At 40.5% G+C, this 72,089-nt stretch overlaps 2 long non-coding RNA genes across 2 annotated transcripts; one reads left to right on the top strand and one right to left on the bottom strand.

Moving 5' to 3' along the window:
* Nucleotides 1-61,558: 61,558 nt before the first annotated feature.
* On the bottom strand, nt 61,559-65,493 carry LOC140704661 (uncharacterized). Its single transcript, XR_013541843.1, has 2 exons — nt 65,042-65,493; nt 61,559-62,456 (listed from the first exon to the last, which is right to left on the bottom strand). It is a non-coding gene; the product is annotated as an uncharacterized LOC140704661 (long non-coding RNA).
* A 3,451-nt stretch (nt 65,494-68,944) lies between these two features.
* On the top strand, nt 68,945-71,750 carry LOC140708030 (uncharacterized). Its single transcript, XR_013541842.1, has 2 exons — nt 68,945-69,614; nt 71,538-71,750. It is a non-coding gene; the product is annotated as an uncharacterized LOC140708030 (long non-coding RNA).
* The last annotated feature ends 339 nt before the right edge of the window (nt 71,751-72,089 follow it).

Below are 72,089 nucleotides of genomic sequence, written 5' to 3'. Positions count from 1 at the left end.
TCCTGGAGAGTGAAGTCAAGTGGCCTTAGAAAGCTTGGCTAACAACAAGGCCAGTGGAGGTGATGGCATTCCAGTTGAACTATTTAAAATTTTAAAAGATGGCGCTGTTAAAGTGCTACATTCAATATGCCAGCAAGTTTGGAAAACTCAACAGTGGCCAGAGGACTGGAAAATATCAGGTCTACATCCCAATCCCAAAGAAGGGCAGTGCCAAAGAATGCTCCAATTACCGTACCATTGCACTCATTTTGCACACTAGCAAGGTTGTGCTCGGACATGACTAAATGACTAAACAACAACAACAAGGCTCAGGGGTATCCCGATCAGGCAAGTGATTTCCGGATTAGAAAAAAGATTGAAGGATGGAACAAAGAAAGAGGTCATCAGGAAGATAGGCACACTCCTATGTCACCAAAAATATTAGCTCAATTGAGTCAGGTTTGGGATGATGTGTGCAACAACCAACATGAGGCTACATTATTTAGGGCAGCAACACTGTGTGCATTTGGGGGGGGGGCTTTAGAGTGAGTTATTTGGTCGGGATGTCAAAGAAAGACAGTTCAAGGATAGCTTTACAGATGGCAGACTTATTGGTCTCTGAAGACAGAGCCTTGTTTCATCTCCACCTGTACAAAACAGATCTATTAGGTAAAGGGCAGTTTATAAGTTTAGAGCGTTGTTCGGTGGGCAAGTTATGCCTGCTTAGAGCTGTTTCTGAATATGTTGAGTTAAGAGGGAACTCTGTAGGAGATTTATTTTGCCATAGAGATCACTCATCCCTAACTAGATGCCAATTTTGGGCAATTACCTCCTGAGGGCTTAACGAAGTAGGTGTCACGGAATGGAAATTTGGTACATATTCCTTTCACATAGGGGCAGCATCTACAGCAGCTGCCTTAGGATATGGGGAAGAGCAGATAAAGAAGATGGGGCAGTGGTCTTCCTACAGGTTCAAGACCTATGTACATTCTGTCCTGCAATAGATGCTGGTATTTGTTTTCTTTTTCAGGCTTCCATTTGGCTGCGGCATGGTATGGCCACAGCAAAGTATGCTTTGTGAACTGGTTGGGGCCATAATTTGGGCCCAGGCACGCAGCCAATGTTGGAATGGAGGGGACGGAGAGGTATGCACTGGGGCAAGTTCATGGAGCTTGCGTCCCAGGGTACTTCATTGTTCACCTAGGAGGAAATGACTTGGCTCAAAGGATGGGCAAGTCACTTATATTACAGGTGACCGACAATTTATAAGTTATAAAGGACAAATTTCCAACATTGAAATTAATTTCATCAAACATTATACTAAGGTTGGTATGGCGAGCAAATTGTGACCTGAGGTGCATTGACCGGGCACAGCGTGGAGTTAACCATGAAGTGTCCAAAACTGTGCAGGCGGGGTTAGGGTCAGTTATCAGACACCCCGACACAAGAGTTTGTCATCCAGAACTATATAGGAGTGATGGAGTTCACTTGTCTGATGCAGGTCTAGACCTTTTTCTACATCAGTGGTTCTTAACCTTGGGTTACTCAGGTGTTTTTGAACTGCAACTCCCAGCCAGCACAGCTGGTGGCGAAGGCTTCTGGAAGTTGCAGTCCAAAAACACCTGAGTAACCCAAGGTTCAGAACCACTGTTCTACATGATCTACAAGGGGGCCTTGGGGCTCAAGTTTTCAGTTGTGTTTTGGCAGGAATATAAACAGCCCCATGCCATGGTGGGTAGTGCGAGGGGATGAGCTTTTGGTGAGTTCCTAGGAAGTCACATGGTGCAAAACATCCCGTCTGCCTTTTGGGTGGAGACAGCAGGGCTCTGATGGGAACTGGCCTTTTTATTAAGAGGATCTCACAGACGGCAGTTCACCTAGGGTCATGAGGCTCAGTGAAATCTATTCAGTTCTCTAGGCCAGTGGTCACCAACCTTGGGCCTCCAGGTGTTCTTGGACTACAACTCCCAGAAGCCTTCACCACCACCTCTGCTGGCCAAGATTTCTGGGAGTTGAAGTCCAAGAACATCTGGAGGCCCAAGGTTGGGGACCACTGCTCTAGGCGTCTTAGAGATATGTTCAGGGATCAGAATCTCTGACCTGACAGCTGGAGGTTTCAAAACATTAGTTAGATGGCTATCTCTCAGAGATGCTTTGACAGTGGATCACCTGCTTTGGTAAGGTTTGGACTCAATGGTCCATGGGATCCCTTCCAGTTCTACTGTTCTATGATTTTATGAACAATGTGCACCTTCTTTATATGCAGAATTATATTGCCAGGGGGCTCCCAGGAGCACAATTCAACTTAAAATCAAGTCACACAGTTCCTATGCACCTTGTTTTTTTAAAGAACTCTTACTGTTTTGTTTGTTTGTTTGTTTAATGTGAATCTGGCAGCTTTGGTATTCAACGGCACCAAGGTAGTCCTCAAATTAGCTGGAAGGTCAAATTCATCCACAAACAATATCTATCCTACCTAGGTAGCAGAACCAACATACAAGCCTTTCATTCCATTCCATTTCATTCCTTCTTCCCTGCCTTTCTCCCAATCCTTTCCCATGCATTCTGTCAGTGTGTTTTGTAACTAATAAGACCTCTACCATACCTGCCTATCCACTCACAGAGAAAATAATGTGGATCCATACGATTACTTCCTGTCCCTTCTGTCAGCACATTCCATGCAATGTTTGCAATAGCATTCTGATGAATTCATCTGAACACTAAGAAATGAGGGACAGAAGACCTAAATCAGTACAGTAATAACTCATACCCTTCCTTATACAGTTATCCCCCCCCCACTTCTAGGGAATGTTGCAGTTTGCTGCCAAATACCATTTTCATGTAGTCTCAACAGAGCTCAATTGTCCATTCCTTGGGGATATGGGAAAAATATTGACGTCCCACATAGGAAGCAAAAAACCTATGGAAACGTGACAAATCAGCAATATGCTGAGTAAATTATTAAAGCTGACAGTTATCCACATTGTCATGGAATAAATTACAATTTTGCAGTCTGTTTCTGAAGCTGTTCCTCCCGCTGAGATCTCTGCTAAGAGTTATGCAGAAACACAGCTAGAGGGAAAAAAAGGCTAATGCTAAATGGCTTTTCACAGATCACCTCAAGAGTTGGAGAAAGAACTGGAAGGAGGTCTGAGATCTTCCTAACTCCATGGTAATAACTGAAAACATGTAGGGGGGCAAAGATGATTGTGTCATTATATTACACATTTATCACAGAAGAAGATGAGTTTCTTGGAGGTGTGTGTGTGTGTGGGGACATATGGATAATGAAAGAACTCATATAATCGTCGTATTGTAGAAATCAGTGGCAGATCTGGAATGCTGTTTCCAAATGGCATTTTCGAAAAAACTGTATAAGAATGACAAATATTAATGGATCCGAGCATAAATGCCACCAGAAGTGTGGGGAGTCTTATAAATGAAAAGGGCTTAAGAACTAGATATTTCAGCCTATGTTGGGAGGGAGAGACTCTGTAAATTAGTGCAGAGTTTCCCTCTAATGTGCTTATTTTTCCCAGAATGCCACCTGCTGCCATCAGATGCATAGGTTAAATAAGGTGATTTCTATTTCAAAATAAAATAATCCAGCTTTCCTTTATTATTATTTATTTGTTATTTCCTTTGTTTTATAGGGTGCAAGCTCTTTCCCTATTGGAGTTTGAAATATTATTTTCAAAAGGTAACATGTTACCATCAGCTGCTGCTTTAAGAGTTATCCACTACTTACCAACATATGACTAACAAACACTTCACCTTTTATTGTAGTTGTTATTTGACAAACGTGGTCCAATACACGTGGAAAAAATCTGTACAGTATATGCTCCCCTGTTGTCTTTAAATGCCTAGGATGTAAAGTTAAAAATAAAAAAGGCCCCAAATCACACAAAATAACCTAATCAAAACAATATTTTAGAAGCGGAGGATATTAGTCATGCAGAAGCTTTAAAAAACCTTTACTGAGTATTATGTTACTCTGCAAAGCTAATGTCATGGCCTCAATTACCCCACCAAAGTAATATTGTTTCTTGTAACATTTCTAAAATTGCACTCTCATATATTTGTAAGCGAACCTGGAACCATAGCTCATACTTACAATAAAGCTTACTTTGGCTTCTGCAAATCCATTAATATTTGCCAGATACAGACAACTCAGGTAAACACAAAAGAATAAATTTGCATACATATTGCCAAGTATTGTCTAGTCACAATTTGTTCTTGAGCTGGACCCTCTGGGCCTCTGGGCAGTGGTAAATGGTACCTATCCTGAACTACTCCCAAATATGAGCACTATTCTCTAATTAGAAGAACTATATCACCTATAAAATTGCCAAAGATCCTTCTAACAAATTCTGCATCTACTAAGAAATTCCAAAGGGAGTACATTGAGATGTGTAAAATGAGTTGGCAAAGAATTAATGTCTCGGGGACAGAGGCAGATTTTTGCCCCCTGCAAGTAAAATGACTTTTTATCTGTAAAGATTCTCAGTCATCCAGGTGAGGTTATCTGGAAGTTGAGTCATGACTTCTTTCTTATTAGGCTGAAACGTTTCGCTACTCATCCAAGCAGCTTCTTCAGTCTGAAGAGAGATAGTAAGAGATCCCTGATATATCCTCAATCCTCCCCCTGCAGAAGTGGGATTATCCCTCAGCCCCAGTCTTTTGTCCATCTAATGAGCCTGTTCAGACCAGGAAAAAGTGAAACCAACGTGGAGGATATATCAGGGGTCTCCTACCAACTCTCCTCAGACTGAAGAAGCTGCTTGGATGAGTAGCGAAATGTTTCAATCTAACAAGAAAGAAGTCCAGTTGACATGACTCAACTTCCAGATAAAATGGCTTTTAAATAATTAATATTTTTAACCGATTAAATTTTTATAATTGTGCTGTTTTGTTTTTTGTGATGGCTTCCTTGGCTCGCCAATAAATACACTTAGTTTCAGGGGCTGTCTTCTTTCCTAGGCTTCCATGGGACTCAGCCGTGACACGCTGGACCCAGATTGAGTTATGGTTTGAGTTTAAACCAATGGTTTTTCATGGTTAACTTCAGTCCTGTCAATTTCAGTGACTACACGTGAATTCACCCAAATTGTGGGAATTTAGCCAGACTGCAAATTTGTATAAATAAAGATACGTCAGGGGAAAAAACAAATAAAGAATAATTTGTATAAGCAATAGCATACAATTTAGAAATGCTAAGGAGGAATTAAAGACCCTCTTAATGAGGGTGAAAGAGAAAAGCACCAAAAATGGTCTGAAGCTCAAAATAAAAAAAATAAAAAAAAACTAAGATCATGGCCTCTGGTCCCATCACCTCCTGACAAATAGAAAGGGAAGATATGGAGGCAGGGACAGATTTTACTTTCTTGGGCTACATGGATCACTGCGGATGGTGACAGCAGCCACAAAATTAAAAGATGCCTGCTTCTTGAGAGGAAAGCAATGACAAACTTAGACAGCATCTTAAAAAGCAGAGACATCACCTTGCCGACAAAGGTCCGCATAGTCAAAGCTATGGTTTTTCCAGGAGAGATGTGTGGAAGTGAGAGCTGGACCATAAAGAAGGCTGACCGCTGAAGATTTGATGCTTTTGAATTGTGGTGCTAGAGGAGACTCTTGAGAGTTCCCTGGACTGCAAAGAGGTCAAACCTATCAATTCTGAAGTAAATCAACCCTGAGTGCTCACTGGAATGACAGATCCTGAAGCTCAGGCTCCAATACTTTGGCCATCTCATGAGAAGACTGCCTGGAAAAGACCCTGATATTGGGAAACTGAAGGCAAAAGGAGAAGGGGACGACAGAGGACAAGATGGTTGGACAGTGTCACCAAAGTGGCCAACATGAATTTGACCCAACTCCAGGAGGCAGTGGAAGACATGAGGGCTTGGCGTGCTCTGATCCATGGGGTCACGAAGAGTCAGACACGACTAAACGACTAAACAACAACGAGGGTCTTCCTAGTGTAATGGGTCTGAAGACAGGTGGTGAAAGAACTTTTTATGGACACATAAAATAGACCACTAAAGCAGATTTTTAAGACAGGTGATAGGGAAATAAAAAGCATGTGTCTAAAAATCGGGCTGTGAAAAGGGAAGTAAATAATAAGAGTGAAATACATGAAAATTTTATTCAGCTTGTTCATGGTTACAATTTATCAGTATTTGCATAATTTATATGTGGAAGAAAACAAAACTGACATATTTGATAGTCACAAAAATTGGGGTAAATTTCATTTTGGTTTATTTTTTAATGGAATTGTCTTGAAATTTGAAAATGTATTTATATCCAGAATGGAAAGAACTTAAACATAAATTAGACGGAGCAAAAGGAGAGATGGATAGATTTGGACATCTGAGCTCAGGGCTTTAAGTGCAAAGCTCTTAAAAGCCTGCGTTTGAACACCTATGAAATTTACTATTTTAGTGTTGAATTTTCTTCACCATCTGTTGTTTTTCCCCTCAAAGGCTTTTTATCATTAACATCTGTACACCAGGTGTGTACAATATGGGCCTCTCTTTGCTGGGAACAGCTGTATCTGTTGAATCTGGCCAACACAAATGTGTGAACATTTCATTTTGTTTTATTTTTGAAAAAAAAAGTTATCAAAAATCCTAGGTCGTGTATTAGGAATGGAAAGAGCTTGAGGTTTTGGAAAACTGTATGTAGGAGGAATCAAAAATTTCCTCAAGCCTTAAAGGTGCATCGTTCTTTCTATAATCCCTGTATGACTTCTGAAAAAAATCTTTGTTCAAGATCCTTCAGAATCCAAATTCTGATAAATGGCACTTTATGGATGAAAATGGATCTTGCACTTAGCCCATTATTATTAGAAGAAAACATAACATGTTTCAATTGCAATCTCCTCCAAGATCAATGTGTCAAGAATCCAAACACAAACAAAATCTTTGTTTGCCTCATAAGAACACAAAGCAAAATGTGCTGATCTTTCTTTCCAGAGTGGTCACAACTGACCAGATAGGTGGGGTATAAATGAAATATAAATAAATAAATATAAATATAAATATAAATATAAATATAAATATAAATATAAATATAAATATAAATATTATTATTATTATTATTATTATTATTATTATTATTATTATTATTATTATTAATAATAATAATAATAATAATAATAATAATAATAATAATAATAATAATAATAATAATAATAATAATAATAATAATAATAATAATAATAATAATAACTGATGCAATGACCTGCGGTCGTTCAGTTGAGGGCTTAGCCAAGCCCAGGTTATAAGTGTTGAAGGGAATCAGACAGGGAGTGCAGCTGGAAGCGATAACTAATCACCACAGCCCCATATAGGTTTGGCTCCTGTGCAAAATCAATGCAAGAAGCAACTGTTGCTTTTGGAGGTTATTGTTTGGGGACGGCTTCATGAAATCATCTGGACCTTGAAGGGTGTGATTCATGACAGACCACTAGACAATTTCTAATCCTTGAGGATTTGCAGTGAGCTGTCTTGTAATGTCTAGCCTGACCTTAAAGGAAATGTAACTATATCTGTCCTACATTCTGTCTACTGTAGCTGTGGAATAGAGAGTCTATTGACAAAAAAAAAGCCACTCACAGCTACTGGTAGCAACTGCAGACAACACTGGGCTAGATAGTTCTACTTGTGTCACCCATGCTGCCTTCTATGTTCCCAGTATCTCCTATTACACCATGCCCTGTCCTGTTACTGTATATACAGGTTCTACCATTCTTTTTTCTCCAAGGGAATCTTGCTCTCTCAAAGAAGCTGCCATAGAACCTACAGAAAAGAAAATTAATTAATATCAAAAAGAACTGATACCTTTTCAGGAGGCTATAATCCAATGCTATATGATTTTCATAACCAATTATCACTGTGAGACATCTAACTCTGTCAGTGATAAGAGCATTGATGGAAATACAAGAGCAGCTGAAACCCTATACCACCTCCACTGGGAAGTAGTGTAATACTTTTACAATGCTTTCTTTCTTTCTTTCTTTCTTTCTTTCTTTCTTTCTTTCTTTCTTTCTTTCTTTCTTTCTTTCTTTCTTTCTTTCTTTCTTTCCTTCCTTCCTTCCTTCCTTCCTTCCTTCCTTCCTTCCTTCCTTCCTTCCTTCCTTCCAGATCGTTATGCTCTTTAACGCATTCAGTCGTCATTATAGAAGAGAAAATGTTTGTGTGAAACACTTCACAATTTCCTGACTAGGCTGGTCTTCAAAATACAGCACTGGGATTTAAACTGAGGGAAAATGAAGACTTAGATATTTAATATTTTTAATTAAAAGATTGCATCTCCCTCTTTGCTGCACTTCAGAAGTGGCAATGAATGGCCAGAAAGGAAAGAGGAAAAACATGCAAGTCGTTTAAGGCTGCAGTTCTAAACACTTTCATAAGCAAATACATCACTCTGGATACAGTAAGATTTTCTTTTCTGTAAAGATGCACAATAGGGATGTGTAGAAGCCCCTCCCCTATCTTTAATGTGACTGAATAAAGGGCATAGACATGATCACTGACCTGTCTTGTGCCCTCCTGTCAATATTCATCCCAATCCTTATTTTAATGTATAACACTATTTATGCATTGCTGGTTCTCTGTGAAAGCCCCATGCCAATGTGAAAGGCAAAGGGCAAGGCCTGCTCACAAGCTGAATGGTTCAGGTGGAAGTTGTATGGACTATTCAGTCTAGTGGGTGGGGAAATTCTTAAGGGACTGTGATTATGAAAATTCCTCTTAGAAAGAAAGAGAGATGGACAGGAAAGGAGTTCCGGTTTCTGTGGGGTGGGAATCAGGCCTTCCTTCCTTAATAGATAAAATAGAATGTCACTATATGGGTGCAGTAGGGGCAATGAAAAGGAAGATCTTTGTAGTGATTTTATTTCTAACTGTCCTTGTATCTTATTTCATAGTTTAGAAGATTTTATCTCTAGGATTGCCTTCTTTGATTCTTGGATCTTTTTGCAAGGAAAAGAGTTTGGAAGATGTAGGTATTTTGTGATTCAGTTCCTAAAACGTACGAATTTGAGAGACATCTAAGGAACTATATGTGTGGATCCTATGACACACTCATTCCTCTCTTTCTCTTTTTGGATAGCATCCAAACTGAGCTGACATTGTATCACTGTAGTTTTTATTTGATTTAAAGGCTTGGATCATATCAGTATTCACATAAGGTTTTCATACCAGCTGGTTGACAAGATGTTAGGGCATATCTTGCTTCCACAATCAAGTAAGATATGCCCTGACATCTCGTCAACTAGCTGGTATGATGAGTCACATGACTAAGACATCCCTTAGCACATCATCAATTAACCTCAGTTAGTTGTGGCAAATTATGTAAACCTTTAATGAACACCAATAGAAGCTGGCCATAATTTCAAAACTTTGCAGAGTTGATTGTATTTGCAATGTTCATGCAGAACATAGAACCAAATGACTAGTACAGAAGGGCACCATCCACCATGTGCAGATGTTTATTTCTCCTCCTCTTTTTTTCTAACTGCCAAGAGAAGGAGCGTCTCCACTGATGTGGTGGGAATGAGAGACTTTGGTTGGGCAAGGGACAGGCTCAACTCGATTCCTTCATAAAATAGCAATGCAGAGAACCTGCTGTTTTACACATTCTGTCCTTTCTCTTTGTTCCCACCCTTCCTCCTTTCTGGATCTGAATTAATGGAGCTACAGCTACAAGAATTGAGTCAACTGGATCTAAATGAATAATCTAATGATTTAGCTTAACTGAAGAGAGTAGGAAAAACCACTGGGCTACTCAGGTATAATCTAAATCAAATCCCTTATGAATACACAGTGGAAGTGAAGAACAGATTTAAGGAACTCGATTTGGTGGACAGAGTGCCTGAAGAACTTTGGATAGATACTTGTAACATTGTACAGGAGGAAGCAACAAAAACCATCCCAAAGAAAAGGAAATGCAAGAAAGCAAAGTGGCTGTCCAAGGAAGCCTTACAAATAGCAGAGAGGAGAAGGGAAACAAAATGCAGGGGAGACAGGGAAAGTTACAGAAAATTGAATGCAGACTTCCAAAGAATACCAAGGAGAGACAAGAGAGCCTTCTTAAATGAACAATGCAAAGAAATAGAGGAAAATAAAAGAAAAGGAAAAACCAGAGATCTGTTCAGGAAAATTGGAGATATCAGAGGAACCTTTTGTGCAAGGATGGACATGATAAAGGACAAAAATGGAAGGTACCTCACAGAAGCAGAAGACATCAAGAAGAGGTGGCAAGAATACACAGAGGAATTATATCAGAAAGATTTGGATATCCCGGACAATTCAGACAATGTAGTTGCTGACCTAGAGCCAGACATCCTGGAGAGTGAAGTCAAGTGGGTCTTAGAAAGCCTGGCTAACAACAAGGCCAGTGGAGGTGATGGCATTCCAAATGAACTATTTAAAATCTTAAAAGATGATGCTGTTAAGGTGCTACATTCAATATGGCAGCAAGTTTGGAAAACTCAACAGTGGCCAGAGGACTGGAAAGGATCAGTTTACATCCCAATACCAAAGAAGGGAAGTGCCAAAGAATGCTCCAACTACCGCACAATTGCACTCATTTCACACGCTAGCAAGGTTATGCTCAAAATCCTACAAGGTAGGCTTCAGCAGTATGTGGACCGAGAACTCCCAGAAGTACAAGCTGGATTCCGAAGCGGCAGAGGAACTAGAGACCAAATTGCTAACTTGTGCTGGGTTATGGAGAAAGCCAAAGAGTTCCAGAAAAATATCTACTTCTGCTTCATTGATTATGCAAAAGCCTTTGACTGTGTGGACCACAGCAAACTATGGCAAGTCCTTAAAGAAATAGGCGTGCCTGACCACCTTATCCATCTCCTGAGAAACCTATATGTGGGACAGGAAGCAACCGTTAGAACTGGATATGGAACAACTGATTGGTTCAAAATTGGGAAAGGAGTACGACAAGACTGTATATTGTCCCCCGGCTTATTTAATTTATATGCAGAATACATCATGCGGAAGGCTGGACTGGAGGAATCCCAAACCGGAATTAAGATTGCCGGAAGAAATATCAACAACCTCCGATATGCAGATGATACCACTCTGATGGCAGAAAGTGAGGAGGAACTAAAGAACCTTGTAATGAGGGTAAAAGGGGAGAGTGCAAAAAATGGTCTGAAACTCAACATCAAAAAAACTAAGATCATGGCCACTGGTCCCATCACCTCATGGGAAATTGAAGGGGAAGATATGGAGGCAGTGACAGATTTTACTTTCTTGGTCTCCATGATCACTGCAGATGGAGACAGCAGCCACAAAATTAAAAGATGCCTGCTTCTTGGGAGGAAAGCGATGACAAACCTTGAAAGCATCTTAAAAAGCAGCGACATCACCTTGCCAACAAAAGTCCGAATAGTCAAAGCTATGGTTTTTCCTGTAGTGATGTATGGAAGTGAGAGCTGGACGATAAAGAAAACAGACCGCCGAAGAATTGATGCCTTTGAATCGTGGTGCTGGAGGAGGCTCTTGAGAGTCCCCTGGACTGCAAGGAGAACAAACCTATCAGTTCTAAAGGACATCAACCCTGAGTGCTCACTGGAAGGACAGATCCTGAAGCTGAGGCTCTAATACTTTGGCCATCTCACGAGAAGAGAGGACTCCCTGGAAAAGACCCTGATGTTGGGAAAGTGTGAAAGCAAGAGGAGAAGGGGACGACAGAGGATGAGATGGCTGGACAGTGTCATCGAAGCTATCAACATGAATTTGACCAAACCCCAGGAAGCAACGGAAGACAGGAGGGCCTGGCGTGCTCTGGTCCATGGGGTCACGAAGAGTCGGACACGACTAAATGACTAAACAAACGAATGAAATGATTTAGTGAATTAATATGCAACAGGAACGACAAGGAAGATTTATATCTAAGCATATTTTCCTTTGTCTTCCCAGGTTTTTCTATTCCCACTTCCTACCATGATGTTTCACATGAGGGATCCACACATGTGGTGCTCCACCCATACTTCTGAGTTCTTTGCTAGAGAAATGCATGGTACAAAAAATTCCTTTGTTTCATTTTGGGTCTTCCCTCTTTCATTTTCATGTGTTTTTTAATGCAGTATTACTTTCAGTTAATATGAAAGGGATTATGTCTTTTGAGTCATTATTGTTTCATTTTTTCCTCATTCATGTGTGTGTGTTTGTTTGTTAGTTTTGGTACTAGTAAAACAACATATACCTAAAGCACCATTAAAATGTACCTCAAAAGAGCAGAGATGAGACAACAGAGAATCAAGTCTATTCCAAACACAAGCAATAGTAGAACCAGCCACCACCAAGAGTCTCAAAAAACCCCATCAAAATGTACACCTTTAACAGAATAAATTCACAGTAAAAAAAACCCAAATGAGCTTTTCCACATTTTTCTTAATGACGTCGATGAGTTGTGTAGGGAATTACTGTATTATCAAATTTGAGGAGTATACAAAATTGGGTGGAATAGCCAATACTCTAGAAGACAGAAACAAAATTCAAAAAGATCCCTATCGGCTTGAGTACTGAGCTGGAAGCAACACAATGAAATTTATCAAGGATAAGCTGAAAGTTTTACATCTGGAGGAATAAAAACCAAACACACAGTTACAAGATGGAGCAAGAAGGGCCTTGAAATTGCTGTAGATCACAAGCTGAATATGAGCCAACAGTGTGATGTGGCTGCAAAGATGACCAATGCTATTTTAGGATGCATTAACAGATGTACAGTCCATAGATTCCATTATGTACAAGTTCCACTCTAATCACCACTTGTTTGGGCTCATCTTGTGTACTGTGTACAGTTTAAGAAGGATGTGAACAAACTGGAACAAGTTCAGAGGAGGGTAACAAAGATGATCAACTGGAATCCAAGCTTTATGAATAAATACTGCAGGAACTGGATATATTTAGCCTTGAGAAAAGAAGAGAGACATTCAAGAGAAAATTGGACAACCATCTGTCAGATATAGTTTGATTTGGATTCCTGCATTAAGGAGGGAGTTGGACTAGATGACCTTATATGTCCCTTATATATCATTCTAGGATTCTATGATTTAAAAACTTTTTTAAAAAAAATCAGTCAAACAGGGGAAGTGTCCCCAATGCATGCATGAAAAAAAAAAAATAGAAAAATAGAACACACTCTCTCACAAAAGCCAAGAAAAGCAAACAGCTATCACAGATCTTTCTCTTGCAGATTATTGCCAGTGTTGGAATTCGGACCTCAGAAAGAAGCAAAAATAAAGTATAGACAGGAGTAAGGAGGGAGAAAGCTTGGATCAATAGGATACCACACTCTCTCAGATTCTTCCCATGCCACCAGCATGAAGAGAAATTGAGAAAAGAAGCACAATGAACATCAGCATCAACATTAGAAGGTGCTAAAACATTGTGTCTCCAAACACACATTGCTTTGAAACTTGCAAATAACTCCCATGCTTATTTCCCAATGACCAATCAGCAAACAAAAACAAACTTGTTTGCTTTAGCAGAACTGTGAAAACACTGTAATGGGGGAAAACTAGTATAAGGGAAGCTCCACTTCTAATTATAAAGCCTCATCTGTTTCTGCTCTGAGGTGAATCTCAGAGCATGTTGGACTTAATGACTCCCCAAGCAGTTTGCTTGCAGAGGGAAAGATTGTTCATTCAATACAAATAAGCAAGCCATGAGCTTGGGCAGGAGAAGAGCTGAAAATCCATGTTTTGGATAATTGTGCTCTACTGGCATGAATCTGGTAAGATTGGACACACCATAAATCTCTCTCTCTCTCTCTCTCTCTCTCTCTCTCTCTCTCTCTCTCTCTCTCTCACACACACACACACACACACACACACACACACACACACACACACACACACACACACACACACACACACACACACACACACACACACACACACACACACACACACACACACACACCAATTTAGGTCTACAGAGTAAGCTTCAAAAGATATGTTTCCATGTAGGTACTCTTAACCCTGTAGGAGGAGGCCAAGTATGACTTCCTTAGTCTTCCTACTCAGCACAGCAGCATATGCATCAATTTGACCTTTTCTGTCACTACTGCAGAAAATAAATAATATGCCAGGAAGCCAAGTCTGTATGGTATGGATTTGCACAGATTAATGCATTTCATAGGTCTTGTGGAGGTCACCTGAGTCAAAATTTGCAATTTTTAATATACTTTGAGATTAATTCAAACGATGAATGACTCATTTCCCTAAGCAGAATTAATCTCCATATAGCATGTGAGAGGAGGAGGAGGAGGAGAGGAAGGAAGAAGAAGAAGGAGAAGAGGAAGGAAAAAGAAGACAACAAAGTGTACTTTTCTAGAAAGTAATGCAAATGTTTGTTTTGCCCCACAGACAGAGACATTTCAGTGAAGAAAAAAAATAATGTCACAGCTTAAGAGTCCCTGAGATGTTCCCTTTATATTTTCAGGGTGAGATGAGTGTCGATGAAATTCCAACCACAATCATGTTTCCATCTCTAGGACTTTTGTTCTTCATGCCATCATATGATGGACAGCAGCAATTGTGTAAATGCAGTCCAAATCAGGATATTTGTACATTTCTGAGGCACTCATGGGGTAGAGCAAAGAGCCAAGAGGAATCATGCCATGGACTGGCACTCTCCCTAGGCCACTTGGCAGTCATGTGTCACAATTAGATGTGGGGAAAGGAAAAGGAAAACTAACAAAGACACTGAGGTGATGGCAAAAAAGAAGAAGAAGAAGGAAAACGTGCTCCTTTTTAATGAGAAGAACCTTCCTTGCATTTCTTGCTGCAAAGTCATCAATTAAATCATCAAAGCCCATACTGTGGCTACATGTCATTCTTTTCAAAGACAGGGAAGAGGAATCTTCCTTCTGTCCTGCTTTCACCATTCAGTTTATGACCTGGCATGCCATTTATATTTCTGCATTCACAAAAACTAAGTTTTCTACCAAGAGCTAGAAACACAATTACCATCCTAACCAGCCCTCATATCAGCCAGGTTCTCTTCATCCCTTGAGTCTTCCCTGACAAGACTGGCCTTTGCCCTCTTCTCCCTGCCCTCCCTCCTTGGGTTCCTGAGAGGATGATCCCGGCTGGGCCATCAAATTCCCCTTGTGCACTTGCTTTCCTTTGGCTGTGAGATATCATCTTCCCCCTTTGCAAACAAATCCGGTGGGTGAGCCATGGGGCTAAGTGAGGCCATTGCCAAGAGTAAAATCATGTTCCCCATGTCTCCTATCCTGTGAGCCTCAGCTCCACCATTGGAAAAAGCTGCTGCCATTATGTGGAATTACCCAGAGCCAACATCTGAAGGGAGTGGAGGCACTGCTTGCCCTCCACCTCCATCTTTTCTTGGGCTTGGCACCACCCAATATCCTCCTCCCTTGGTCTGCTAGTGGCTTCTAGTCCTGGAATGTATTCATACATGCAGATTAGAGGGAGGCACAGGCTTCTCCACTGTTGCATTCTGCTCCCTTCAAGGCAGCAGTACCTCAGCTTGTGAAGAATATTTGGAAATTGTCTTGTTCTATGTGGTTTTCCACGTCTTGCCATGCCTGGGCCAGCTAGATTCTTTGGCTTCCCACAAAAATGAGACCGCAGTGTTGTATTTCGTGCCCCTACCACTCTGTTTTTTCTTTTCCCATTCTTTTGCACAAGAAATTGACAAATTCTGCACAACACAACGCCCTGTCGAGTGACTATTGTGCAGGAGATACACCATTCGGCTCAGGAATTGTAATAATTCTTCGCAGGTTGGTGTTTCTTCTGGGAAAATAATGATAACGATCTTCAAGATTTCTTGAAAGGGGAAAAGACCCTCGCAGAAAGAACTTTTTGCAAAGTGAGGGTCACATCTGTAGCATTAACATATCTTTGTTGCGCAGGTAGTTGTGGGAATGAGGACTGGCAGTAGTTCCTTCTTTGTGCTGAAGAGTCATTTGGGGGCAGGTGTAAGGAACAGTTGTACGCGGTGATGGTGGCTGCCTTTCTCTTAATAATGATAACCGCCAGGCTAAATATAACAGTGCCTTTGTGATGCTCTGACAGAACAGTAACATGGCATAATACATAGATTGTTTAGAAGAATTGTCTACTTTCTCCTTTTATGAGGTTTCCACCTATCTATTCACTCAAACAGAGTAAGGAGGTATTTAGATCAGAAGCTTATGCTTTGCTTCTCCGTACTTAGCACTCACAAACCTCTGTTTTAGCCAATTTTCAGCTGCAATCTCTCTTGTTAATAAATGCTGCCAATTTAATTCATTTAATCTTCCTTCATACCACCCTTGTACAATTTCAGACCGGTTAGAAGTTTTTTCAAATGCTTATGTGAAACAAAAAGTGATGGAATAATTAGCAGCTTACCATTTAACCAATCCTTTCAGTGGCTTCTAGGATAATTGTACTCAAATTTACTAAATTTACTCAGATATCGGCAGTGCTTTAAACAAAGTTTGATGGATGTTTTTCTGAACCTAAGAAAACTCTGTTTTACTCAGGTGCTGATTTCTAAAAGAATCCAATATTCACTAGTTCAGACCTCCTTATAGATGAATTTCATACTTCAAGCTTCAATGTTGTATTGGATATCTGTGATGCCTCACAAGGGTGATGATGGACCCTTCTTGAATTCTTGTGCATCTGTGTTTTTTTGTTGTTGTTGTTTTTGCTCAGTATAAGCTATTTAAAGCTGCATTTCTACTTCCAGCTAAAGTGTATTGAAATTAACTAGATGGGGCTAGACAAGCAAAAGAGATGTGTAATGTTAAGATCACATCATTCTGAAAGAGAACAATTTAACACTCTGAAAAATTGCAAGATCATTCTGTGTTTGCAAAATGAAACTTCTGTGGCATCTCTAGGCTTGATCCCAGCATTTTCTTTGATACAGTACAGTATCAAAATTTAATTAATTTTGATTTTTTTTTGTTTCCTGGCAGGTTTTATTGTGAATTTGTGTACTTCTATCTTGTTTATTTACTTATTTACTTATTTTTTATTGTGCTTAACAATATTGTACCTTGAGGAATTATATTTATAATGTTCCCTTTCCTGAACTTTCTGAATTTTTGATGTTGTTGTTGCTTTTCTTATTATTATGTTATTTCAAAGTTGATCTGTTGACCACCCAGAGTAGTGGTTCAGCAGGATAAAAGTGTTAATAATAATAATAATAATAATAATAATAATAATAATAATAATAATAAATTGAATCAATCAATCAATCAATCAATCAATCAATCAATCAATCAATCAATCAATCAATAAATCACAGATGGAAAGACTGACTCGAATCTCTTGCTTGGGCAAGTCTTTTCTAACTAATGTGATTTGTATTTGAGACATTGAAGTGAAGGGATTGCCTTCGGAGGTCAATGATGGATTGTGGATTATTGATGGATTATGAAGCCAAATAATTTAGCTCATAATTGCTATTCCTGGGTGTCTTTTGGTTTTGTTCTGTCAGCATGACAATTTAGCACAGAATTCAGTCATGAGAGGGTGAAATCCACCATTATCTTCAAATGCCATCATATCAATATATTGCTTTTTCTTAGAGAAAGCGGACCGGATCCCTTTGGAACTACTGCTTGTCAAACAGCAAAATAATAATAATAATAATAATAATAATAATAATAATAATAATAATAATAATAATAATAATAATAATAATAATAATAATAATAATAATAATAATAATAATAATAATAATAATAATAATAATAATAATAATAATAACCAACCAATTTTTCAAACATGTTAATTTTTGGAATCGGTTACATTTTGCAGCAATGAGATGGACTGAAGCCACACTTTTGCCTGCCATGGTCATAGATGTAATTCATTTCTTTCATGGAGAATGAGAATGCAGTTTTAATGGAATTTGTTTCCGTGTAGACTTATTTGGATAGAAGCAATTATAAAAGCCATCAGGAACACAAGGTGCTGTGAAGTAAGTTCAGGAGCTTTACTTAGTTCAAAAAGTATCTTAGGTGATCTGCAAAGTTATCATTTATTGAAGTACTTTGATTAGCTGTCAGTTCTGGGTGGCAAGACAAGTCACGTGATAGTGTTGCAGCTGCCTATTTGGTTGCATCTGGAGGCTCTTCCGTGACTAATGCTAATATGAACATATGCAAATGTCAAAAGAGGTTTCTGTAAATATGCATGACACTTTGAAATTAGCTTCTGCAAACATCTATCATTTTAAAAGCTAGAGAGACTGGAGTGTTTGCTAAAATCCAGCACACAAGAATGGCCCAGGCAGGGCTGCATTGGATCACACATACAAACAAAGAGCTGGCAGAAATCCTGCAATATCCATCCAGCCGTGTTCATAATCAAATTCTCTGTAGTAGCTTACTTTTGGGGATTTAGTAAAGCACGGGAGATTGAAGTAGAGAGAAAGGACATTTGAAGGTATTTTATTTTAATTATCAGTTTCATTGCATTTTGTGTGCTTTTCTGTTGTCCTTTAAAAGTCAAAGGTATGATGGTGACAGCAAGATACATCTAATCCTACATGATCATGTGCTCCTCCGTCACTGAGCTTAACACTCTATTTTCCCATGCAATGTGTACCAACTATCCTTCCATTGCAAATATAACAACTAGGGTTCTGACAGTGGAAAGTCATTCTGCTATTGTAAGGTAGCAACTCTAAATTCTGCTGTTTGCCCTTGGCCTCTGCCCACACAGCCTTTGTCTCATTTCAAACTTTCCCAGATAATCCTTTCAGTCCTTGGAGATGCCTTTGGAAGCCTCCCAGGGAGAAGACCCAGGAAAACCTTGTTGGAGAAGAAGGTTTTGCTTAGAGATGTAAATCCTTAATTGGCTCATTCTCAGATGTACCATGATTCTCCTTGCCCCATAACAGGAGCAGTTTTTTTTTAACACTCTCAACAAGAGAATGAGGAGATGGAAAATGTTTTTCATGTAAACTAAGCAAAGTCAGGCTGTCCCCCTTTTTGCTGCCCTTGCACAGGTAGGCAAAGACTTTTCTCTTTGAACCGCCTAGACGTTGGGCTGCTGTTTTTATTTCTGCTTGGTCTTATTGTTTGCTTATTTTCCCCTCCCCTTCCTGTTTTCATATTGTGTGTTTTTTTATATTGTAAGCCACCTTGAATCCTCTTGAGGAAAAAGCTAGGGTATAAACATTTTAAATAAGGTAGACAAATGATACAGTAATGCAGATAGCATGCACACACACACAAACAACCCACATCCTGTGCAAAATTTGGATGACTACTGCTTTGCAGCATGAACTTTTAAAGCACAGAAAGGGTTCAATCAATAGTTTATTTACAGTCCTTAGACCAGTCACATAAGTATAAAACCTTATAATACCTTATAATTTCAATATTCCATTAGAACATGTTGGCATACATACAGCTAGGAGATACTATCTACTGTATTTTTCGCACCATAAGACGCACTTTCCCCCCACAAAACAGGGGGGTGGAAAGTCTGTGCGTCTTATGGAGCGAAGAAAACAGATTATATTTTCCTGTTTTCTTCTCCTAAAAAATTGGTGCATCTTATGGAAAGGTGCATATTATGGAGCAAAAAATATGGTAATTGGTATTTAACTTCCACAATCGAAGCATTGCTACACAGAATTTTGCAGCTTGACAGGTGATCTGCATATCATCATCTGAGAGAAGCATGAAAAGGGTTGTTCATGGCTTTTTAAACTATCAGTTATTCATTCAGTGCTTGCTGCATGCTCCTTATAGAAAAGGCCCACTCTTTTTGCCCAGAGACAGTGTATTGAAAAAAAATTGAACCACCCCCCCCAGAAAAACCCTGAAAATCAAAAGCAGTGCTACCCATATTACTCTCATGAAAGCCCATCAGGTTTGAAAACACCTGGCTGACCTGTCTCACTGAGTTGGGATGGACTGAATTGATAGTGTTCACCACCTTTCTAGTTTTGCCCAAGTTTTTCCAAGGTCAAATGTGAATAACTAACTGTGGATATTGCCCCCATTAAGTCACACATCCTTACTAGTGTGTTGCATACATTGTTTGCCTACAAAAATACTGAGAATGTAAGTTTCTTGGTTGCCTGGTTTAGTAGAAGAGTTTGTCCAACTTGTATCATTCAGTTATATTGCAAATTGATAAACTTTTTCCTTATAAGTTAGAAATGCGATGATTACATCAGTAAACACCCAGGAGATACGGTCATAAAACTATACTGATCATAAAGGGCTCCCACATCATATATTTGTCTAAGGTGAGAAGGAAAAGAGATATGACTCAATGTTTGTGCCTCATCCACTATCTATGAAAAAGCCTAAATTGAGAAGACCTGCTCCTCACTTCTTTTACTCTCATTTATGAACAGTTGACTTCACAATAGAGAAGTTTGACCAGATATAATATATTCATCAACTGGAGTGATTTCTCTGATTATATCTACGTTGGTTTGAAAAAGATATGGTGCATGCACCAGTGACAGGAGGAAGATGCAGGAATAGACCTCAGTGACTCATTGTGTGACTCACACAAATACTTTGATTTTTATTCAGTTTGAGTTGCTGGTTATAAACAAGAACACTTTTGGGGAGGTAACTATGTTCATCTGTTATAACAACCAAAGTATCTTATGACACTTTCAGGAGAATACAGCCCCTACTCCATGAAAGCCAGACATGTTAAATACAACTTGTTAATATTTGAGATTCAACAAGGTATTTTTTTTGGCTGGAATCCTGCTGCACCATGGATAGAGGACAACATTATGTTGTTCTTTATCCATGTTCCATGATCTCCAGCCTGCTATTATGAAGCCAGATGGAGGCACCCCCTTGCAGAGGCTCTGAAAAACAAACTGTGCATGAGTGGAGCAAGGGTACAGAAATCTAGTTTTGTGGGGAATTAAGAAGAGTCATTCCATTCTTTTTCTAACTTTCCTTAAGGAGGCTGGAGCTCACTTTCATGAATGTTCCTAATGTTCAATTGCTAGGGTTATCTCATTATTTTAAAAATCACTGTAGCTAAAGGAGGATCTATCATTCTAGAACAGTGGTTCCCAAGGTGTTCTGGGAGTTGTCATCCAAGAACACCTGGGTTACCCAAGGTTGGAAATCATTGTTTTAGAAGATACAATAGTTGAATTAGCAGGCCAGCTAGTGGAAAAAAAGACAGCAATTTTCTAATTTTTATTTTTAGCTGCAATTGGAAATTGTGCATCAAGGTTTGATACCAAATCCTTCTGACAATTGGATTTCCTTAGGGGGGTGCATATATCAGAAATAAAATTTATAAATTAAATTTCTTGATCAAGGTATCTCCCCTGCCAGGTAAGTATATATGAGAACGTGGAATATGACAAAATGATTAAAGAATTGATAGCTAATCTAATAACAGCAGCTAGATTGATTATTGCTAGACAATGGAAATTAAAGACTGAATTACAAATTGAAGAATGGTATAAAGAAATATGGAATATAGCATTAAATGATAAATTAACTTGTAATTTAAAGATGAAGAAAGGAGAGTTGAAAAAGAACAATTTTTATGTAATATGGGGGACATTTTTGGAATATGTGTTAATAAGGGGGAAAGGGAGAGCTCCAAATCAAGAATCCATGCAGTTCTGGAGAGGAGGACAATAGAAGAAGAAGAACGAGAAGAAGAAGAAAAAGAAGAATAGGGCAAGAGGTCCCGTATATGGTGGTGGGGAACACTGTTATTGTGTTGTAAGTGTATATGTTTTATGTATATGATTTGTTTTTGTTATAGTTATAAATAAAAATAATTAAAAAAAATAAATTAAATTTCTGTTTACTTACCAATGGTTAATCATGATTAATTACAGTACTGTACAACACAAAGTACACTGCAATGAAAGATACTGAGGTGAGGAAAAGGATGAGAAAAACTTATGACGGTTAAACATTGTTCACCACTTAATGGAGCACTTTACCACATGCACCTTCTGCATACCTACAAAACTGTTACAATGTATTTTGACCCTAAATTAAGATCTGTTAGCATTAAAGTCAGGAGGGTTTACTTCTGATTAGATGTATGCAAGATTTCGCTGTTATTGTTGCACAGAATTTTACAAACAACAACCCGCTGCTTCTCTAGATATATGAATCGGAAGTGAGAAGTTCTATTGTTGTAAACGTATCTTGTTTCTATTATAGTAGGAGCCCCATGGCGCAATGGTTAAACTGCAGGAGGGCAGCCAGAACTCTGCTCATGACCCAGGTTCAATCCCAGAAAGCCAGCTCGAGGTTCACTCAGTCTTACATCCTTCCAAGGTTGATAAATTGAGCACCCAGCTTTCTGGAAGTGAGAGCAATATGTATCCTGCATAATTAATTGGTGCCTCGACTTATGAACATCCCTTCTTATGGCCAATTCAAGTTACGACCAGCTCCGGCCACAAAATTTTGCTTCGATTTGAGACTGGTGCTTCGAATTACAAACAGGAAAAAAGTTGGGGAAGGCAGGGAATTTGAACTGCTTTCAGTTAACCATTGGTCAGCAAAGAGGCTGCTTCTCTGTAGCTCTTTCACCCCAGCAGTTAGAGAGTGTGGGTTCGGAGAGAGACTTCGGACTGCCTGGTGCTGTATTGTACTGTACTGTACTGTACTGTTGTGGGTTTTTTTTTGCATTTTTCTTTCTTTTTGGATTTTTGCTTTTTGCTTTTTGACTTTCTTTTTTAAAACAGAGAGACTGCCTGTTCTGGGTGAGTACTGTATGTACAGTGTTTTTGTAGCATGGGTTTGGGTGGGTGGGTTATGTTTCATTGCTCTGATGGGTCTTGCAGTGTGTAGTTGTAGCATTTTTAGTCCCTGCTAGAATTTTTTTTTAATTTTGAGGCTCCTAGGGTTTGTGTACTGTGACCTCTCTTTTGTTTTAGAAGGTGTTTCGTTTAAAATGTATGGGTTTAAAATGTGTTTTAGATTCCAAAGTCTCTCTCTCTCCCCCCCCTTGTCTTTTTTCTCTCTCCCTATCCTCTCTTCTCTCTCCCTAACCTTTATCTGAGGGGGTCTGTGTGCCCCAGTGATGACCTTCTTTCTTTCCTCTTTTTCCCATTGTTCCCTCCCTCCTTTCCTGCCCTTTTTTTAACCTAAGTCATCTTAGGTTAAAAACGTCTCCCCCTAGTGGTAGTGAACAGATTAACCACTTTTCCATTAGTTCCTATGGGAATGAATGCTTTGACTTGCGAATGGTGCCTTGAGATATGACCAAAAAATTGCCGGAATCGATTAATCAAATTTCAATGCATTCCTATGGGAAATGGTGCTTCAACTTACAACCATTTTGAGTTACAGCCATGTTCTGGAACAGATTAAGTTCATAAGTCGAGGCACCACCCAGAGAATACTTTAGTAGCATGCTTTACATTTGTTTTATAGCTGACAAAATTCATAAATTATACAGCTTTTCGTTTTTCAAGCACACTACATCAGTCGTAATGAGAAATATCTGTGTTCCTTCAGTTTGTTGTTGTTGTTGTTTGAATGGAAATGGGTGTTTAGTATACAATATTCCCATTTTTGGAACCATGAAATGGTAAAACACTCACATTCAGATTGGCTTGTTTTTAACTGTGAAAAGATGCTCTGTTCCATCTGCTTACTTCAGCTGTACAAAACCCTTTACAAACGACACAGGGAAGCCATTTGTATAAATAATCTTGGAAAAGTCTGTTTCAGGAAGTGGATTTTAGCTTTTCCTGAGAATAACTTCCTGTGGCTTGTTCCATCTTTCTTTGTTACTTATAGATAGGTGGATGATTACAGTAGGAAGCCGCTAAGCAAGTGGTATTCTTGAGTATCAGGACAAGTCAGTTCTCAATCTCTTCCTTTAAAAAAATATCTACTTATGAACTTAATCCACCCCAGAAGATGTTTGTTAGTTGAAATGTTTGCAAGTAGAAGCACCATTTTCCACAGGAATGCATTGAAAACTGATTAATCCTTTCCGGCTGAAGAAAAAATACCCCCAAATTAAAAAAGAACACAGTAAGCGTGGTCAGAAGGCACTGAGGCTTTAAGAAGGGGAAATCCTCCAACAACAAACAGTAAATCAACCTCCATTGCTGAGGCTTTAAGAAATTTTCTGTTCATAAGTGTAAGCTCCGTTCGCAAGTTGAAGCCAAATTTTGCAGATGGAGCTGTTCATAAGTTGAAATGTTAGTAGGTAGGGACGGTCATAAGTAGAGGTTCCACTGTATAGTAAGCACATATTTGTTGAAGACACAGAAGACTGGCATTATGGTGGCTGCTCCCAGGTTCTGAAATGTCATTCCTCAGAAGGTCAGGTTGGCCTCTTCTTTCTGGTAACAAAGACTTGCCTTTTAAGGCAGACTTTTAGCAATTAAATTAGACAGAAGAAAAGAGTCTTATTGTGTAATGCTGTACCTCTATTGTTGCTTAAGGTGTGTTTTCAAACAGTATTTAAATTGTTTTAAAATTACTAATCTTTTAAATGTGATTATAAATATTATTGCTTTTATAATGTTGTAACTCACTGTGCTTTTAGCTGTATATGGTTTTTAAAAAATAATTTGTGAGCAGAGATGGGGATATCCTTATTTGTAGATGAATACAAATATCCCAAAGGCAGTTGGACCTAATGAGGGCCCGGCCCCCAGGACCGGACAGTCCATTCACATGGCTTGTTGTGGTGCCACTCCAGATAGGGAGTCTCCCTGTACGGCTCCTGGGTGGCCAGCTGAGCAGGAAGAGAGTGGAGCTCAGGGCACCATTGACAGGACAAGTGGAACCAGTGCCACAGCAAGACATATGAGTGCATGGTCCAGTCCCAGAAGCCAAACCTTCATTAGGTCCAGCTGCATCAAGGATATTTGTATTTGTATATGAATGTCCCCATCTCTATTTGTGAGTCATGTTGCACCCATTCACTAGAATAATGTTGTTAAATAAATAAATGGGCTAAAGCTAATTGTTGGTTCCAAATAGAGTAGATTCATTTAATGAATGAAACTACCATTTATTCAATGGGTCTACTCTACTCAGGAATAACAGTTGTATTCAGACCTATGATTACATTTTTGAGGAAGGCTTGCATTCATCATTGCCAAGAGGGTGGCAGAGTATATCAATATTAACCAATATAATCAAAATATCCAAGGATTTCTCTGTGTGTTCTCTTCATTCGAAATACAGTCTTCTATATTAATTTTCCAAAGAATGCTGTGTTCTCTATTGCCTCATCATTCTCTGTCTTTCTGTGAACCATTGCTACATTTTCATACAGCTAATATGACAGGAAACTTTGCATATGGAAGTGTTACTGCTCAAATTTGTCAGCAATGATTTTGTCATTTCTCATTTTCTGGGACAACAACAGTCAAAATCTCCATTATCTGTTCCTGCTAACTTTTCAATCTGCAATTGCTCCAACTGAGAGGTGATAAATAGCTGGAACACAAAAGAGATGGACAGCCTACAGTTTCCATTGTAGTTGTTCAGCAATGTTGTTATGAGCAATGACAGAGACATTGAAAAGCGCAATGAGCATGCACAAGCCAGACTGAATGGCAGCTGGGCAGAATGGAAATAGTTGATGATCTTGCAGGTCAGAACTGAAACGCATTGCTGGAGCTCTGAGATTATATTTTCCTCGGCATCCATTTCCAGTTATACTTAGTGGTGAATTATCAGCCCTTCAATACGTGAACCATACAATTCAAAGAGTAAGGCTGCAGTCGTAAACACATTTGGAAAGTTACATTACATTAACACCAAAAATGGGATGAGGTTATCACTCATAGCTGGCTGAATAGCTCAGAGGTTTAGATTTCTGGCAATGGAGCTAGACATAAGGAGTTCAATTCCCCACTGTGTCTCCTGCAAGTATTGCCAGTCTGTGGGGCCTTGCGCAGAACACACAGTTCCACAGTGCCTCCAGAAGAAAGATATGGTAAAACATGTCTATGTATTTACTTAGGAAACCTGGAAAGTGTCACTATGTCAGAACTGACTTGTCAGCATTCAATTTTTTATTATTATCTGGCATATTGCAACATAGTGCCTTCATTGTTTCAAAAAGGAATTAATTGCAAATAGTTAGCTAATGCTGTGGATTCAACAGTTGGAATTGCTTCTGCGTGAATTTACTATCAGACTGAGCTGATGAGTAAGTTTGTCATGTGTCAGAGTTTGTTATCTGTCAGTGTGGCAATATTTCGGAATAGATCAACTGATCACATTTCTTTGCTATGATGTGTGGATGCACTAATATCTTGTGGGTTATGGAGTATTTTTTGACTATCCAGTATTACAGAGTTCGAAAATGGCTCATGTTTGTGAGTTCTAAATCATCTGTTTTTTTGCCCAGAGCCAATCATCATCATCATCATCATCATCATCATCATCATCATCATCATCATCTGAGTAGGTTTTTGTTTAAAACTTGTATCTGTTATATAATACCAGTCAATTTTTTTATACTTTTGCCTGTGCCTGGAGTTTTTGAATAATGATAATAATAATAGCAAAAAAGCAACCACAAGATAGAATAAACATAAAATGAAATTAGATAAATAAAAATAAAATAAAATAAAAACAGTGGGTCCGAAATGCTACTGCTACATTTTTAACTGGAGCTGATCACACAGATCTTGTAACTGTTACAGCAGGTCCACTGGCCACCAGTCCATTTCCAGAAGCAGTTCACAGTGCTGGTTTTGACTTATAAAGCCCTAAACAACTTGGGTCCAAACTACTTGAAAAACTGCATCTCCGTTTAGGAGCTTGCCTAGGTTTTAATACCATTTGGGAAGGCTTTCCTCTCCATCCCGCCACCCTCACTGGTGTGTTTATTTATTGAGGACTCAAGAGGAAGCCTTTTCTGCTGTTGCTCCCAGACTTTGGAACTCCCTCCCACAGGAAGATAGTCTGGCCCCTTCTTTGTTGTCCTTCGGGGCAAAATGCTTTCTGTTCAGGCAGGCTTTTTCTCAGTAACAAAGAGAGGGGCTGCCAGAGGTTGTTCATTTCCCCTCCTTCCAGTTATATATATATGTATTCCTTCATTTCCCCTCCTTCTTATTATATATATATATAATTGGAAGGAGGGGAAATGAAGGGATACATATATAGGAGAGGAAATGAAGGAATACATATATAGTGTGTGTGTGTGTGTGTGTGTGTGTGTGTGTGTGTGTGTGTATATATGTGTGTGTATATATGTGTGTGTGTGTGTATATATATATATATATATATATATATATATATATATATACATACACACACACATACACTATATATGTATACAATATATATAATACATATATAGTGAGTGTGTGTGTATGTACGTACGTACGTATGTATAGACAGACAGACAGACAGACAGAGAGTGTATATTTATATTTTATATATATTGTGTATATATTGGCTTTTATATATTGTATATATATTGATTGTATATATATATTGGCTTTCAACTCAAGAGAATCCGAGTGTCTTACAATGCAGAAAAGAAACAATATAAAAACTGGAAGGAGGGGAAATGCACAACCTCTGGCAGCCCCTCTCTTTGTTGCTGAGATGAACTCCAATCTCCCTTGATAGAAGAAATTTCAAGTTCCCTCAAATTGCCCAATCTGCTGACTATCCAGATATATCGTTTCTGTTTCAGCAACTCACAGTTTGATGAAAAACAGCCTGGGACCCTGATACAATATGGATATTGATGAAGCCCCATAAGTGCTGAAGTCTAAAAAGCATCTGGAGGGCTGAACGTTCTCTATTACTGGTATCTTTTTTTAACATACATACTATGTGTTCAGGTTCTCCTAATATGTGCATTTTATATGCACTGCATGGCAAGATTCAACCAACCCAGTAAAGAAAGCCTAGCTACTATGTTCCTTTCCAGAACTGGTTTGGGAAGTGTATATTAGTTCAGTTTATTTTAAAAAGAAATGAAATTTTTCCCCAACCCTAGTGTGGGTTTGTTGTTGCTGTTTAGTCATTAAGTCGTGTCCGACTCTTCGTGACCCCATGGACCAGAGCACACCAGATGCCAGTATGGGTTTAGCAATTGACAATACATTAGAAATGAAATATTTTAATCCCACTTGAGCTTGACTGATTGTGCCGTTTTGCTCTTACTGTGTTCAGTCAGGTGGTTAGCACTACAACCAAACAAAAGCAGCCCATTTTTAACCAACATCGTCTTCGACTGGGTTGCAAAGCGGTTTTACGTTTGCAAGTTACTGCAGTTTGCAAGTGAGTTGAGAGCAAGGTCTCTTAATATGTCACCCAGACTTTCTGTAGGAGGCAAAGGCAGAGGCAGGAGCTACGTTTTCAGAACTGGCTTGGAAAACTGATTTTCTAGAACTGTGTGGGAAGTCAGGAGCCTAATGCTGCTGCTTGATGTGCGCAGCTTGTGGAACTGTCAATGTTATCTCAGGCTGCATTTGCAAAAACACCTCTGAAAGGGTCATGCACAGAAATTTTACCTGGTAATTTTGGATTTGGAAATACTTCACTAAATATGTTATTTCCTCAGCAGGTATCACTGGAGTAGTGAACCTTGTTCAGTTTTTCCTCTCTCTGTTAGTGGCATACTGTAATCTCTCTAAATGGGCTAATTTTCAAAAGTCGCTTTGATGTGATAGAGCCAATTTATTTCTTCACTTTCCTTACTCAAATGATCTCAAGGTGATACACCAATAATAATGATAAAACCATGTAAAAGGTGGAATGAATCAAAATCAGCAACCAATAATAATAACAATAGCTGCCAGCAACTGTTAATAACAATAGTATCAATTGACAAGAACAGTTGGGTTGAAACACAGTGGTGCATGCTCTCTCTCTCTCTCTCTTTCCTGGGGAATTTGGAAAGCAGACACTTGAAAACACTCTCTGGAAATACAATTCGAAGGTATTGTCATTGAAAACAGAAAACACATTGCTATATATGTGCAAAAGTTTTGCTTCTTTTAATGAGGGCACACAGAACATAATTTTGTAATTTTATCTCATAGGAAAAGGTTGGACATGAACGTGAAGAGGTTCCCTAATTTACAATGAATTTCTTTACTTTCAGAGGGGAGAGAATTTACATGCTCTGTATGGATTAGGACTCCATACTAGTGATGAAGAGCAAAAGCTTTGGAATGAAAGTCCTCTCCGCAGGACTTTCAAATTTCCTCACAAGGATTCACCCCTTGTTTTTCCAGCTCCACCTCTATAAGCCCACATTCCCAACAATGGTTTCTCATGCAGTTGCTGCCCAGAAATATCCTTTGTGAATCTCTTTTGCTTTTCTTCTTTTACTCCCTAACCACCGTGGTGGTTATAGCAGGATCTTCCTGCTCCCCAAGATCCTTCCTTTCCTCCCCCCCATGTCTCTTGGCCTCCTTAATACTTGAGATATTAGTAAATGCAGTTCTCCTGAGGAAAAACATATTCCCCAGAATTTTGGACTTGGCCCAGGAAGCAAACCAAGAAGAGGAGACAGTGTGTGGGGGGGATTTTTCCCCCTGACACTACCATTGTTGTTGCTTTCAGGGCCAAAAAGGCAGCCCCTCAAGTGAGAGGGGAGTGTTGTGACCATCAGGAGTCATTTCCAGCTTTCCCATTCTCTGTGCTTTGTGTGGTGAATAATGATACTTATAATAATGGTAGCACGGTGAATCACTTCACTGGTGATCACTTTTAATTTTTAAGGGAGTCTTTTAAACCGAGTACCTTCCTGAAAACATAAACTGAGGCAGAGGATGGAATCAGAACAGAAGGTTTCATTGTAAAACACTCAGTAGGTTAGTAGTTATTCCATTTGAAGACACACCATTTATTTCATAACAAGTACTCTACAAGAATTCAAGTTAACAGCTCTCAGATTTGAGATTCCATTGATCCCACCTCACATTTCCAGCCAAAGAACTAATTGTCAAAGTCAGCCCTTCCTAGAATAGACAGTTTTTCTTAAAAGCCACTTCTAGCCTCCTTACGGTATGTAGCCAGCCAGCCTGCTTGGCTTCCAAACTCAGTCCGACCAGCCAGTTTCCATAGCCAAAACCTATCTGGAATTTAAGCTATTAATCCCAACATTCTGAACCTCCTCCTCCTATCCATCTATCTAACTGGCTGCTGATGGGCTAAAATGTGTAGGGTCTATCACAGAGGGCCAGGAGGGCTGTCTGACCTCACATGCTCAATAGGAATCCAATTTAGACAATTGACATCATTTCCAAGTGAGGTTATACATACCCACAGAGATGATATGTTCATTTGTTAAACATAAACACGTGCAATGTGCTACTTTTTTGTAATGCTGTTTTGGCATTTCTTCATATTTTAATATATCAAGAATCTCCAAAAAATGGGAAAGGCTTGACTACTTTGAGAGGCCTGGACAAAGTGATTGGCTGAAGTGTCTTTACGAGGCAGTTCAACTAATCTGTCACAGTTCTCTCATTGGAATGAAGTACTCCTAATGCTCACCTGATTTTTAAGGGGAGCAATATCATATGCCAAAATTTCATCAGAGCCAAGGATTTCTGACACTCGGAGACCATTTGTGTAAGACTGCATTGTTTTTGGTGATTGAGGACAAGAGTGTGAAAATAATATGGAACAATTTTCACCATTGCTAATCAGAACTCCTTTTGTTTCCTTTTAAATTTCTCAGGTGTTTTCTGTAAGGGAAAACTGTGAAATCCATATCTGATCCCCTCAGGCAGAACCTTCTGAGATGATGGAAATGTACACCACAACCCCACAAGACCATGTTGCTAGTCATACCAAAACTCTTGCGATGTTCTCAAAAGAGATGATAGGGTTAAGATACACATACACACTCCTTGGTTGTCTATAAGGCTGATAGGTCAGCAGCTTTCCATTCCCTTCAGAGGAACAGAACTGTTTCTCTGCCAGATGACTTTGGAAATGTACACATGGTGAATCCAGAAAATGGAGGAGAAATCAAGCAATGGTGAAATTTGACTATGTAAAATCTGTTTTGGAGAGGACGGGGGTGTCACTGTACAAACAAAAAAAATGTACTTTTCAGCTACAACAGTTGCTGCCATTCCCACTAAACCTCACATCTTCCAACCCTTACTTGCAGCATACTTTACATGCTGTAATACACCCTACACTGCTAGTGGAACTTCGGAAATAAGAAAGCTCACAACTTGTGACACTAGTTTTCCACTCCATCGGTTGCTCAAAACAGCACAGGATCCCCGGATACATGCACCTATCAGGGACCCTCCAAAATCTCCTTTCCCTGCTCCAGGCTTTTTGCTGCACCACCATTGAATATATGCCATAGTATAAACCTCTTCATTTAAACTCTTTCCAGCCCAGCACCAGCTGGAAATGGATGATAGTGGGTGCCCAGGCTCTAGACATAACTCACACTTCAAAATTAAATGTTCACCTCCAGCACTCACCCTGAGATTTGCCTTCCTAGCCAGAGGGGCACACTAATTCCCTGAGACTTCTGCCTCCTCTCTCAAACTTGACAAGGAGATATGTGATCTCATACCCTGAAATTGATGGCCTGATAGGTTCGCCACTTTCAGTGACCCTGTGTGTCACCACAGCTGTGAAGCATGCAACTAGCATTTCTCTTCCTTCTCACCACTGTCATTTCATGCTGTGCAACTGCATTTATGTTCCAAAAACCAAACCAAAAGTAAAACCCTATTTGCTAATCCTGATATCTTAGGAAAAAAACACGGAGGTCAAGTGCAGATTCATATTTTAATTCGGTCATACGATTTAACTATCAGGGCTACAGATATAAAATGCAGCTTGTTTCGGCAACCCCTGATGGAAAACACAATTACAATTTGCCTGTGTTCAGTAGCATCAGTGCCAGCAGACCCCATTATGCCTACTGCAGTCCAGGTGTTCACGCTGAGTCTATTTGCCACTGAAACTTTCACCCAACACAGATCTCTCTGTTTTCATCTGGCAGTGACCTCAACCACAGTTCTATAAAATTCATTTCAGAGGCCCATTCTTAAGAACTCCCAGAGTGGCTTTAAATTTTCCTTTAATGGTATTTCCAGCAATGGCTTTATTTGGAAGAGGCCTAGACCTGCACTCCTATGAAATATCTTTATTTCATGCCTGTCCCTCCCCCCCATACACACACACTTCTGGTGTTCATTCATACATGTAAATCCACTCGGCTTTGTCTGTATCTTCTGACTGAACATTTTGCTAGATTCTTCAGGATGGAAAGCAACAAGAAAATAGTATTATAGTTGCCTAGCAACTGACAAATAGTGTGCAGTGCTTAGGCAACTAAGCTGTGGGAAAGACATGCAACTTGGCCTCATGCATTGAGTTTTTGCTACCAGAGGGTAGGTCTGAGTTCTGAGAAATCTGGATCCATAGATCCTCTGAGAAGTGAAAAGATTTGATTAAGTCCTGTTCTCGTCATTGCCCCTTATCCGTTGTAGTTAGGGAGGATATGCAATCCTTTGATTGACCATCTGAGTAGAAATGTGAGTGGAGATTTTATGTTCTGGATGGGTCATAATAAAGAGATAATGATACTATGTACCCCATATGACAGTGTCCTTAAACAGAGGGTGAAAGAATCAAGCTGAGGTGATCTCATCTTTAACCAAAGTGATCCTGTTTCAGACCTATCATGAGCTATGAGTGTTATTGAACCAACTGGAAAGAGGAAATTAAATTTCAATGCAGTTGTGTTGAGTTTCAGAGCAGGAAATTTCTCTAAAGCACAGGAACATTTTTAATAGATAAAAAAAATGAAGAAGTCTCCAAAATGCTTGAAGGGCACTCAGAACTAGAGTATAACACCACTCAGGAAAAATATAACAGAATCCAAGAGCTACTAAGATGAGCTTAAAAAGCAATAAGAAGGAAACTGGGGGCTAGGGAAAACTTTCTTTAGCATCTTTCTGTCTTGTCGAAAAGAGAAGAACAAACTGGAGTATGAACTTAAAGAAAGAAAGGGTGAACAGAAAACTAAAGTACAGAAAGGATTTTGAAGAACAAACTTCTAACAGCATCTAAACCAATAATAAAACATTGTTTAGTCTCCAAATCCTGTGATATAGTAATTTTCCTCTATTCAACACTGGTTAGACCTCATTAAGAGTACTGTGGCCAGTTCTGCACACCACACTTCAAGAAGGATGCCAACAAATTGGAGCTAGTTCAGAGGAGGGCAGCAAGGATGATCAGGAGGCTGGAAACCAAGCCTTATGAGGAAAGATTGAAAGAACTGACCATGTTTACCCTTGAGAAAAGAAGACTGAGGGGAGATATGATCGCATCTTTCAAAACTGAAAGGTAGTCATACAGAGGAGGGGCAGGTTCTGTTCTTGATTATCTGTTCTCAATAATAATGGTCTCAAGCTACAGAAAGCCAGATTTAGGATGAATATCAGGAAAAATGTATTAACTATTAGAATAGTATGGCAATAAAACCAATTACCTTGGGAGCTGGTGAGCGCTCCAACACTGGAGGCATTCAAGAGAAAATTGGACAACCACTGTCAGATATGCTTTGATTTGGATTCCTCCATTTAGCAGGGAGTTGGACTCGATGTCCTTATAGGCCTCTTCTAACTCAATCATTCTATGATTCTATGAATTCTATGCATCAGGAACAACAACCCTGTGAAGTAGTTGGAGTGACAAAGAAATATAATGAGATTCTCTAAGTGAGAATTCAGTTCTTCAAAAAGCCTCTGGTTTATGAATGTGGGATATCGTTTCTGTATTCCTGATTCAAAACAACAGGAATTGGTCCAATATTGCAACACAGTGTTGTGCCCATGTTGCTAGGAGGAAAATGAATGCCAAGCTTCACATAAGAAAGGCTAGTTGAAATGTTGCCAACACCAGTGGTAGCAGTCAAGATGGTCTAACAGCAGTGGTTCTCAAAATGGGGTCCCTAGATTTTTCTTGGACTGCAGTTCCCAGAAGCCTTCACCACTTGCTATGCCGGCCAGGATTTCTAGGAGTTGCAGTCCAAGAACAAGTTTGAGAACCACTTATCTACAAGATAGCCTCTTGTGGTTACTTTCATTCAAAAAGTGACATCAAGCAAGGGAAGATTTCAGAAGCTGACTCCTTTTTCCATCAGTTAACTACTCACCCAAAAAGAAAGCAACACTGGGACTATTTTTTGACTCGTGTGAAGTTCTCCTCCTAAGAGTCAGCTAGTTGGGACCTGAGTTAAAGGATGAAATGTTCAGATTGCCCCAGACCTGGAGGTGATTTCCTCTTTGAAGGCTTTTGTCAAGAGCCTGTCCTCAAAAATCCTGAGATAATGTTTAGTGAAAACACTCAGGGCTGGGACAAACACAATTGTTCTGTACTTTTGTAATACAGAAATATTTTATTTATTTATTTATTTATTTGATTTATACCCTGCCCATCTGGCCTGAAAGGCCACTCTAGACTTTGAATATGCCTCACAAAACTGTAATTTCCTGGATATACAGGGCAAAATGTGCCCCTTTCTGGAGGACTGTCACTTCACTACTTTCCTTAAAACAAGCCTGGTTTTTGTTTTTGTTTGACTCCTCAAAGTAAACATGACTTTTGACTGTTGGGCCATGAAGATGGAACAATGTATCTATTTTGGAATGGTCTTGCTGATAAGCTTGTTCTATGCATGCTCAGTCTTATAGCAAAGTAGTTGTTTTTCCCTCTTGAAAGGTGTTTTTAGCAGATCAATATTTCAGCCCTTGCAGCCTGGATTACTTCTAAATAATAATAAAAAGCAGATCCAACCACTATCTTTGATAAACAAGATTTGTTTTTTCAATTTATTTGATCTGTTTTAAATCTGGGGACATTTAAGTTCCTTTGCTGCTGTACAGGGATGGGTAAAATATGTTTACATTAAAAAAATCATAACTCAAAAATCCTTTGCTCAAACATCCCTAGATTTGGCACAGAGGAAGAGCAAATTGTCTGCTTTTATCTACTACTGTCTGCTAATCTTAATATATAGTTAATTGTGTTTTTTATAAAAAAATATGATATTTATGTAGCATTTTTAACTGTCAACTGTTGTATAGTTTTGGTTGTTCGGTCCCATGTGAGGAGAAAAGAGGCACATATATAATATAAATAAAGAAATAAATATAAAGGACCTTTGTGGTTTCTGCAAAGCCTGTTAATGTAAAGAAGCAATTTGATGCTCGCGGGGCAAAATAATCCCAATTTCACTGATAGAAAGAAATCTTGAGGATGGTAGTGGATAGTTCAGTGAATAAGAGGTATATAAAACGAAGCATGCAGCAAAGCAAGTGAATAGAGGGCATTATTTCCTCTCATAAAGCTAGAACTCAGGGTCATCTTCTTTAGCTGAATAGTGAAGATTCAAGACAGATAAAAAGAGGTACTTCTCTACACAATGCAATGCTAAACAGTGGACCTCACAGTCACAAGATGCAATCATGGTTGTCAACAGTGACAGCTGCTTCTTTTTTTAAAGGGTTTGTATGTCAGTGTGTGCAAGCAGAATGCTGGACTACAAAGACCTCCACTCTGATCCAATATGGGTTTGTTTTTTAATTGCCTTGGAGATTCCCTGCATGCATGTAGATCCCTAAGCCTAAGTCAACTACTTCACAGGTTAACTCATGCAAAAGTTATTACAGTCCACTCTAGCTTATTTGTTTCTTTCAAACATCTCATAGAGTTGCTTTCTCCCACAACAACTTAACCTTCCCTGGTTTCTGGATAGGATTTTGGGATTCATTGGAACCTGAGCTTGGGTGAGATCAGGTGAAAGCAAACTACACTCCTCAGACAGAAATGTGATAATGCCCATGCATGCAACATTACAAGCCAGGAGAAGACACTTTGGAAAGACAATGAGTGAAATCCTGTTTCCTAAAGATATCCTGGTATAAAATGAATCTGGCACCAGAAACAATTCATTGAAACTAATTGGAAGTTTCCTACCCCCCAGTTTCAAATTCTGAGACTTCCTGGCACTGACTCCTTTTTGCCCCTGGGGGAGCATCTGCACTGGCTGCCAATTCATTTCCAGATTCAACTACATACAAACTGTCCCTAATGCCCTAAAACTGAGTGGGAATCCCAGGGCCATGTTTGTGGTCTATTGAAATTCTTAATAATTTTTTTTTCAAAAAAGAGGGAGAACTTTGCCTCCAAAAAAACCTCCAAAGGGGCATGATTCTCTTCTAAAACAAGGGAGAGGACCATACTGTGACAAACCCAGACCTACTGGGATATGCCACACGTTAACTAAGCTGCCACCAACCATTCCCTGTAAGAAGTCACACAGACCAGGGATGGATTTTTAACCAATAAAAGAATAAGGTTTATTTAAAACAACACACAGGGAAAATAAAATGATCAGGTGAATAAGATATAGTAACGTGGCTTAGTCTCATTCATACATGCATACAGTTTGGTTCACACAGAACCCTTAACTTGAAGCACAGACCCTGAACCTATCAGGTTGGTACTGACACACAGTAGTACCCTGTCTGACACACAGACTCCCACACCAGCTTCTTCTTCCCAGCTGCTGCTTCTTCACATCCCAGCGTCTAAACTTCTCCACACAGGCTTCCCATATATATACAGTACAGCCCCTCCTCCTGATGTCCCGCCTTCCACTCCCCATAGGATGGAACTTTCCCTCCAAACCCATGACAGACAGGTAACATCAGTGCTGTATGTAACACCTCCCCTCTTTATAAGTTGTTTTGTAGGGGGAAAGCTAAGGTGCTTTTCACCAAAAAACAACCTGGATAAAATACACAAAACAGTTATACATACAATATCATACTTACTTATACTTACATTCTAAGTTAACCATATCAATTAGGCATTTAAACATTTACCATATACATTACATCAAGTTACCTTTATTCATACAAACCAAATTCAAAAAACAGGTACATTTAACTTTTTGTCATCAATATATATACATAGTCCATGTTCTTTCGCCGTCTTCATTCTTCAGGTCTTCTTGACAAGGCGTCAGCAACACAGTTCACTGACCCTCTGACCACCTTCACTTCAAAGTCATAGTCCTGTAGGTTTAAAGCCCACCTCATAAGTTTGCTATTGTGGGTTTTCATTGTCTTTAACCATTGCAGTGGTGAATGGTCAGTGCACAGAACAAAATGTCTTCCCCAGATGTAAGGCTTGGCCTTCTGGATCGCGTAGACTATGGCCAAACACTCCTTCTCCACGGTTGCCAAATGTCTCTCACCTTTTTGAAGTTTCCTACTCAGGTAGGACACTGGATGCTGGTCACCATTCTCATCCTCCTGGCACAGAACTGCTCCTACCCCGCTGTTAGACGCATCGGTGTAGATGATGAACTCCCGGTCGAAGTCTGGAGCACGCAGCACTGGATAGTTGATTAGCGCCTGCTTCAACCTCTGGAATGCCTCCTCACAGTCGCTGGTCCACGGGATGCGGTCATCAGCCTTCTTCCTCATCAGATCGGTCAGCGGAGCCGCAATCTCGCTAAACCTCGGGATGAACTTTCTGTAGTAGCCCACCAACCCAAGAAATGATTTGACTTTTTTCTTGGTGCTGGGTCTAGGCCAATCACGAACTGCTTCTATTTTGGCCTCCAGGGGTTTTATCACTCCTCCCCCTACCATGTGACCCAAGTATTTTATTTCTGGGCTACCCAGCTGCAGTCTGTTCTCTCTGCAGAGCCTAGGCCAAAGCACTTCCTCCCCTGGGTCAAAGCGCCTCTCCCCGGCTCTCTGGACACACCAGGCTTTCTTTCTGACCTTTTGAGCTTGCAGGGTCTCTGCTGCCAGCTCTAGATTTCTCTTTAGGTCATTCATCAAGGTGTCTATGTATGTCACAACGTCTTGTGGGTCATCCTGGGTGATCTGCTCCCAATTTTGTTTGATCAAATCAAGGGGCCCTTTCACCCTTCTCCCAAATAAAAGTTCAAATGGACTGAACCCGGTACTGGCTTGTGGCACTGATCGATAAGCAAACAAAAGGGATTGCAGCTTCTGGTCCCAATTGTTTGGATTCTCTGCCAAGTAAGCCCTAATCATGCGCATTAGAGTCCCATTGAACTTCTCAGTTAACCCATTACTTTCAGGATGATAGGCAGTGGTTTCCTTGTGCTTAATTCCACAGATTTGCCATAACCGTTTCATGAGCTTCGATGTGAACGATGCTCCCAAATCTGTGATTATTTCTGAGGCAAATCCCATCCTGGACATATACCCCACCAAGGCATCTGGCACTGTGTTAGTTTCAATGTTAGTCAAGGGTATGGCTTCAGGGTACCTTGTGGCATGGTCCACAATGGTGAGAATGAACCTGTTCCCCCTCTTTGTGGCCTTGGGCAAAGGTCCCACAATATCCACCCCTATGCATTTGAACGGAGTGTCAATCACAGGCAAAGGGCACAACTTTGCTTTGGTCCTGTCGCGGTTATTCCCCTGCCTTTGACACACATCACATTGTTTACAGAACTCCCTGATCTGCTTCCCTATGTCAGGCCAGTAAAAATTCTGTGTGATTCTCTGCTGTGTTTTGTTCACCCCTAAGTGTGCAGCAAACATGTCAGAGTGCCCCCTTTGTAAGATCATGGGGCGATACTTTTCAGGTACCACCAGCTGACTTCTGATCCCATCTCCCCCTTTTGAGATATTCCTCAGGGTCTCTCTATATAAAATCCCCTTTTTCTCCAGAAATCTCACTGGGGTTTCAGGTGTTAGCTGGGCGTCAGTCACCTGTTCAAAACACTTTTGGAGAGTGGCGTCTGCCTTTTGCTCTTGTCCAAATCTGCTGTCTGTGGTTAAGGTTTCCACCACAGCTTCTGAACTCCCCTCTGCTTCCGTCTCTGGCTCATCATTACCCCCTTGAACTGTCCCCGTGGTGGCTTGTGAACGTGTAATCACTAGCACCCGTTTCACATGTTCAGCCAGGTCATTTCCCACGAGCACGGCTGCTGGCAGAGTCGATGAAATTGCTAGCCGCCAAACTCCCCTCCAGCCTTGAAAGTTCACAGGTACCTCCGCTACTGGCAGTGAGATCACCTGCCCCTCAATCCCTGCCACCTTCATGCTCTCATTTGGGATCACATATTCCCTAGGAATAATATCTGGATGGCACAGGGTCACCTGAGAACAAGTGTCCCGCAGCCCCTGATACTGACGGTCAAGTATTCCTACGTCCACCCCTGCTGTCTCAAACAACTGAGAATCTGTTCTCACCAGCAGGCAGCGCCTGACCTCTACAAGAGGACCATTTTCCTCAGCCTGATCAGCAGATGTAGCTGTTCCAGATTGAGTAGCCATGGCAACAGGCTCCCTCAGTGACAATGAGCCTTGCTCTTTCTGGACACAGAACACAGCTTTTGGCTTGGTCCCACTCGAATCCTGAGGCACAATTCCTTTTAGCTGCTTTAATTTCTCACACTCTGAGATTAGATGGCCCTTTCCCTGACAGAAATAACATTTTCTGGTGTATTTTGATTCTCTCTCATCTTGTTTTGGTTTTCCCTCCAAAATCTGAGGTCTTGGTTTCATTTCTGAGGGCTTCCCTGCACCATGGGCCCCTCCCCCTTGCTGGCTTTTCCCTGGTCCCTGAGAGTACTTGCTGTAGGTTTCTTTGGGTTTACCTACAGATTTCCCCTCACCCAAGGGCTTTCTTATTTGGGAAATAAAATCTGCGATCTCGGCTGCTTCTGCCACAGATTTCGGTTTCCTTTCCCTCACCTGGAATTTCAGTTCCCCATGCAGGACTGAATAGAACTGTTCCAGCGCTATCAAGTCTTTGAGCTGCTGAAAGGTCTCTGTCCCCTCCTGAGATAGCCATTTCTCTAGCAGCCTCACCAATTGAGCCCCCACTTGGGTAAAAGTCTGCTCTGGTTTCTTTGTGAGGGACCTGAATCTTTGCCTCAGCTGTTCCGCATTTATCCCATGTCTTGCAAACACCAGTTTTTTAAACTCTGCAAAATCTCTCATCAGTTCCTGTGGCATCTCTGAATAAACCTCAGCCAGGCTACCACTGATTAAAGATCGCATGATGGTCATCTTCTCAGTTTCCCTCACTGAGAAGTCCACAAACGCTCTTTCCACTAAGGAAAAGAACACCTCAGGACAATCTCCCTTGTGGTACACAGGGAATTTCTTCAGGTCAGCCTTAGACAATTGGCCTCCCTCAGAATCCCTATTGTTATTATTGTTCTGGTTCATCATTTCCAATTTTCTTAATTCAAACGCCATCCTTTCTTTTTCCAGAGCAATTTTCTCTCTCTCTAACCTTTCCTCCTTTTCCATTCTCTCTCTCTCTAATTCAAACTGTCTCTGTTTCTCTCTTTCCCTTTCCTCCATTTCAAATTGCCTTTCCCTTTCCTCCCTTCTTTCTCTCTCTAATCTTTCCTCCACTTCAAATTGCCTCATCCTCAGTTCATGTTGTTGGGCTATGAGCAATTTTCTGAGCTCTGGGTTCTGTTCTCCCGTGCTGTCACCTTGCACTGAGCCAAATTCATCCTCAGAACCTTGGTCTACCTGGGGGTCTTTCACTTCACCCATTTCTGCCATCTGGCTTCGAGTCAAGGGCATAATCCCCCCTCAGAACAGGCTGCTTTAAAAAGTCAAGCCTCAAAATAAAACGACCACTTTTTTTTTCTTTTGCCTCAGAACCAGCTTTCCCTATAGATTGCTGCTGTCCTTCAGCACTACTTGCAACAGTTGCGAGCTAGAGTCTACCCCCCTCTGCTGGGCCTCTCAGCAGACAAACTAGCTCACTGCTATTTCACAGTTTTGCCTCAGCTTTTTCCCGCCAAAACAGGCTGCCTCAGAGCTCCCTAATCTAGCCCCCAATCTGAGGTTACACGTTCTTCTACTAGTGCACCCCCCCGTGAGGCACACCTAGAAGATTACCTACGTGCTCTCAGATTGTCCCTGACTAGACCCCCCTTGCTCTGGGCACACTTGCCAAGGCTTTGCTGGACCGCTGGACAACTGGACCAGTCGTATCCCACACGCTGGACACCAATCAATGTGACAAACCCAGACCTACTGGGATATGCCACACGTTAACTAAGCTGCCACCAACCATTCCCTGTAAGAAGTCACACAGACCAGGGATGGATTTTTAACCAATAAAAGAATAAGGTTTATTTAAAACAACACACAGGGAAAATAAAATGATCAGGTGAATAAGATATAGTAACGTGGCTTAGTCTCATTCATACATGCATACAGTTTGGTTCACACAGAACCCTTAACTTGAAGCACAGACCCTGAACCTATCAGTTCTGGCTAACCATACAGACACCTGAACCTATCAGGTTGGTACTGACACACAGTAGTACCCTGTCTGACACACAGACTCCCACACCAGCTTCTTCTTCCCAGCTGCTGCTTCTTCACATCCCAGCGTCTAAACTTCTCCACACACGCTTCACATATATATACAGTACAGCCCCTCCTCCTGATGTCCCGCCTTCCACTCCCCATAGGATGGAACTTTCCCTCCAAACCCATGACAGACAGGTAACATCAGTGCTGTATGTAACACATACATCTTATTTTAGCCAACTCTGCCCTTCCCTATTGTTTCCCTAAACCAGAATTGTGTGGAGTCCCCTCTCCAAACCGGCATTACTGTCACATAGTGCTGAGAAAAATTGGAATCCATTTATTACTGCAATAATTCCATCAGAAACAATAAAAACAGAACACTTCATACTTAGCTAAGGGAAGAAAAAGCGATTTCCTTAACTGCCTTTGTTTTTGTGTCAAAAAGAAACCCGAATTTTAAGTGATGTAAATGTTTTGCTAAAATTAGACTTTCATGTAGAATTATGTAACCACAAATACCTGTTCCTGCATTTGACATGTCAGTTACAGTTTTGTCGACAGTTTCCTGTTCAAAAACAGATAAGCAGATTTACACCCACTACAGTATTCTGAGAAATCTGAATTTTTAAAATTTGCTTCTTGGGAAAGCCAAGTTGCTTAAAAGTAGAAAAGCAAGCAATGGGCCATTTAAAAATACTTCTCTGTGTGTTTAAATTTCATAAAATCAGTAGGACTTCACAAGCTTTTGTGTTTCTGCTAGATTGTGGCCACTATCTTTTCTAGGCAGACCATGTGTATGAACCCCTGTGGACAAGAAGTACTTCTGTTATCCCAGCTGGAATGGGATTTCCTTTGGGGCAAAATTGGCTTAAGTGATTGAAGAAGGGTGCATGAACTCAGTCAAACTGTATGCAACCTCAGAAATGACAACTAATAATTTAAGAGGTATTCAAAAACCTCTAGTTCCCATTGAGTTTGCTCATTCTTCATATTCTTCTGACCCCTTCAGTAGTTCTCTTTGCTTTTAGAACACATCAAATGTATATCTGAGGTAAAGCACAATGAAGTGGCAACCTCAGAAATCACAAGGTAATGAGAAATAAGAAAAAAAAAAAACAAGGCAGACAACAGTGAGATAATCAGTTCAAATATACAGAGTTCAAATGTCTAAGGACAGAAGCTCTGTAGATTACTGCATTTACAACCCTGAGAGGGCTTTTCTGAACATTTTCTACCTAGATATCCCTGAAAAAGGTCACTATATCAGAACTGACTTCCTGGAACATTATTATTATAATATGTATATGTATGTCAATATACATATAAATATACTTAGGTATATACATAAAAGTGAAGCTTGGCTCCATTCTCTTCATCTGGTGTCTAGGAAGTTGCCATTTTCAAAGGACACACATTGTGTACATGTCAGGTAAATAATGGAGTGCTTTCATTCCCCAGTGGGTATGCTGTCTTCTGTAAAGCTTCCTTCTGGGCTTGGAAATGTAGTTATTACTGTATTTAAATCCCTTTTGGGGGGAACCTGAGAGAGTTCATTTTCAGTGGCTGCTTCTTAGTATACAAAATCCCCTGCCTCATGAAGCTAAGTTCCCTCCCCGCCCCCCCCCCCCCGCGTACATCCTTCTGACATACCTACATTTTTAAATTGGCTCGTTAACTTCTAAACCTTTCAGGATAACATTTTAGAAGGATATACAATATATTTTATAAATGTTTTGCTTTTTAAAAAATCAGATATTTTACACTGGTTTTAGCTACTTTTAATTAATGGCTTTTTAAATATTCCTTTGCTTTAATCTCATTTTAATGTTTTAATTTATTTGATTTTTTAATATGTATTTTTAAGTTGTGGTACTCTGCATTGTGTTCTTTATGGAAAGAAAAGTGCAATATAAATAAAGTCGAAAAAATGAACACATGAATAATGTTGCAAATATTCTTTTGGGGTTTTACCAAGGGAGATCCTTGGTAAAACACTAAGCTAGCAAAAGATACTATTCAAGTTCCCACAGTCAAACCAGATAGATATTTTTCCAGTGTATCTACAGTATTTGTCCATAACAAGTATCCTTATTTGGAGTCTAACCGGGATGGATTTACTGAAATCAAATGGTTTTAAACCATAATTTAAATAACAATTAAAATAATGTTTAGTTCTATAATTCCCTCCCTCTAAAGCATACTCTTCCTTCCTATAATTTCAATATTGTTCAGAATCTCTGTCCCTATACTGTTTACACTTCCAAAACTCCTCTATTCATTGGCACTTCCAGGATCTCATCGTGTGTACTAGACATGGGGATAAATTTTAAAAAATGGATTGCGATATTAAGCAGAAATCACTGATTTATTAAATATTCATCCCTTCATATTTGTGGCTTCTGGAAACCCCCACAAATATGAAGGGATTAATATTTCCTCATTTTTATTCGTTGTCCATACTTCCTATGGCTTTCCCATTCTGCCTACCGGCCCACTAATCAGCTGATTGGCAAGATGATAGGCAGCCAGCCACCCCCACAACCACCCACCTCCAAAGCCCATCCCCTGCCCCTTCCTCTCCCTACCTTGCACAGGCTAAGGGAATCCAGGCTGCGTTTTGCAAAGATGGTAGCTGCAGCTTCCCTACCCTAAATGAAGCCACAGCCACCATCTTTGCAAAGGGCAGCCAGTGTCCCTTTCTACAGACCAGGGCTATGGAAGCCAGCTGGAGACAGCGTCGCTGTTGATTACGGTGGGGGTGTGGCAGTGGAGGTGGCAGGGGGGGTGGCGTCGGCACAGGGGGCCATGGTGGGAGGCAGGGGACAGGGGTTGGCAGGAGGGTTAGATTTTTTTTTTAAGCACCCCACATATCGACAAATAAATTTGTGCTTTGTGTGTTCATGGGGGGGGGGGAGCTTTGTGCTTCATCAAGTTTTGATGAATCATGAAGCAGGATTGGTGAGTTGTCTCCATCTCTAGTGTGTACTTTCAGAGCAAGATAAAGGGCTTGACTCAATCAACACAAAGCTGCAGAGGAGAAATAACAATAGCTTCTACCTTAAGGAATCACCATCATCCAGAACAACTACAGAAAGCAATCCTGGAGATTTAAATTGGGCATCTAAGACTTTCCAACTTTATATCATGTTGAGAGAGCTTGAGAAAGAGAAAGAGAGAGAGAGAAGGAGAGAGAGAGAGAGAGAGAGAGAGAGAGAGAGAAGCTCTAGGACTTACTTCAGATATGAGAATAAGGCTGTTCAGCTATTTCTCATTTCCATGTACTACTGTTAATAAGCAGTACATGGAAATCCCTGTAGACACAAACTTTGCTTGAGAAGTGAAGGTTTTTCTGATAGTATCTATTAGACCAGTGTTTCCAACCTGGGAGTGTTTTCTAGGTGGTCGTGGGGTCACCTTATGTGTACTGTAAAGGCAGTGGTCCCCAACCTTGGGCCTCCAGATGTTCTTGGACTACAACTCCCAGAAGCCTTCACCACCACCTCTGCTGGCCAGGATTTGTGGGAGTTGAAGTCCAAGAACCTCTGGAGGCCCATGGTTGGGGACTCCTGCTGTAAGGTAAAGGCAAAGGTTCCCCTTGACATTTAGTCTAGTTGTGGCCGACTCTAGGGCATGGTGCTCATCCCCGTTTCCAAGTCGTAGAGCCAGTTGACAGTTTCTGTGGTCACATGGCCAGTATGACTAGACATGGAACATCATTACCTTCCCACTGTGGTGGTACCTATTTACTGCTTGCATTTTTACATACTTCTGAACTGCTAGGTTGGCAGGAGCTGGGACTAGCAACGGGAGCTCACCCCATCGTGTGGACTCAATCTTACGACTGCTGGTCTTCTGACCTTGCAGCACAGAGGCTTGTGCGGTTTAACCCGCAGTGTCATCATATCCCACGTGTACTGTAGCCCTTATTAAATAATTTCATCCTTGACCTTTCAGAGTGGGATATTAAAGTTAGCCTGTTTGTGTGTGTATGAGAAAGAAGCTCTTTGGGGGAAAAGGAAGCCTCTTCTTTCTGAGAAGGGCTAACTTTACCCCATTAAAAATCTCTTTTCATGCAAACATAGTGGAGAGAGTCATAGGTTAATTGGTTATTATAAAAGGAGACTGTGACTTGAAGAGTTGGGACCCACTGTATCAGATTGACTACTACACTGAATACTTGGAAAGACAGAAATATTAATCTACAAAGAAACCTATGGAACCTCATAAAATTGAGGCTCCAAACAGGAGCATTGCCCTCACAACCCCGGAATAAAGATGTGAGACAATGATATGGGTTAAATACAGGCCACACTTTATTGGTAAAATCCAAATTCAAAATTTGTCATCCTTTAGCAAAAAGAGGGGGTGTGCTGTAGTGCGGAAACAGGTAAATGGCAGGGGTATCCAAATACCCCCTGATCAAGAAATGGACAAGTCCCAGGACCCAAGTTCCAGCGGTCTAAAGACAACAGGAACCCAACCAGCCACTAATAAACACCCCCAGACCTCAAGCCATCTTTAGCTGATGACTGTTGGTCCGGAAGTGCCCCAGCTCATCTTCCCTCCACAGGCACTGTAAGCGCATGACCCGCAGTGCCGGGAGGTCGGATGCGCTGTTGGCTTACCTGAAATTACCTTGGGACACACTGAAAATACCTGTTATTTCTGTGCTACCTGCCACAGCATAGGGACTAGCCATGCTATGTCCCATGCCCGCCACAGAGCCAATCGAGCTCAACAAGCAGGCCTCCTTTGAGGTCTTCCAAAAAGACATCCAAACCTGCATCTGAAAGGTGTATCCCGTCGCTCCTGAACAATTCAGGTTTCTCTACTTGGATCCTGTGGTGACCTATCACTGATCCAAGGCTGCTGCAGATGCCTCTGCATACTTCTCTGTTAATGTCCCGCTGGGCATTGTTAACATCGCCAATCCTCCCAGACCATTGCCAGGCTAACCAAAGAATAATTATGGACCATAAGATCCACATTGCAGGATACCTGGCATTCAACCACTCAAGGTCAGAATGTCCAGGATCAACACCTTACCAGAAATTCTAGGCAAGTCATTGCCTCCAAGGTGAACTACCAGCACATCTGGTGGGAACTGACCTGCACAGCTGGATCCACTGCATACCTTGCAGCCCTTTCCAGGTAATGTGCACCTGGGCTCCAAGCCCCAAATCACTTCCCCATGGGGATGTGGCAGCATAGCACTCTGCCCAGTGGATATAACTATGGCTGACAATCACTATCTGCTTTCACCTTCTAGACCCAAGGGGACCTGTAAAGACATAAGCCAGGCCCCTGCCTACACGTTAGGTAGGGTCCTAAAGTATTTTTTATAACCTGCAGATGACCACTGGCCTGTTTAATTTCCTCTGGGCTGTAACCCAGGGCTGCTGCAGTGGATGCCACTCCGATCCTAAATGGGTGGGTGCCAAACTTTATGCCTGAGACACCTACCCTATTTAAAGCTAAGTCAGTCAACTTCCAAAACTGATACTTAGTCAAAGGTAGCATGTTGGAAGAAATATCCTGCTTCTTGCCCTCGCCATTCTAAGTAAGTCCTCATGGCTCTGACTGGGCATATGCGCTCTATGCTGCATTGCCCTAGAACCAATTGCTTCCTCTTGCCTGTTTGATCGGCCTTGGATTGTCTAACTGAAAGTTCTACTCTTCCATCCAGGACTTTAACGTCCTGACATTGTAAAGCTAATTTAGATTTGTCTGCCTTACCCCCAGCTAAGGTAAAGGTAAAGGTTCCCCTTGACAATTTTTGTCCAGTCGTGTTCGACTCTAGGGGGCGGTGCTCATCCCTGTTTCCAGGCCATAGAGCCAGCGTTTCGTCCAAAGATAATCTTCCGTGGTCACATGGCCAGTGCGACTTAGACACGGAACGCTGTTACCTTCCCACCGAGGTGGTCCCTATTTATCTACTTGCATTTGCATGCTTTCGAACCGCTAGGTTGGCAGGAGCTGGGACAAGCGACGGGCGCTCCCTCCGTCATGTGGATTCGATCTTACAACTGCTGGTCTTCTGACCCTGAGGCACAGGATTCTGCGGTTTAGCCCACAGCGCCACCACGTCAAACCACTAATCAAACACAAACCAAACCACTAATGTTTTTATTTTATTATATTTGTAAGCTGCCCTGAGTAGACGCTGTTTAGGGGGGTGGGGTAGAAATCTAATCAATCAATCAATCAATCAATCAATCAATCAATCAATCAATCAATCAATCAATCAATCAATCAATCAATCAATCAATCAATCAATCAATAATCCTGAGGGCACCAAAAAGGCTATTAGGGAAGCTGCCTTGAATAAAGCTCTTTCATAATCATCCCTGCACAGGAGTGCCTGTTGCTCGCATATGCGTTCTAACAGAGGAGGGGAAATGGTGCTCTAGAGTCCCTTACTCTCTCTCTTTGGACCATCCCTCTAACATTTTTCTAATTCAATAATCCCCTGAAAAATCCCTGTAACCGTTAATTTTTGCATGGAATGCCAGAGCCAACAGCATACCTTGGATAGTACCTGGTGCTAACCCTTTCCTACTAAGATATATCATAACTTGTTGTAAGTGCTCAACTGGAGCTGGCCAAACCTGCTCCAGACCAATCATTTCCCTAAATTTCTGAAACTCTATATTCATGGCCAGGTAACCCTTTCTTCTCCTGGGTGCCAGGGCCAAACCTATTGCTCTGGATGTGTCCTCATGCCAATTTGCCAGACCTCCCGAGGAAGAACTGGCAGCTCCCTGGCTTCTGGTGCTAGCTCCCTGAACCCCTCGATCTGTTGGCATGATAGAGCACCAGCTATCCTATTGTCTATGCTTGGAACATGGTGGGCATGCATCAATATGTTAAACTGCAATGCCTGCAATGTAAAGTCCCTGATCAATGTCCCTGACCAACCCATTCTGATTGTGATGTAAGTTTGTTTATGATGTAAATGACCACTTGGCTGTCACATCAGAAACGAACCACTGAATTTGACCATTCAGACTCATATCATATCTCCAGAAGAGATTTCTCTAGGAATTGACTCCAAACAAGGAGATCTTCCCTCCTCTCTTGTGTCACCCTAGTCCTATGTGTTGGTCATTTAAGACCCCTCATGACTGCACATAGGCGCCTGAGAAATTCTCGACCTGGTGCCACTATTTTACAGGCAAAGTTCAAGTGCCCGACTATTTCCTGCAGGTCCTTAAGTGATGCTTTTCTCTTGTGAAATAGAGAATCTATCCTGGACCTAAAGTCAATCAACTTATTCTGGGGTAACCTTGAGGTTTGCTGCACCGTGTTGAGTTCTATACACTGAAAAGAGAGGTATGTGGTTGGTCCCTCCGTCTTTTCTTCGGCTAGGGGCAGCCCCAGCTTTTTTGCCAGTGTTTGGAAGTAATTTAGTATAAACATGCATTTACTTGAGTTCCTTTTCTCACAGAAAAGGAAATCATCAAGGTAATAGGCCGTAGGATTACACTGCACCCTGTGTCTAATTTTCCATTCTATGAAGGTACTAAATTTTTCAAAAATGGCACACAACACCAAGCAGCCCATACATAAAGCCCTGTCTATATAAAATGCAGCTCCAAACTGGAAGCCCAATAATTTGAAATCAAGGCAAAATCCTAAACACTGATTTAATGTCACATTTTGCCTGTTCAGCCCCCTCCCACATTTCCTGACCATATTTACTGCCTCATCAAATGATGTGTACCTAACAGTGCACAATTACGGGAGAATGGTGTCATTAACTGACACTCCTCCCCCCCCCGGGAAAGGATAAGTGATGAATTAATCAGAACTCATCCTGGGCTTTTTTGGGTACTATGCCCAGCGGTGAAACCCTTAGGTTCTCTACGGGTGGTGTTGGGAAAGGTCTGATGACCCTACTCCCCTTTACATTCTCATCAATCTTATTCTGCACTGTGTTTTCCATGCCCAATATTGATTGGAGGTTCCATGCTAAAAACGCTTTGCGTTCACCTACTGCTGGGATTCTAAACCCATACCTAAAGCCATCCAACAAATACCTGCCATCCTCCTTACAAGAATAATCCTTTAACCATTCTTCTAAGAACCGAACTTTAATTGGGCTGGGTCCCTTTTCCAGGGTTACCCCCGCCACTGTTTGGCTTTTTTGCACCTCTTGCACTTTTATCCTGTCTCTAGGACCTGCTTTAAAGCAATTTGCATTTGTGTGCTTCCCCCCACAGGTAAGGCACTCATGCCTGAACCTACATGGCTTCTTGTAGCAAAATCCCCTGGAGTTCTACTGAAAACAAAGCATGCGGGGTTGAACCGCCTGCCCCGCACCAGAGCGGGGAATTTGTGCAGTGGCAAATTTTCTATTTAGGTGGCCACTATTGAATCTGTCGCCTGTGTTCGTCCAGGTGGGGGGGGGTCATGTGCTGGAGCCAGAGACCCAGCTGGGGCTCATCCCACCGCATCTTTGGCTGGATAGCACTCTGCATGCGGAATGCTTGGTCATAGTGCAGCCAAGAATGGCCAGCAAAATCTGTGTAGGCTCTGTAAATTATGTGTAAATCATGAAAGAGGATGTGAGCCCTCCAAGGCTGGGCCTTAACGCGCATATATCAAAAATCCAGGGAGCCAGTTAGACCATGTCTATCTGGCCTTTTCTTTCTGCATTTCTCTTTTTCTTTTTCATTCTCTTTATCTATGTATTTCTTATTGACATATCTGTTGAGCTGGTTGAATACATACACATATTTACCTTCTCAGATTTCTTCTTTTGTAGCAGGGGTTAAATGGTCACCTAGGGGCATGGAGTAATCTCTGTATGGCAATGCTACCAATGGGACCATGTTGTAGCCTGTATTGGGAACAGAAGAATATGACCCGGCTCCTACGCTAGCTACATTATCAGCTTGGGCCTGCGTGGAAAGAGCAACAAAAGGCATACCCCAAACTCCAAGTTGTGGATTGGTACACGGCCAGGCCACATTGCTCAACCCTGTATGTGGTGCGTTGTAGGGTGTGCATGAATTTTAGCTAAATGGGGTGCTACCAGCCCAAGGCCATGTGGGGGAAGGTATATAAGAAAGAATCTTTTGACTCTTAAGACCAATCTTAAGACAAGCAACTTGTATTAGGCACAATCTATCACAGGCATGCTCCATTTCTTCAGATACATGGAATACAATAAACATAGGTTTACATGCACAATGATTCTGATGAAATGGTAATACACTAGTTGACACTGGCCCTTTCAGACTAAAGAGCTTTATTTGGCATTCCCATTTCTCAAAGGTAACTTTCATGGTTATTTTTATTACACAAATATACTTGAATGTTATCTGCCACTGGTCTGTGGCACAAAACAAGCTTTCCTTTGTTCTGTTGAGATTTTGATATAAATGTATTAAATATTAATGTATAGTTAAATGTAAACTGGCTGATTTTACCTGAGTCACTGTACTGATTGTATTCAGATGTGGATATCAAGGATTAAGACTTAATGTTGTACAGCTGTGTACATGATAAAACATGGTGTAACAAAAAAATGAAGTAATGTATTTTCTGATTGGTCACAGAATTGTACATAAGTCATGTCTAAAATGAACGTCTCTATCTGCTGTAAGTCAGACCACTTTTTCCCATGCTGTGTGTTGCTTCATGTCATGTTATGCTGCCAGAGGAATGTCTATTCTCTATGTATATATGTAAATAGACTAAGTTGTTGGTTTTACTCTCTCAGTGTCATAGTGTCATAAGTATCTCTGCTAACCAATATCTCCTTACTCTGCTGATGCTATGGGAATACACATTATAATCAAAATTCTCTACATGTTCATCTCATAAAGACCTCAACACCCATAGTTAGGGATGCCAGTGTTCACTTTTTCATTCTCACTACTGGGAATGGTTTTCTAAAACTTTCCACCTCATTAGGTAAGATTATGGGAATGTTTGTGCATTTTGGCGCCTTTTTTTTTTTTTTTTTGCAAAAGTGGTTTGCTAGGAAAAGTGTCTTTTGCCTGAAATGACACGCTTCTCTTTTTTTGCACAAAACACATCGAGTTTGTTGTTTTTTTGCACAAAACACATAGAGTTTGTTGTTTCATTTTGTCTTGTCTTATTTTGTGCTATTTCCAATGATGGGGGGAAAGGGCCTCTGGCCTTTTTCCTGTCATGAAAGAGGGGGGGAATCTATAGTTGTTGCCAAAAAAATTTCATGTGTTCAAAGATCTTTTTTTGGTCAAGGATGAGAAAGATGGCAACTATTTCCTTGTATGTCCCTACAGCTGACAAAGAAGGCAGCAGCACAAAGCATAGCACTGATCCAGGATCCCATACTATTCCCATTCCATACCACTACAATTTAGTGAAATTTAACTATAAATAAAGCCATAGAAATATTTTAAAAGGTTAAAATGATGGTGTAAACAGAAAGTTATTCCTCATTAAGGTTGTAATTGAAAGAAGGAAGGAAGAAAGGAAGTTTATCTAACTAGTTGTTTGTAGATAAATATTTGGGTTAAAAAGACTGATGTGCCATGTCCTTACCACCTGAGTACAGTGGTGCCTCGCTTAACGATTGCCTCATTAAACAACGAAACTGCTAAATGATTACTGTTTTGCAATCACTTTTGCAATTGCAAAACGATGTTTTAATAGGCAAAATCCACTTTGCGACAATCGGTTCCCTGCTTCGGGAACCGATTCTTCACATTACGACGTTTTTAAAACAGCTGATCGGCTGCTTCAAAATGGCTGCCTGCTGTGTAAAATGGCTCCCCACTGTGTTTTTGGACGGATTCCTCACTATACAGGCACCGAAAATGGCTGCCCCTATGGAGGATCTTCGCTGGATGGTAGATTTTTCAGGAGAAATTGTAGCCAGGGGGAGGAGAGACTTGAACTTTTGCACAGTACTGCATAAAAACAATTAGGAGCTTTCATTATTTTGTGCAATTGTAATACAATCTCATAATGGCAAAATATATGAACTGCAATCATCGACTCCATTTTAACATGACCATACTCTCAACCATTTCTAAAAATGTAATTAACCAGTGCTTCTATTGTACTGCTAGAGAAGACCTTTCAAACTAGCAACTGTGACAAGATGGTTGTCATTTCAACTAGAAGTAGAAGCTAAAAATAGACCTTTCTTTAAAAAAATTGTTATGTGTTTCCACATAATTTCATTCTTTTCCCTGTACCTTCTGTTTGCCATACAGCTGAAAAGCTTCGCAGTTAGGGACTGAGGAAAAGATGCATGAAATATTATCTAATTATCTTGCCAAATGCTTGCATTTTTTTGCAACTCTCATTAATGCTTCTGTGACTGGAGTATGTGTGTTTTTTCTCTGTGTCATTTTCCATCTTGCTTTCAAAATTCATGACAACTTAGAAATACTGCTGTTCTATTTACCAGATGTGACCACCCATTTAATTTATTTTATAGGTTCCAGGGACATCACCACTTTGGAAGCAACATCACAATATTATCAACAAAACAATACGGATGGTCATAGTCAACAGAGATGAGCACAGATGCAGGCAAAAAAGGAGAGCTATGAAGGAAAGATCTGGAACAAAGATAGTATTAAGGAGAAGAATAACAAGACAACTGAGTTGTGTTTGCAACACAAAATGGGAGTACTCTTTGATGTTCATAAAATGGAAAGAATAAAAGTATACAACGTTCAAGGTAGAGCACTGGCTTCATTGTAGCTAAGCCATTCATGAGGGATATTCTTTCACAAATAAATTCCTCTAGTAAACATGAAGTCAAATCCGTAGGAAAGGGGGATGAAAAAGACCCTATAAACCTAGCAAAAACCTGGACATCTGAGGTGCATGGATGGAAGGAACAGCAAATCCCTAATGAGAATGCTTGTGTCACTCTCCAAGAGAGTGGAGGAGGATATAGGTTGGGTTTGACATGGCAGCCAGCATCTTCCTCTGCTGACCACTCCACAGGGATCCCCAGCTTGGAAACAGGATGCTAACTGCCAGCGCACAAAACATAAGAGCAAGAGTTGAATCTTTAATGTATTCGCAAAGGCTTTCACAGCCGGAATCTAATGGTTGTTGTGGGTTTTTCGGGCTCTTTGGCCATGTTCTGAAGGTTGCTCTTCCTGATGTTTTGCCAGTCTCTGTGGCCAGCATCTTCAGAGGACAGGAGTAGCACTGGCCAGAGCACAGAGTGCTACTCCTGTCCTCTGAAGATGATGGCCACAGAGACTGGCAAAACATTAGGAAGAACAACCTTCAGATCACGGCCAAAGAACCCAAAAAAACCCACAACAGTTGAATCTTTACATTACATATAAACTTATTTTGTAAGAGCAAATGTTTCACAGAAATGTGCATCAGATTTTTAAAAAAAATAGACTTGTCTTTTCCAGTGCATGTTGTTTACAGAGGCTAGAGTTTAATGCTGATGGAGTGGAAATCTCCTCCAGCACATTTACACAAGTGCACCGACTGAGGTCCCAGGAGCAGCCAAAAACAGTGTCAAGCTGTTCCAGCATCAGCAATTAGTAGGCATCCTTCAGTCTTGAGAGACTATGTTAATATGCTCTTAATAGAGGTCTTGGAACAGCGTCTAGTGTGGCTGAGAAGGCCAATTGGAGAATGACAATCCCTTCCACACTGAAGAGAAATACAATCTGTCCCCTCTCCAGCTCCCTGATTTGGCTGGTTTCAGGACGGCCTCTTTGCCTCAGCCTGCTGAACAAGTGCCTCTTCAAATTGGGAGAGGCTATGCTGCACCGCCTGCCTCCAAGCTGAATGCTCAGATCACAATGTTTCCCATCTGTTGAGGTCCATTCCTAAGGCCTTCAGATCCTGCTTGCAGATGTCCTTGTATCGCACCTGTGGTCTCCCTCTGGGGCGATTTCCCTGCACTAATTCTCCATACAGGAGATATTTTGGAATCCAACCATCAGCCATTCTCATGACATGCCCAAGCCAACGTAGACGTCGCTGTTTCAGTAATGTATATATGCTAAAAATTCCAGTTCTTTCCAGGACTACACTATTTGGAACTCTGTCCTGCCAGGTGATGCCAAAAATGTGTCAGAGACAACACATATAGAACGTGTTCAACTTCCTCTCCTGCCATGCAAAAAAGGTCCATCAACAAAAGCAGCTGGTAATATTTAACTCTCCCCCAACAACCACTGGCTGTCTTGACCAACCTACGGGCAGGAGGGAGGAGGATTTGCAGCTGATGGAGAAGGTCAGTGCTGACACAAGGAGGTGTTGGCTACCTCCTGGCACAAGTTACAACAAGGTAAAACTGCTCATAAAACTGGGATTAATCCAAACAGGGTCCTGGCCAAAAGTATACAAGAGAGATAGGGAACCTCTGGGTCTCCAAATGTCATTCAACTTCAGTGTGATCCCCAACTTCCTGTGATCCCCACCCCATCCTGTTGGCTATGTAGGTCTGCACAGATAGGAACTGCATGCCAACAACACCCAGAGGGCCACCGGTGGAAAAAAAACACAAACCATCACTTAGTAGATCTTCCAGAGCTGAGCTTTCAAGTATGGTAGAATTCAGCAAATTTGGATATAATATAATGCAATAAATTTCTCACTTATCCTAGTTAAGAGGGCTGTAGTGGAAGGGAGACAGAACAATAAAAGCACTGTGGGAGGTACACTGTAATAGTCAAACATTGCGGCAATCAATAGAGGTAAAGAAATAAAGCTCCTTCATGGATTGCTGCCTTGTCGTGGCGAAGGGGCTTGAGTAACTCAGAGAAGCTATGGGCTATGCCGTGCAGGGACACCCAAGACGGACAGGACATAGTGGAGAGTTCCGACTAAACGCAATCCACCTGGAGTAGGAAATGGCAAGCCACTCCAGTATCTTTGCCAAGAACGAACCATGATCAGAAACAAAAGGCTAAAAGGTATGACGCTGGAAGATGGGCCCCTCAGGTCGGAAGGCGTCCAACATGCTACTGAGGAAGAGTGGAGGACAAGTACAAGTAGCTCCAGAGCTAATGAAGTGGTTGGGCCAAAGCCGAAAGGACGCTCAGCTGTGGACGTGCCTGGAAGTGAAAGGAAAGTCCAATGCTGTAAAGAAAAATACTGCATAGGAACCTGGAATGTAAGATCTATGAACCTTGGGAAGCTGGAGGTGGTCAAACAGGAGATGGCAAGAATAAACATCGACATCCTGGGCATCAGTGAACTAAAATGGACAGGAATGGGCGAATTCAGCTCAGATGATTATCATATCTACTACTGTGGGCAAGAATCCCGTAGAAGGAATGGAGTAGCCCTCATAGTCAACAAAAGAGTGGGAAAAGCTGTAATGGGATACAATCTCAAAAATGATAGAATGATGTCAATAAGAATCCAAGGCAGACCATTCAACATCACAATAATCCAAGTTTATGCACCGACCAGCATTGCTGAGGAGACTGAAATTGAACAATTCTATGAAGATTTACAACACCTTCTAGAACTGACACCAAAGAAAGATGTTCTTCTCATTCTAGGGGACTGGAATGCTAAAGTAGGGAGCCAAGAGATAAAAGGAACAACAGGGAAGTTTGGCCTTGGAGTTCAGAACGAAGCAGGACAAAGGCTAATAGAGTTTTGTCAAGAGAATAAGCTGGTCATCACAAACACTCTTTTCCAACAACACAAGAGGCGACTCTATACATGGAAATCACCAGATGGGCAATATCGAAATCAGATTGATTATATTCTCTGCAGCCAAAGATGGAGAAGCTCTATACAGTCAGCAAAAACAAGACCTGGAGCTGACTGCGGTTCTGATCATCAGCTTCTCATAGCAAAATTCAAGCTTAGACTGAAGAGAGTAGGAAAAACCACTGGGCCACTCAGGTATAATCTAAACCAAATCCCTTATGAATACACAGTGGAAGTAAAGAACAGATTTAAGGAACTAGATTTGGTGGACAGAGTGCCTGAAGAAGCAAAATGCAAGGGAGATAGGGTAAGTTACAGAAAATTGAATGCAGACTTCCAAAGAATAGCAAGGAGAGACAAGAGGGCCTTCTTAAATGAACAATGCAAAGAAATAGAGGAAGATAACAGAAAGGGAAAGACCAGACATCTGTTCAGGAAAATTGGAGATATTAAAGGAACATTTTGCGCAAAGATGAACATGATAAAAGACAAAAATGGGAGGGACCTAACAGAAGCAGAAGACGTCAAGAAGAGGTGGCAAGAATACACAGAGGAATTATACCAGAAAGATTTGGATATCCCGGACAACCCAGACAATGTAGTTGCTGACCTTGAGCCAGACATCCTGGAGAGCGAAGTCAAGTGGGCCTTAGAAAGCCTGGCTAACAACAAGGCCAGTGGAGGTGATGGCATTCCAGTTGAACTATTTAAAATCTTGAAAGATGATGCTGTTAAGGTGCTACATTCAATATGGCAGCAAGTTTGGAAAACTCAACAGTGGCCAGAGGATTGGAAAAGATCAGTCTACATCCCAATCCCAAAGAAAGGCAGTGCGAAAGAATGCTCCAACTACCGTACAATTGCACTCATTTCACACGCTAGCAAGGTTATGCTCAAAATCCTGCAAGGTAGGCTTCAGCAGTATGTGGACCGAGAACTCCCAGAAGTACAAGCTGGATTCCGAAGAGGCAGAGGAACTCGAGACCAAATTGCTAACTTGCGCTGGATTATGGAAAAAGCCAGAGAGTTCCAGAAAAATATCTACTTCTGCTTCATTGATTATGCGAAAGCCTTTGACTGTGTGGACCACAGCAAACTATGGCAAGTTCTTAAAGAAATGGGAGTGCCTGACCACTTTATCTGTCTCCTGAGAAACCTATATGTGGGACAGGAGGCAACAGTTAGAACTGGTCATGGAACAACTGAGTGGTTCAAAATTGGGAAAGGAGTACGGCAAGGCTGTATATTGTCCCCCAGCTTATTTAACTTATATGCAGAATACATCATGCGGAAGGCTGGACTGGAAGAAACCCAAACCGGAATTAAGATTGCCGGAAGAAATATCAACAACCTCCGATATGCAGATGATACCACTCTGATGGCAGAAAGTGAGGAGGAATTAAAGAACCTTGTAATGAGAGTGAAAGAGGAGAGTGCAAAAAACGGTCTGAAACTCAACATCAAAAAAACTAAGATCATGGCCACTGGTCCCATCACCTCCTGGGAAATAGAAGGGGAAGATATGGAGGCAGTGTCAAATTTTATCTTCCTGGGCTCCATGATCACTGCAGATGGAGACAGCAGCCCTGAAATTAAAAGACACCTTCTTCTTGGGAGGAAAGCGATGACAAATCTTGACAGCATCTTGAAAAGCAGAGACATCACCTTGCCGACAAAAGTCCGCATAGTCAAAGCTATGGTTTTTCCTGTCGTGATGTATGGAAGTGAGAGCTGGACCATAAAGAAAGCAGACCGCCGAAGAATTGATGCCTTTGAATTGTGGTGCTGGAGGAGGCTCTTGAGAATCCCCTGGACTGCAAGGAGAACAAACCTATCAGTTCTAAAGGAAATCAACCCTGAGTGCTCACTGGAAGGACAGATCCTGAAGCTGAGGCTCCAGTACTTTGGCCATCTCATGAGAAGAAAAGAGTCCTTGGAAAAAACCTTGATGTTAGGAAGGTGTGATGGCAAGAGGAGAAGGGGACGACCGAGGATGAGATGGCTGGACAGTGTCTGCGAAGCAACCAACATGAACCTGACACAACTCCGGGAGGCAGTAGAAGACAGGAGGGCCTGGCGTGCTCTGGTCCATGGGGTCACGAAGAGTCGGGCACAACTAAACGACTGAACACACACACACAAAGAAATAAAGGGAGGAGAACTCATATCTCAATATTGTTTCATCTTCTATTAAAGGTTGCTCTGTGCCTTGTTTATAATTCCCTTGCAGTCAACTATCCATTGCTAGAAAAAGTCTGCAGAGCAATTATATTAAAGCAGATGCTAATGTGACCCCAGGTGGGCAACCAGACATTGTACAATAGAGCAGCTTTTTATTATAGCATGCCTAGGTTCCTTGCCTTGCTCAGCGGCTGCTTCTCTTGAAAACTAATATATCATGGTGTGTGTGTGTGTGTGTGTGTGTGTGTGTGTATCTGTCTGTATGTCTGTCTCTCCCTCTGTGTGTGTGTACGTGTGCATGCGTGCATGCATGCACACATGCACCTCCTGGAAACCATTAACAAGAGAGGGTCTTCTTTCCTTCTTTCCCTTCATTGGGACTGAATTTAATGGCCTCAGCAGATTCCGAAGCAAAATATCAGATCATGCTGGGCAATATTTTCTTCTGAATCACCAAGAAATTAATAGGAAAAGCACTTTTCAAGGGATGAGAGTGAAACTAGATGTAGACTGATCCAAAACTCTCTCTTAGCCTTTTGAAGTTGAGATGTTCACTCAATCCACATTGACAACTTTGTCATTGTTACATGACTAGGGAGCCCAGCACTGCTAGAGATTTAGCATGGCCAGAGCCCCTGACAACATGTTAGTTGGGACCTGTGGGAGTTGTGATTATCTGGAGGGAATGGCAAGAAATTAATTGAGCTCATATTTTAATATTAATTTACCTAGTTTTACCCTTTTGAACATACACACAAACAAAAACTCAGTTAATGTTCAAACTTCGTATTTCTTCAAATTATGTAATGTAATTATCTGATCAAAAATGTATATTAAGTTGTTATATTGGGGAAAGTACATTTTCACCAATGTATATCTGCGTGAAAGAAAAACAGAATATTGTGTTCTATTCGGGAAATGGCTTGTTAAAATATCTATATTGTGTTGTACTGGTTAGAATACAGGACTGGGATTTGACACACTCAGACTCCCACTCAGCTATGAAACTCACTTGGGCCAGTCAGCTTGGCCAACCGAACAAGGTTATTGTGAAGTAGGGAAGAAAATATAAATATCTACCATCTTCAGCTTATGAGAGGAAAACCAGAATACATACATACATTCTCTCTCTCTCTCTCTCTCTCTCTCTCTCTCTCTCTCACACACACACACACACACACACACACACACACACACACACACACACACACACACACACACACATGATATAAATGTATACAATTTGAATTAAAATAATATTTAATAACAAATTTATAAAAAAAATTGCACAAAAACATTCCTGCAGGCTTAAAATGAAAAATTTAAATAGGGAGAAGCTGAACTTTGAACAAGAAAACTTGAGATGGGAGAAGTTCAGAACATACCAAACCATGACTGAAAAAACAATAACATTAAAGAAACCAACACCATGCAAAAGAGTCCAGAATTAGTGCTAGAAACCCAAACTGAGGATATGTTAGAAGAGCAAAATCCATTTGCATTGTTTTCTACCTTATACTCATTTGCAGAAGACAATGAGGATGTCTCTGTTCCTACTGACCAATGATGAAGGTAGAGTCTACTTAAGCAAAGCACCACCCTTTATTCTGCTTTATCAGCAGAAAATAAGAACTAAACAGGAATGTAGGTGGGAGCTCCAGATCATATGTGGAAAATCAAACACACATCATGCACACATATGAACTATGTTGTATTTCTATCATTCTGAAGGCATTCCTCCCATTTTATAGTTGAAGAATACTGAGGCTGGCGCAGACAGGTAGCCTAGTGGAAGACGCAAAAAGATAAAAGAAAACCTTTAAAAATGGGAGGGGGATCCTTTTCATCTGATTTGAAAGCCATCTTTCCCTCTTCCTGGATTTTCGCATTGCTTGTTAACAGCAGCCCTTGTGATGCTATTGGGCAAAAAAATTTCTGGGCACTTTGACAGACAAAGATTGAAGGAAAAGTAAAACAAAAGAGGCAACAAAAAATAAATGAAACACCTTTTTACCTACCTTGTTACTATTAATCATTTGTGTGTAAGGGGATTTGTTTCAGTAAACAATAAAATAACGTGGAAATAAATGGGAGAGGCTCTTTTGTATGTTTTGTTTTATCTCATGGAAGCACAAAAGGCCCATCTCTGTTGGTCACTGTGTTGCATGCCTTTGCTACATGCAGTTTAGTTTATTATAAATGTACTGCACACGGGGTCACCTTTGGAAAATGTTCATTTTGCACCTCCAAATATTCATGTTGACAGATGGCTGTAGACACCCCTCCAAAAAAACTGCACACTTAGAAACTGTGCATAGATAATATGTATATTTCGAAGGTCTAAAAATACTGCTGAAGAACACTTCAGTTAAGTTGGGCAGTGTGTTCAAGCAATATGTACAATTTAAGAAATGCACACAGGCAGGCAAGGAGACCTCTTCCCATAAAACACACACATAGAGAGAGGAGAGAGAAAATGAAATCTTACTGCAGCTGAGTATGGGCCAGACAGGAAGATGTAGAAGATAGGATGTCTGTGAATGCAGGCTTTCTAGATGGGCACATCACAGTAGTTAGGTAGCATAGCATGCATCACATCAATCTTTGACAGCTACAACAGCCCTGTAAGGTGGGACATCCGGTCAAGAATCGACCCTGGCCCCCTCTGCCGGAAGGGGCGGGGTTCTGGGTGACGTCAGGGGGTTGTGGAGGTCCCTGTGGACCTATAGGAGGTTTACCTGGAGTTGGGGGACCCCCGTGACCCTAGGGAGGCCTGAGGATTGGCTCCTGAAGGGTAGGGCAGGCCTGCGTCCCTGTAGACCAATAGGCGCTGTTGTAGGTTCTGTGTAGAACAGGGTGGTGGCCCTAAGGCATGCCCCTGGCATGCCTTAGACCACCTGGCTCAGAAAGCCCCTGAGGAGTGGTTCCTGAAGGGTAGGGCAGGCTTGTGTCCTTGTAGACCAATAGGAGCCATTGGAGGGTCTGTGTAGAAAAGGGGGTGGTGGTGCTAAGGGCAGGCCTGGGCTTGCCCTTAGGCCACCTGTCTCAGAAAGTCCCACAGCGCCGGTTTCAGGGCCCTTCTGCGCGTGCTTGCTGATATTTGCAGAGCCCGGACAGTTTGGATACGATGGCCGACAAGCAAAACGTGCAACAAGTTCAAGAGTCCAGAAAATTAAAAAAAAAACACATTTTGTAGTAAAACTATTTTGAGACCTGTCCAGAGTAAAACATTTCCCACATTTTATACTTATGGTCTTTTCCTAGAACCTGTGTGTGTGTGTTTTTAATTTTCTTTTTATTATATAAAATCCATCGATGTTAATTTAACACCGTGACACCTGAGTGCAGCTAATAATCATTTGTTAAAACAATCACCATATACATGACGGTCCTAATCTATACAACATCCTTCTAACCATTGATAGAACAAGGCCCATGTTTGATAATATTTTGTATCTTCTTTTCCTTTGATTTTCAGTGTTAGTCTATCCATCTCGGAGCCGTCCGATATGTTTTTAGTTACTGTATTTCTTGATCTGTAGGTGTTTCTTCATTTTACCAGTACTGACCATATATAATCCTCGCATCTGTTGAAATATGCAGTAATAAATATACATTTTGTTTATCAACACTTTTTGGTATTATACTTAACAGAAAGAGCTCTGGCCTAAAAATCTACATGTTTTTGATTATTTTAACAAACCATTTTTTGTTCCAAGTGTGTGTGTGTGTGTGTGTGTGTGTGTGTGTGTGTGTGTGTGTGTGTGTGTGTGTGTGTGTGTGTGTGTGTGAGTGTGTGTGTGTGTGTGTGTTAAACCCCCATTTTACCAGTACTGACCATATATAATCCTCGCAGATGTTGAAACAGGCAGTAATAAATATACATTTTGTTTATCAACACTTTTTGGTATTATACCTAACAGAAAGAGCAGTGACCTAAAACCTGCATGTTTTTGGATTATTTTCACAAAACCATGTGTGTAATTTGTTTCATGTGTGTGGGTGTGTGTATTAAACCCCCTTTTTAAGGGTCTAGGAACCATCCCACATTTTGAGCCAAAGGATTTAGACAGAGTTTGAACAGCCATGAATAAGCCACAAAATAGACATCTTCCATAATGCCTAGACTTTTGAAAAAAGGTTGTAACTTAAAGACAATATGTAACTATCAAAAACACCAGGCGGCTCTGTAGACCAATGGGTTTGGTTGAAGGGGTTGTGTGGTCCTAAGGAGGCCTGTCTTGGAAAGGCCCCAGCAGTGTTTTTGGAGAGTTCTCCGGTGTTGATCATTCTTAACAGTAGATGTGACGGTTTGGAGGCGAGGAAAACCTGCAATAAGTTGAAGAGAGGAAAAAAATAAAAACCCCTTTTAGTAAAACTGTTTTAAGACTGTCCAAAGTAAAACATTTTCCACATAAAAAGAAACAAATTAGACAGCGCTCGGAAAGCCTATACATTTTTGAAAAAAAGTTTGCAACTTAAAGACAATGTGTAAATAAATAATAGTCACAAATAACTAAAAATATCAGTGGTAATTTTATGTTAATTAACATGCCCACTAAAAATTAAAATATGTAAGAGGGATTCTGTAGCTTATATTCTACTCCCAAGGTGCTGGTATGGCAAATATCTGCTTTAATTTTTTAAAAGGTAAATTTTTACTGGCAGTGACCAAATGTTCCTGCCCTGTCTCTATGTCAAAGAGGGCATCTCTTTGTTTAAGTGCCTTTACCCCTCTTTTTAGACAGTGTTTAAATTGGAAATAGTCTGTTGAGGCCCTGTTGTTCAAAGCAGTCTTGTTTTTTAGTTTTCTGTTAGCTGTTCAACTGTGAGTAAATGAGATCTTTTTATTTTGTCTCAGCGGGGGTCAGCTGGTGAGCAAAAGAGGTGTACTAACCTGGGAACTTGAAGCTATTTGTTTTGTTAACTCTTACAATTCTCCTGGGCAGCAGGAGTAGTTTAACCAAAAGCATTGAAGATAGGGGATGTTTCTCAATGGCTTTAAGACCTGGCCTAAGTAAAATATGTTCAACATTTTTATACTCATGGTATTTTCCTAGAATCTCTCTCTCTCTCTCTCTCTCTTTGTTTAAGTGACTCCCCCCCCTTTTTTTTTTAGTCAGTGTTGAAAATTGGAAATAGTCTGTTGAGGCCCTGTTGTTCAAAGCAGTGTTGTTTTTAGTTTTCTGTTAGCTATTCAACTGTAAGTAAATGAAATCTTTTTATTTTGTCTCAGCGGGGGGTCAGCTGGTGAGCAAAAGAGATGTACTAACCTGGGAATTTGAAGCTTCTCTGCTTTCATTTTTTAAAAGGTAAATTTCTACAGGCAGTGACCAAATGTTCCTGCCCTGTCTCTATGTCAAAGAGGGCATCTCTTTGTTTAAGTGCCTTTACCCCTCTTTTTAGACAGTGTTGAAACTGGAAATAGTCTGTTGAGGCCCTGTTGTTCAAAGCAGTCTTGTTTTTTAGTTTTCTGTTAGCTGTTCAACTGTAAGTAAATGAAGTCTTTTTATTTTGTCTCAGCGGGGGTCAACTGGTGAGCAAAAGAGGTGTACTAACCTGGGAACTTGAAGCTATTTGTTTTGTTAACTCTTACAATTCTCCTGGGCAGCAGGAGTAGTTTAACCAAAAGCATTGAAGATAGGGGATGTTTCTCAATGGCTTTAAGACCTGGCCTAAGTAAAATATGTTCAACATTTTTATACTCATGGTATTTTCCTAGAATCTCTCTCTCTCTCTCTCTCTCTTTGTTTAAGTGACTCCCCCCCTTTTTTTTTTTAGTCAGTGTTGAAAATTGGAAATAGTCTGTTGAGGCCCTGTTGTTCAAAGCAGTGTTGTTTTTAGTTTTCTGTTAGCTATTCAACTGTAAGTAAATGAAATCTTTTTATTTTGTCTCAGCGGGGGGTCAGCTGGTGAGCAAAAGAGATGTACTAACCTGGGAATTTGAAGCTTCTCTGCTTTCATTTTTTAAAAGGTAAATTTCTACAGGCAGTGACCAAATGTTCCTGCCCTGTCTCTATGTCAAAGAGGGCATCTCTTTGTTTAAGTGCCTTTACCCCTCTTTTTAGACAGTGTTGAAACTGGAAATAGTCTGTTGAGGCCCTGTTGTTCAAAGCAGTCTTGTTTTTTAGTTTTCTGTTAGCTGTTCAACTGTAAGTAAATGAAATCTTTTTATTTTGTCTCAGCGGGGGTCAACTGGTGAGCAAAAGAGGTGTACTAACCTGGGAACTTGAAGCTATTTGTTTTGTTAACTCTTACAATTCTCCTGGGCAGCAGGAGTAGTTTAACCAAAAGCATTGAAGATAGGGGATGTTTCTCAATGGCTTTAAGACCTGGCCTAAGTAAAATATGTTCAACATTTTTATACTCATGGTCTTTTCCTGGAATCTCTCTCTCTCTCTCTCTCTCTCTTTGTTTAAGTGACTACCCCTTTTTTTCTTTAGTCAGTGTTAAAAATTGGAAAATAGTTTGTTGACGCCTGTTGTTTAAAGCAGTCGTTTTTAGTTTTCTGTTAGCTGTTCAACTGTAAGTAAATGAAATCTTTTTATTTTGTCTCCTACTAATGTTGCAGCATGGGTTACTGAGACTGCAAGTGCTAGCTGATGAGCAAAGGGGGTGTACAATGCTGGGGAAGTTGAAGCTAATTCAGGTTGTCAATTCCTGTACTTCTCCTGTGCAGATAGAGTGATTTAGCCAAAAACACTGAAGATAGGGGATGTTTTTCAATGGCTTTAAGACCTGTCCAAAGTAAAACATTTCCCACATTTTATAAAAATGGTCTTTTCCTAGAATCTCTGTGTGTATGTTAAAACCCCATTTTAATTATCTAAGAACCACCCCGTACAGTTTTAAGCAACAGTGCTTTTAGAGTTTTTAAGTTGTATTTCCCCCTGATGGGCGCTCGAAGATTTTACCAAGTAAATATTTCTACACGTGCATCACCTTATCCAGAGGTCAACCTTTGTGGATCATTCTGCAAAATACAAAACAAGACCAAATTGATTTAAAACAGTGCATAATGTGAATGTGCGTGCTTTTGCAGCCAGGGGTAATGCATCTGAAATTCTCCATCCCTGAAAATATCTACAGTACAGTTATAGTGTACACTGAGACCAGTTTGCTAACCATGTATGTTCAGTTATATAGCAGTCACAGCAAGGAAACTTCATTTTCATGACATACAATACTTTTACACAACTAAATGTATCAACTAACTGTATCATAGTTAACTTACTCAAAAAATATCTGCTAGACATAACCTGTCTTAACTAATGGGGGTTTTAAGTCTCAAAGGACAAGCTTCACCCACTTCTGAGATTATACATATTAGTTTGCTTTGTTTGGCGATTGGTCTTCAGAATTAAGCATGCAGCTCCTTGGAAGGCTAGTTTCACAAACTGTGTAGGATTGTTTTAATTCTTGAACAGAATGGCATCTTTTCTGTGCAGGCCTCTCCAGGAAGTTAGAATTCAAGGTAACTTTTTTAAAAAGTTGAACTAATGCCACCAGGAAGACAATATAGAACTATTAAAACAAGGCCAAATTGATTTAAAAACATTACATAAGGTGAACTGAGTGTTTTGCCATGCCCAGCCTGTAACAAGGTTCCACAACTAATTTTATATACATACGGTATATGTTTGTCAACCTTTTTGTGGCTGAGTATAGCCATCAGTGTTGAAATGGAACTAGTCTGTTGATGCCTCTTGCTTAAAGCATCCTTGTTTTTAATTTTCTTTTAGCTGTTCAACTGTAAGTAAATGAAATCTTTTTATTTTGTCTCCTACTAATGTCTCAGTGTGGGTTACTGCGTGTGGGTTACTGAGCCTGTAAGGGTCAGCTGATGAGCAAAAGGTGTAGGATTGTTTTAATTCTTGAACAAAATGGCATATTTTCTGTGTAGGACTCACCAGGAATTTAGAATTCAAGGTAACTTTAAAAAGTTGAACTAATTCCATCAGGAAGACGATATAGAACTATAAAAAAAGGCCAAATTCCTGAAAGTTGCCAGCTTTGAACTATTGGTGTGTGTGTGTGTGTGTGTATGTGCGCGTGCGTGCGTGCGTCCATGTGCGTGCGTGTGCGTGTGCGTAAAATTTTGGTATTGCAACATCACTAAAATAGTATTTCTTTCAAAACATTAAAAAATAGTTCCAGTTTGGGGATTCCTAAAATTTGTCAGCTTTGAACTATTGGTCTGTGTGTGTGTATGTGTGTGTGTGTGTGTGTGTGTGTGCGTGTGTGTGTGTGCGTGTGTGTGTGTGTGTGCGTGTGCGTGCGTGCGTGCGTGCGCGTGCGTGTGTGTAAAATGCTGGTATTGCAACATCACTGAAATAGTATTTCTTTCAAAACATAAAAAATAGAGGGCATACCATCACATCTACTGTCCTTGTGGTTAGCCATGCTTTCTAAGCCCCACTAGACTTCACTCTCCAGGATATCTGGCTCAAGGTCAGCAAATAATCTATCTGGAGTTGTCTGGGCCATCCAGATCTTTCTGGTATAATTCCTCTGTGTATTTTTGCAACCTCTTCTTGATGTTCTTCTGTTAGGGCCCTACCATTTTTGTCCTTTACCATGTACATCTTTGTACAAAAAGTACCTTTAACATCTCCAATTTTCTTGAACAGCTTTCTAGAATTCCCTTTCAATTATTTACCTCTATTTCTTTTAACTGTTTGATTAAGAATTTCAATGAGTCTAGTGGGGCTTAGAAAGCATGGCTAACCACAAGGACAGTAGATGTGATGGTATGCCCTCTGAACTATTTAAAATCTTAAAAGATGATGCTATTAAGTTGGTATACTCAATAGGACTGCTAGTTTGGAAACCTAAGCAATGACCTTAGGCTTTTGATGTTGAGCTTCAGATCATTTTTGCGATCTCCTCTTTTACCCTCATTAAGAGGTTCTTTAATTCTTCCTCAATTTCTGATATCAGAGGGGTATCATCTGCGTATTTGAGGTTGGTGATATGAGTGTAATTGCACAGTAGTTGGAGCTTTCTTTGGGATGTTTATTGTTGAGTTTTGTTATAAGAAACTGATGATCAAAGCCACAATCAGCTCCGTGTCTTGTTTTTGCTGAATGAATAGAGCTTCTCCACGGTTTTAATGTTTGACTTTTCTCGAGGTTGATGCGTTGTGTGTGTCTGGGTAACCTGCTGTAGACAGAATATAGTAGGTTATACAGTAGGGTATATTCCCCACCCCAACCCCTTTATATTCAGAACATTCTTTTGATGCTAGAACGCGCCTTTCTTTTCATAAATGTAGAACTATGTGTGCACTTGAACAAACAAACTTCAAAATATTGTACAATTCATTCCATTGTTGTATAGCTGTCTGAGAAAACAGAGAGAGAGAGAGAGAGAGAGAGAGAGAGAGAGAGGGAGAGAGAGTTTTGCTGTCTTGATGTGGTGGTGAAAGTGACTAGTCCCATTTGCATTCTGGGATCTGTAGTCCAAAAACTGTTTGTAGTAGTTTTACTGTTTGTTACAGGCATCTGCTTAAGACAGATTAGCAAGGCTGGCCTGGGGTCCTCTGGCCTTTAAAGAAGCTCGACCACGTTATCTCTTTCCTTTTTCGAACGGCTGGCTAGCAGAAGAAACGAGGTAAGATCTGTGATGGGGGTGGGGGAGGGCATTTTACCTCGTGTTTAGACACAAAAATTTATGGTGTCTTAAAGTTTTTGAATCTAAGTGGGAGGGAAGAAATACTGTCTGAGCTATATTTTATTTTTATGTACATCAAGCTTCTGTTTGTGAGAGAGTTCATTTCAAAAAGGGTTTTTTATTCAGACCTTGCATTATTGAAACACAGAAAAAATGTCTAAATTTAACTTGCATTAATGATAATTAATAAACAGAATTGCCAGGCCCTGTTTTTCTGAGGTATCTTATGCAACAAGACATTTAATAGAAAAAGTTTCAATAGTAGATTTGTTAAAACATTCTATTCATGAGGAGCTGCATGCATAATTCTGAAGACCAGTCGTCTTTGAGAGTTAAACAACCACATTAGTTAAAAAAAGGATATGTCTGGCAGCCACTTTGGAGTAAGTTAACTATTTTTTATGTTTTGAAAGAAATACTATTTCAGTGATGTTGCAATACCAGCATTTTACACACACGCACGCGCACGCACGCACGCACACACACACACACACACACACACGCACACACACACACACATACACACACACAGACCAATAGTTCAAAGCTGACAAATTTTAGGAATCCCCAAACTGGAACTATTTTTTAATGTTTTGAAAGAAATACTATTTTAGTGATGTTGCAATACCAAAATTTTACGCACACGCACACGCACGCACATGGACGCACGCACGCACGCGCACATACACACACACACACACACACCAATAGTTCAAAGCTGGCAACTTTCAGGAATTTGGCCTTTTTTTATAGTTCTATATCGTCTTCCTGATGGAATTAGTTCAACTTTTTAAAGTTACCTTGAATTCTAAATTCCTGGTGAGTCCTACACAGAAAATATGCCATTTTGTTCAAGAATTAAAACAATCCTACACCTTTTGCTCATCAGCTGACCCTTACAGGCTCAGTAACCCACACGCAGTAACCCACACTGAGACATTAGTAGGAGACAAAATAAAAAGATTTCATTTACTTACAGTTGAACAGCTAAAAGAAAATTAAAAACAAGGATGCTTTAAGCAAGAGGCATCAACAGACTAGTTCCATTTCAACACTGATGGCTATACTCAGCCACAAAAAGGTTGACAAACATATACCGTATGTATATAAAATTAGTTGTGGAACCTTGTTACAGGCTGGGCATGGCAAAACACTCAGTTCACCTTATGTAATGTTTTTAAATCAATTTGGCCTTGTTTTAATAGTTCTATATTGTCTTCCTGGTGGCATTAGTTCAACTTTTTAAAAAAGTTACCTTGAATTCTAACTTCCTGGAGAGGCCTGCACAGAAAAGATGCCATTCTGTTCAAGAATTAAAACAATCCTACACAGTTTGTGAAACTAGCCTTCCAAGGAGCTGCATGCTTAATTCTGAAGACCAATCGCCAAACAAAGCAAACTAATATGTATAATCTCAGAAGTGGGTGAAGCTTGTCCTTTGAGACTTAAAACCCCCATTAGTTAAGACAGGTTATGTCTAGCAGATATTTTTTGAGTAAGTTAACTATGATACAGTTAGTTGATACATTTAGTTGTGTAAAAGTATTGTATGTCATGAAAATGAAGTTTCCTTGCTGTGACTGCTATATAACTGAACATACATGGTTAGCAAACTGGTCTCAGTGTACACTATAACTGTACTGTAGATATTTTCAGGGATGGAGAATTTCAGATGCATTACCCCTGGCTGCAAAAGCACGCACATTCACATTATGCACTGTTTTAAATCAATTTGGTCTTGTTTTGTATTTTGCAGAATGATCCACAAAGGTTGACCTCTGGATAAGGTGATGCACGTGTAGAAATATTTACTTGGTAAAATCTTCGAGCGCCCATCAGGGGGAAATACAACTTAAAAACTCTAAAAGCACTGTTGCTTAAAACTGTACGGGGTGGTTCTTAGATAATTAAAATGGGGTTTTAACATACACACAGAGATTCTAGGAAAAGACCATTTTTATAAAATGTGGGAAATGTTTTACTTTGGACAGGTCTTAAAGCCATTGAAAAACATCCCCTATCTTCAGTGTTTTTGGCTAAATCACTCTATCTGCACAGGAGAAGTACAGGAATTGACAACCTGAATTAGCTTCAACTTCCCCAGCATTGTACACCCCCTTTGCTCATCAGCTAGCACTTGCAGTCTCAGTAACCCATGCTGCAACATTAGTAGGAGACAAAATAAAAAGATTTCATTTACTTACAGTTGAACAGCTAACAGAAAACTAAAAACGACTGCTTTAAACAACAGGCGTCAACAAACTATTTTCCAATTTTTAACACTGACTAAAGAAAAAAAGGGGTAGTCACTTAAACAAAGAGAGAGAGAGAGAGAGAGAGAGATTCCAGGAAAAGACCATGAGTATAAAAATGTTGAACATATTTTACTTAGGCCAGGTCTTAAAGCCATTGAGAAACATCCCCTATCTTCAATGCTTTTGGTTAAACTACTCCTGCTGCCCAGGAGAATTGTAAGAGTTAACAAAACAAATAGCTTCAAGTTCCCAGGTTAGTACACCTCTTTTGCTCACCAGTTGACCCCCGCTGAGACAAAATAAAAAGATTTCATTTACTTACAGTTGAACAGCTAACAGAAAACTAAAAAACAAGACTGCTTTGAACAACAGGGCCTCAACAGACTATTTCCAGTTTCAACACTGTCTAAAAAGAGGGGTAAAGGCACTTAAACAAAGAGATGCCCTCTTTGACATAGAGACAGGGCAGGAACATTTGGTCACTGCCTGTAGAAATTTACCTTTTAAAAAATGAAAGCAGAGAAGCTTCAAATTCCCAGGTTAGTACATCTCTTTTGCTCACCAGCTGACCCCCCGCTGAGACAAAATAAAAAGATTTCATTTACTTACAGTTGAATAGCTAACAGAAAACTAAAAACAACACTGCTTTGAACAACAGGGCCTCAACAGACTATTTCCAATTTTCAACACTGACTAAAAAAAAAAGGGGGGGGAGTCACTTAAACAAAGAGAGAGAGAGAGAGAGAGAGATTCTAGGAAAATACCATGAGTATAAAAATGTTGAACATATTTTACTTAGGACAGGTCTTAAAGCCATTGAGAAACATCCCCTATCTTCAATGCTTTTGGTTAAACTACTCCTGCTGCCCAGGAGAATTGTAAGAGTTAACAAAACAAATAGCTTCAAGTTCCCAGGTTAGTACACCTCTTTTGCTCACCAGCTGACCCCCGCTGAGACAAAATAAAAAGATCTCATTTACTCACAGTTGAACAGCTAACAGAAAACTAAAAAACAAGACTGCTTTGAACAACAGGGCCTCAACAGACTATTTCCAATTTAAACACTGTCTAAAAAGAGGGGTAAAGGCACTTAAACAAAGAGATGCCCTCTTTGACATAGAGACAGGGCAGGAACATTTGGTCACTGCCAGTAAAAATTTACCTTTTAAAAAATTAAAGCAGATATTTGCCATACCAGCACCTTGGGAGTAGAATATAAGCTACAGAATCCCTCTTACATATTTTAATTTTTAGTGGGCATGTTAATTAACATAAAATTACCACTGATATTTTTAGTTATTTGTGACTATTATTTATTTACACATTGTCTTTAAGTTGCAAACTTTTTTTCAAAAATGTATAGGCTTTCCGAGCGCTGTCTAATTTGTTTCTTTTTATGTGGAAAATGTTTTACTTTGGACAGTCTTAAAACAGTTTTACTAAAAGGGGTTTTTATTTTTTTCCTCTCTTCAACTTATTGCAGGTTTTCCTCGCCTCCAAACCGTCACATCTACTGTTAAGAATGATCAACACCGGAGAACTCTCCAAAAACACTGCTGGGGCCTTTCCAAGACAGGCCTCCTTAGGACCACACAACCCCTTCAACCAAACCCATTGGTCTACAGAGCCGCCTGGTGTTTTTGATAGTTACATATTGTCTTTAAGTTACAACCTTTTTTCAAAAGTCTAGGCATTATGGAAGATGTCTATTTTGTGGCTTATTCATGGCTGTTCAAACTCTGTCTAAATCCTTTGGCTCAAAATGTGGGATGGTTCCTAGACCCTTAAAAAGGGGGTTTAATACACACACCCACACACATGAAACAAATTACACACATGGTTTTGTGAAAATAATCCAAAAACATGCAGGTTTTAGGTCACTGCTCTTTCTGTTAGGTATAATACCAAAAAGTGTTGATAAACAAAATGTATATTTATTACTGCCTGTTTCAACATCTGCGAGGATTATATATGGTCAGTACTGGTAAAATGGGGGTTTAACACACACACACACACACACTCACACTCACACACA

This window comes from Pogona vitticeps, chromosome 2 (genome assembly GCF_051106095.1).
Source record: "Pogona vitticeps strain Pit_001003342236 chromosome 2, PviZW2.1, whole genome shotgun sequence".
NCBI classification, from domain to species: domain Eukaryota; kingdom Metazoa; phylum Chordata; class Lepidosauria; order Squamata; family Agamidae; genus Pogona; species Pogona vitticeps.
The sequence above is the reverse complement of the archived record's forward strand: the minus strand, read 5'-3'. Positions and strand labels throughout refer to the sequence as shown.